The sequence below is a fragment of the Globicephala melas genome, chromosome 12 (assembly GCF_963455315.2).
Source record: "Globicephala melas chromosome 12, mGloMel1.2, whole genome shotgun sequence".
NCBI lineage: Eukaryota > Metazoa > Chordata > Mammalia > Artiodactyla > Delphinidae > Globicephala > Globicephala melas.
This window is the reverse complement of record NC_083325.1, coordinates 79,983,216-80,055,304: the sequence shown is the minus strand read 5'-3', so window position 1 is coordinate 80,055,304 and position 72,089 is coordinate 79,983,216. Positions and strand designations below refer to the sequence as shown.

The 72,089-nt window shown below is 37.7% G+C and overlaps 1 pseudogene; it reads left to right on the top strand.

Moving 5' to 3' along the window:
• Nucleotides 1-19,606: 19,606 nt before the first annotated feature.
• On the top strand, nt 19,607-51,734 carry LOC115846096 (alpha-endosulfine pseudogene; annotated as a pseudogene).
• The last annotated feature ends 20,355 nt before the right edge of the window (nt 51,735-72,089 follow it).

The following is a 72,089-nucleotide window of genomic DNA, read 5'->3' as shown; positions in this document are numbered from 1 at the left end:
AGGCTTGATTGAGGGTTTCCTGCTCACTCTACAATCTTGAGCTGCTTCCCAATTTTATCTACTTTTTCCCCATCTCTTGAATTAATTTTACACTCTGACTGTTTCCCCTAGAACACTTCTCTGTAACTAGCTTGACTGTCATTAGCTTTAATTGAGACTAGTTTGCTAATCTCAGTTCTCTGGCTCGGTTATAAGTCAGGGTTCAATCAAGAGAAAGAAACTGCCTAGTATTTACTATAGACAAATTTAATGTAAAGAATCATTATCGCTAATTAGAAGAAGGAAACTTAAACAGGCAAGAGTTAAAGGAAAAACAAAACATGGAAATGATCAACTTGGGAGGGGGTGAAGAGTTCCTTTCCAAAACTAGGATTCAGACCCCGCAGGAGAAGGTTTAGGTGTTGCTCCCAACATATGCAAAATTTCTCTATGTTGCTCTAGGCCATCACTGCTCAACAGTCACTGGACAAGTAGAAAACATTTCTCCTGGGTGCAGGGAGGCTGAGGCTTGGGAACCAACTGCTGGGGTGCCTGCAAGGCTCCCTAGAAATTTACCCACAGGGAGCCACTGAAACCCAAAGGGAAATTTTTCATTTTGACAGTTCAGCCCCCATATTACATTATGCTTATTTTAATAGCCCTGTTCCTTTAATAATACTTTCCACAGGGGCTAAAATAAGCTGGCATCATCCATATTCTCTCTCTGTTTCGTTGTGAACCATTTTGTGAATTGTTCATCTTTTTTTTTTTTTAAGACAAAGAAACAGAAGCCAAATATGCTGTGGAAAGTGTCTGCTTCACTCATTCAAAGTAGCTGAGAATGATTTAAGCAAACAATTGATCTTCTGAGAGCAATAAAAGCCCTATGTTCAGTCATCCCAGTTTGACCCATTAGAATCTGCCGTAGTCAACTAACCAAGAAGCATTTATTTTTTTGTAGACTCAAAGTACTGTTTTGTTGCTGTTGAGGACAAGGGAGAAGTAAAGACATCAATCAACAAATTTACCAAAATTTGTCAGCCTTCAGAGCCTGTGCTCTTCCCTAAGTGCATGGCTAGAATGTAATTTTTTAAATCAAGAACTTCACATCAGGGAGAACAAATGATGTCCCACTTCCCCTTCCCTCTCCATGTCAGGATATTGCTAGGTGTTTATTTATACTTCATTTCCTCTTATCACAGAAAAGATACTGCTTATGGAATTATATCAGGCATATTGGATTGGATTCAGGGTCATTATTAGAAAGCACCAGCTGTTTTGTATTGGACAAATCAATTTACATCTTCAAATCTGTTAAATGGGGAATTTATATCTAATTCTCTGACGACTGTTATAGTCACATATCGTTAAGAGATAGTTTCTGTTTCCCATGATAATATCTACCAGGAACCTCAGAATCTGCTTCAACTCCAGCATAAAGAAAGGTTGGAATAAATGGACCTACATGACATAAGGGTTTGAAAGATTTCTATATTTACTTGCAATAGTAGAAAATTAACTCTAAGCAGACTGAAAATTATACATATTTCTAATCCTAGAGCAACTACCAAACGTGCAAAAAAGTATAGTTTACAGTCAAATAGATAAAATGGATTTATGAAAATATTCAAATACACATGAAGGTAGGAAGAACAGAGAAGCAAAATCAAGATGACTAATAATAAAATGATTAACGTAAGTTCAACCTTATCAATGATACAAGTGAATTAAATACTCCACAAAGAAAACATTTACATAAGAAAAACCTCAGGACCCAGTTGGTTTATCTGATGAATTCCAATAGTCCATCCTCTTTTTAAAAAATGAGGGAACACTCCTGGACTCATTTTAAGAGGTCAACCTAAGTCTGATGATGAAACCTGATACATACATTATAAACAATACAGAAGAAAGAAGAGAAGGGAAAACAAATTAAAGGGAAACATCCCTCATGGACACAGATTACAAAAATCCTACAAAATAGCAAATAAAAAACATTTTTATTCGCTATATAAAAAATTGATATACAAAAATTGATATATAAAACAGATAATGAATCAAGATCAGAAAGGGTTTATCAGAGGAGTAAAATATTGCTTTAAATTTTGAAAAAATAATTAATTTAATTAATCATATTAACAGAATAAAAGGAAGACGAATATGATTACTCAATAGATGCAGAAGAACTATTTTAAAAAGGTAAAATGCTCATTCATGATGAAAACAAAAACAAACCTCTCAGCAAAGTAGGAATAAGATGGAAGTTTCCCAGCCTAATGAAAGATATCTTTGAAAAAGCTACAGCTAACATCAACCTCACTGGCGATTCTGTTTTTTCCTAAAGATCGCATCCCTTCTTAATATTCCTTTCCCTCAACGTTATGCCCTTTCAACTAATCTCTGCTTTTTCCTAAAGAATTCTCTCCAAAGGTTAGTTTATATATTTTGTCTCTGTATTTTCATTATTTTCTCTCTTCTCAATTCCTTACAGTCTAACAACTTCACCCATCAGTTCATGCTGGGAAGCTCAAATCTGTCAAATGCTCCACAGCATTTATTTTTCTCATGCTTGGCAATCTCTAGGCACTGGCTGGGCCTCCTCAGCTATCTTCAGCTCTGGAATAGTCTAGGCAGATTCTGGAGTCTTGCTTTCCTCAACTCTAACCATACCGCCACATCTTTGTCATGTTAGTTTTTTTCTAGCCAGTAAGAAGGGAAAATTCAATAAGACCAAATTGATTCAGCTAGCTTAAGCTGTGGTTGTGTGACGTCAGCCAACTGGAGCAACAAGATTTCCTTCTGTTGATTGGAATCTTCCCAGTTCTTTCCTTCTACTTAGTTCGAGATCGTTTCATGTAGATCTAGCCCACTGCATTCATTGCCTCTTAATTTGCATACTCACAAACGCTTTAGTCTCTTCCCGTCCATCATTCACATTTCAAATCACCAGTCTGATGGATGGTCCTTTATCCCCTCTGCTGCCTCTGCTTACACGTCTGTCTTCCATTGCACTTCAGATAAAAAAACACACTCCTTACTGAAACCAACTTTGTGTGCCCCACAGAACCCTGAATGTAATTCTAGCTTCATCTCTAACCATAATGTCCTAGCCATTTCCCCCAGCCCACTCCTGCCATAGTTTCTTTGCATACAAGTGTCTTCACCTAAAATTTCTTTTGCCATTTTATCTAATTTCTAATTTTCCTTCTGATTTTAGCACAAGTATCACTCAGGGAACACTTCCATGACCTTCCTGGCTCAAATCTTCTATCAAATATTCTCACAGCATCTTGAACCTCTCCTTTGTAAAACTTATCAGAATTGCAGTTTTATATTTCTGGTGTAATTTTTTGATTGTTCTCTATCGCCAACCAGACCATTTACTCGAAGAATTCAGTGACTATGATGTGTTTACTTATCATTGTACTTGATAATCTAGTTAGGGTTGATAATCTTGATAATCTAGATAGTCCCTTTATTCAGAAAGGGACTGTCTATCCACCTGTCTCTCTGTCAGTATTTCTGCCTTTTCCTAGGACTTCGTGATGACTCCTTGTTCAAGGACTGTTGGCTTACCTGGTTCTTACCAGTTCCTGAGTTTCTTAGTTTGATTCCCTGCCTCTGTCACTTGATTGCTCCTCTTTTGATGAACACCAGCCCTGCCTGTGCTGGTTTTCTCCCCTCAAAGCTGGATCCTCTGACCCACATCATTTGTAGTTCTCATCAACTTAAAGACTCTTTCTCACCTTCAAAATCACGTGTTTTTTTGAGGCATTTGTTTAAAATCTTTGGGATAAGGGGCTTGCACCTGAGACACACTCAGAGCCACCCTTCCAGTTCTCCTCAAGACCACCTTCTCTGTTCTTTGATTCAGAGCCTCCCTGCCTTTTCATAACCTTCAGGAAAGTTCCCAGTTTCCTTACTTGCAATTGCAGCATTGTGGAACTTGTACCCTTTAAAGCACTATCACAGCTCAAATGAGGAATCCAACTCCATATGCCGAAATCTCATCAGCTCAGCACATAGACCTTGCGTATCTATTTAAGATGAAGCTCTCGAGACTGGCATGAGCATCTCAGAGTTTTGGGAGCTTAGTCAGTGAGTGGGAAGCAAGCCTTAGAAAGCTGATATCATTAATGACCAATGACAAATCTCTTAAGAGCATCTGAGGAGCTCAGTCTTAAAAGGCCCTCTTTTCTAATATTTTATTTTGTTTTGTAAGTAGCGATTTTAATGATAAGAAATTTAATTTTTTAAAATTTGTATCTTCCTATGTTACACTAATCGAATGTGGAAACACTCTGGGAGTTTTCTTCTTCCCTGTACTCTCTCAGTAGGCTATTGGTGATGCCGAAAAAAACCAAAAAATAAAAAAACACACCAAGCAAACTTGAAGGGTTTGTAATCGTCTGAAACACAGAAGCCCAGCAAATAGCATATTATAGTTGTGCTTCTATTTCTAGAAATCAAAATAGTTAAAGGAGTCTACAAGACTCTGCCAGTTACATAATCTCAGGCAAGTGATTAATTCTTTTGGCTTCAGTTTCCTCATCTGTAAAATGAGAATATCACAGTACTGCCGTAGAGGGATGCTGTGAGAAGAAGTAAGGGAGTTCACATGTGTAAGTGCTGAGAACAATGCATGCTATTTTCCTGCTTCCTTTTGTTTACAAGTCTGGCATTTCCCATCAGGGTGTCAGACTCATCAGATCTATTCATTTTGGTTCACCTCTGACCCTGACAGGAGGCCTTCGTATAGACAACAACTTGTCCTTGAGGAAAATGTGCACAAATCATCAATTAGAGAATTTGCAATGAATCTCCCCTGATGTGGATCTGAGACTGTATTCTGTCTTTAGTTGGAGCATACGCTGTGCATCTCACAGACTTTCAAACTCCCAGATGCCCAAGGAATATTCAGACCATTAGTTCCCTTTCCTTCTTGGCTGACTGTGAAATAAATATGCTGTAGTGAAAAAGCACTGGACAGGGATCCAGCAGGTATGGCTCTGCCAATAAGTCTTTACTTTGACTCTTTCAGAGCTTCATTTCCTCTAATGTGAAACCAAGAGTCCATGTCACGCATTTGCAGAAAGGCTTTGAGCATCAAACGCAATCATTACATAGATGCAATTTGAAAATAGCCAAGTTTTGTATAAATTTGAAAGCTAATAATACTGATTAGTAACACTGTTAACTGTTATCATTACAATTAAAAGCAGAACACACATTACCCCGTCCATACTGAGGGTGCCTATGAGTTGCCTCTTCTCCAAGTTTGAAGATAATGTGATAGAAGGTTGTTAGTTTCCCAATCAAACTCTGCCACAACAGCAGTAGAGCCATGACCACAAAGAAAGCATATGGATCAAGCTGTCCTGATCCTTCCAAGAGAGGTAGATGCTAAAAGTACTCACTGTGCAGGCTCTGGAAGGGATTCTGATCAACCATCCCCCTACAGCAATTAAACTTGAAGTTGGGTCCTGACAGGTACAGCAAAATTTGTGGAAGCTGAAATTTTACTGTGATCCCAAAGACAGAAACAACCTGTTACCATGTGAGATCAAGACTGGATGACCTTTGAAGCCTTTCAAACTCTCACATTTTTGGATGCAGTAACTTTATAACCATGAAACAACAGTGACAACAGCTAGTATTGTTCTTATATACCGCTTTACATGCCAAGCACTATTTTTAAGTGCTTTGCGCATTACTCCTTCAACCAACACAACAACCCTATGAGGCAGGAACTACTAGGATCTCATTTATAAGTGAGGAAGTGGACGCACAGAGAAGTTAAGAAACTTGCCCAAGGAACAGAGTCACCATCAGCAGAGCCAGGATTTGAACCCAGGTAGATTGCCTCAGTGTCACAATACTCACCACCACTTTCCAGTCTTGGAGTCAAAACTGAATCTTTCCATCAAAACTAACTTCATCTCTCTTTTTTCAAAACTAACTTCATCTCTCTTTTTTCTACTTCTTTGCTCAAAGGAGATATAGATTAGATCATCTTCAAAAAAGACCTTTTTCCCTAAGAACATGCTGCTTGTAAGTCTGCTGTTATCACAATGTCTCAGAAAGTACATCCTTCTAAATAAGCAGGTTCAACCATTATGTCAACAGATAGTGAGCACTGGATTTCTTGGTTACTGTGCTGGGAAGAGAGGACTGAATAGGATGTACTGACATTTCTCATGACTCACACAATCCATAAAGGTAGAAAGAAAAAGTACAATCATAGTGGAAAATTAGTGGTACTACAAAAAGTCATGTTTATAATGTCATAAAGACCCCAAATCCAGAGCACTCTGCCTCTCATGGAAATGCCTCATAAAGGATGTGGATTGACTCAAAAGCATTTCTCCCACTGGCAAGTCTCTCTAGTGTAGTGACGAACTGGTCCTAGATAATGGATCCTTGAGATCCAAGGAATTCCTCAAGTGAAATTATCACACAAAAATTGGAGAAAGCATTCTCTAAAAGAGGCTTATCCCCAGTGGGACTAGTCAAAGGTGACAATAAGCAAATGGCACTGTATGCTGTCTTTGTAATTGAAGATGAGTTTGAGATACCCCAGACCCCATGATCTACATGAGGAATAGTCAAAGGATCACAGAACTTGGGTCTCTGCTGGGCCTCCAAGTTGACCTCATTTAACATCTGAGGAAGCATGCTGGTGATTCATACATTCTCTGTTTGAGGTCATTTAACGTCTAAGAGATGACTGCCCTGTCAAGTGTTCCTGGATATACTTAAGTTTTAGAAATAAGTACAATTAGCCAATATATTTCTCTCTGTAACATAACTATTGGTCTTTGGGTCTTCTTGGAATGAGATAAGTATCTCTTTTACTTCCTTCTTATTTTTTATACTCCCCACCTTCCAAATCAACATTTAACTAATTAATAGACAAATTTATACATTCATTTAACACACAGGTATAAGTGCCCACTCTAAAAGTCTATCTAGTTAGTATGGGTGGAAGAGGAAGCTGGGCAGAGTCTTGCTACCCCCAGGGAATTTAACAGCTTCATATCTGATTCTGATTTTTTTAAGGCAAAGAAAATATTAAAAGGGTGGAAAATGTCACAGGTGTCAGATGACATAGAAAAGTCTGGGTAACATGCCATAGGTGAAAGTGGATGGGGAAGGACTCTGAGCTTTAAAAGGACAGGGAAGGTGGCCCCTCTGATATCTGTACCATTTTCATAGGTACAGAAGCTCTCCTTCCCTCTGGAAGCAGAAGGACAGTCTTTTTGTCCTCATCACAGAAATGTATAAATATTTTACCCGTAGTCTGACTATAACACTCATGAACTTGCCCAACTGCCCTGACCTCAATCACAGAAGCCTCCACCCAAATATTTGATTTCCCGACTGCTTGTTTTGGTGATAATTTACTTGGGTCTAGGGCACTTCGGGTGACATTTTCTTGTCACCCAAAGGAAGGAAGATTTTCCTTGAGGAAGGAAGTTTCCTTACTCACAGTGAAATCATGCATTTAGCATGGGCAGACTACAAATCGCTCTTGAAATTCGTTACTTCTCTTGAATCTCAGTTTTGCACTCCTCAGTTCCCTGTTTTTCACCAGCAATCTCCAGCCCTAAACTTCATTCTGGGTTTTGCTCAGCTGATGTACTGAATCTAGAATACACACACACACACACACACACACACACACACACACACACACACACACACACACACACACACACACACAGTGTAAATTTACTTCAGATTCCCAATTTCCTTTAAAACAAAGAAATAGCAACATTACTTCAATATTGGCTCTCAGTATTTAAATGGTTTTCTTAATGACTATTTCTAGAGTTAGTACCCAGTATGATATGGTGAATAGATGACTATGTTTGGTATTTAATACATGACTTTTTATTTTAAAAAGTTACAGGTGGCTCTATTATTCCTTGATGGGATTAAATGGCTCCTGCAGTTGCTTCCATCTTTCTAACTGAGGGATTTCTGCTACTCACCCCCTTCATCCCTTTCTCAATTTGGCATTTTTACAACTGGAATGAAGACAGGAATTAGTGTTTTGAAATACTGCATCTACAGCTTATTCATAACACAGTTCAGCAGGAAGAAGGAAAGGTCAGATGATTTTAGGTTTGCAATTTGGGTACCTGAGAGCTCTAAGTTGAATTCCCTAAATTGTACTGGTCCTTCTTTATTACTTATTAAGGCTTGACATGAATGAAGCATCGAATGACATATTTTAAAGCTTAGGAGCTTCTGTAGTGAAAGGTCTGGGGATTCACAAAAGTGAGTAAAATGAAAATTCACCTTGATATTCTACATCAGCAGCAGCATAAGTCCAGTGACGACAGACAGCTATGTCTACTGGAAAGTTTTGCTGAATTTGCCTTTATTTCATCCTCACCGTCACTGTCTTCTTTCAAGACTTTTCATTTCTCTCCTAGATTGGTAAAAAATACCAGTTGCTACTTCTCTTCAGTATTATTCTCCATTTAATTTCCACATTACTATCAAATATTTTGAAATTACAATCCTAATGATTCTCTCACCTTCTTAAAGCCATTGAATGGTTGTTGCCTTCACAATAGAGTTCAAACTCCTTAGTAGAATGTACTACAGTGTTAATATTTCATGTCCTAATGAGCTCTTGGACTTCTAATCTCACATGTCCCTTTATACATCTTGAATTCTAGCTATGCTGAAGTAGTGCTCAAACATTACAGTATCCTCCTGTCTCTGTGCTTTACATGTGTTGTATCCTAGCTACTTGAAAATACTTAATCCCCTTTCCTCTTACCTAAGAGCTATGGATCCTATAAAAGTGTCCTTTCCGTTGAGTGGTTTTGTTTTCATTTTTGTTGTTGTTGCTGTTCTTTTTTAGTTTGAGTTGGGTGCTTTCCCATTTTGTTTTCATCACTCCTTGGGCTAGTCTGCATCATTGCATCCATGACACCATATTATAATCCTCCACCTATATTTCTATCTTCCATGATGACCTGTAAGCTCTGTGAGGTCAGGGACTATGCTTTATTTACTTTATTCCCTAGTATATTGCACAGTACCTTGCACACTGAAAGCCAGGTGTGTTGAATGACTTAATAGATTTCTGAGTTAACCAATTAATGAGATGGTCATTTTTCAATATGTAAAAGCTGGTTCAGATAATAGCACTTTATTGCTACACTCCCCATTATGGAAGCCTAGAATGCCAGGATGGTGTCCATGCAGATTCTTGGTTTCACCTGGGTGTCCTGCCATTCACTCAGGACAGATGATGTTTGGCTGAAAAGTCTTTGATCCACATCCATTTTTTAAAATCTATTTTAGTTAAGTATAGAATTAGAATTTGATCATTTTTTTTCTCTTTCAGTGATTCAGAGATAGCATTTCACTTTCCTCTCTTGAATAATTTTTGTGGTCATTCTTATCTTTCTCTGTACAGAAACAAAGTTGCTTTTAAGATTTTTTTTATTGCTGATTTTCAACAATTTCATTATGATATGCTTTGGTGTGACCTTATGTTTCTTCTGTGGAGTTCATTAAAATTCTTGGACCTATGGTTTTATAGTTTTTATCAAATATTAATAAATTTCAACCATTGTTTCTTCATATATTTTTTTCTGCTTCATCCCCCTTTCTGGGACTCAGACATTTCAGACTACTTGAAACTTTCCTATGGTTTATTGAAGCTATATTTATTTTTTGTGGTCTCTTTTTTTCTCAGTACTTCATTTTCAGTAAATATTATTGTCAAGTCTTCAAGTTTACTGATCTTTTCTTCTGAAATATTCAATCTCCTGTGAATCCTGTCCTGTTATCTCTTATAATTTCAGATGTATTTTTATTTTTTAGTTTCATTTGGTTCTTTTTTATATCTTTTCATTATGTTAATGATTTCCCTTAGAGTGTTATTGGACTCAAGTCATATTAGACTTGATGATAGATGATATGTACCTATTTATAACATTTTATCTTAATCATGTACCATCTTGTTTTTAGATATGCCTCTTGAAATATTGTAAACACTTGAAAAAAATGTGTAGCAATGCCTTACTGTACATGAGGCTGTCATGTTGTTCACAGGCTTCATCACTTTCTCTCTCAATCAGATATAGAATACCAGTAAACAGTTGTAGAGGAAATACATAATTTTTAAAGTATAGTTGATTTACAATATTATATTAGTTTCACATGTGTGACATAGTGATTCAATATTTTTAAAGATTATACTCCATTTAAAGTTATTACAAAATAATGGCTATAGTTCCCTGTGCTGTAAAATATATTCATATTGCTTATCAATTTTATACATAGTAATTTGTATTTCTTAATCCCATACCCCTATCTTGCCCCTCTCACCTTCCCTCTCCCCACTGGTAAGCACTAGTTTGTTCTATACTTGTGAGGCTGTTTCTGTTTTGTTATATACATTTATTTGTTTTATTTTTTTTTAGATTTCACATATAAGTGATAACATAGAGTGTTTGTCTTTCTCTGTCTGATTTATTTCACTAAGCATAATACTCTCTAGGTTCATCCACATTGTTGCAAATGGCAGAATTTCATTCTTTTTAAAGGCTGAGTGATATTCCATTGCGTGTGTATTTGTATGTGTGTGTATATCTATAAATATCATTTCTTCTTTATCTGTTCATCTGTTGATAGACACTTAGGTTGCTTTTATATCTTGACTATTTTAAATAGCACTGCTGTGAACACTGGGGTGCATGTATCTTTTTGAATTAGTTTTTTCATATTCTTCAGATATATACACAGGAGTGGAATTTCTGGATCATATGGTAGCTCTATTTTTAGTTTTTGAGGAACTTCCATGTTGTTTTCCACAGTGGCTGCACCAGTTTACATTTCCACCAGCAATGTATGAGGGCTCCCTTTTCTCCGCATCCTTGCCAACATTTGTTATTTGTGGTCATTGATGACAGCTGTTCTGACAGGTTTGAGGTGATAGCTCAGTATAGTTTTGATTTGCATTTCTCTGATGATTAGTGGTGTTGAGCATCTTTTCATGTCCCTGTTAGTCATCTGTATATATTTGTTCATTCAGATCTTCTGCCCATTTTTTAATTGAGTTATTCATTTTTTTGATATTGAGTTGTATGAGCTGTTTATATATTTCAGATATTAATCCTTTATTGGTCGTATCATTTGCAAACATTTTCTCCCATTCAGTAGGATGTCTTTTTTTTTTGTCAATGGTTTCCTTTGCTGTGCAAAAACCTTTAAATTTAATTATGTTCTATTTATTTTTGCTTTTATTTATTTTGCCTTAAGAAATAGATTAAAAAATGTATATTGCCACAATTTATGTCAGAGTGTTCTGCCTATGTTCTCTTCTAAAAGTTTTTAATGTTTCTGGTCTTACATTTAAGTCTTTAATCCATTTTGAGCTTATTTTTGTGTATGGTGTTAGGGAGTGTTCTAATTTCATTCATTTACATGTAGTTGTCCAGTTTTCCCAGCACCACTTATTGAACAGACAGTCTTTCTCCATTGTGTATTCTTACTTCCTTTGTCATAGGTTAATTGACCTTAAGTGTACAGGTTTATTTCCGGGCTCTCTATTCTGTACCATTAATCTATGTGTTGGTTTTTGTCAGTACTATGCTGGTTTGATGACGGTACCTTTTTAGTATAGTCTGAAGTCAGGGAGGATGATATCTCAAGCTTTGGTCTTTTTTCTCAATATTGCATTGGCAATTTGGGATCTTTTGCGGTTCCATATAAATTTTGGAATTATTTGTTCTAGTTTTGTGAAAAATGTCATGGTTATTTTGATAGGGATTGCATTAAATAGGTAGATTGCTTTGGGTAGTATGGGCATTTTAACAATATTAATTCTTCCAATCCAAGAACAGGGAATATCTTTCCATTTCTTGGTATCATCTTCAATTTCCTTCATCAGTGTTTTATAGTTCTCAGAGTATAGTTCTTTCACCTCCTTGTTAAGTTTATTCCTAGACATTTTATCCTTTTTGATGCAGTTTAAAAGGGATTGTTTTCTTGTTTTCTCTTTCTGAAAGTTCATATTTAGTGTACAGAAAAGCAACAGATTTCTGTATATTAATCTTGTATCTGCAAGTTTATTGAATTTGTTTATTAATTCTATTAGGTTTTTTCATGGAGACCTTAGGGTTTTCTATATATAGTATCATATAACCTGCAAATAGTGACAGTTTTACTTCTTCTCTTCCAATTTAGATGCCTTTTATTACTTCTTCTTGTCTGATTGCTGTGGCTAGGACTTCCAATACTATGTTACATAGAATTGGCAAGAGTGGGCATTTTTGTTTTGTTCCTGATTTTAAAGGAAAGCCTTTCAGCTTTTCATCACTTAGTATGATGTTAGCTGTGGCTTTGTCATAAATGGCTCTTATTATGTTGAGATATATTCACTCTATACCAACTTTGATGTGAGTTTTTATCATGAATTGGTGTTGAATTTTGTCAAATGCGTTTTCTGTGTCTACTGTTATAATCGTGACGAAATAACTCTTTTATTTATGATTGCTACTGGCAAATACATATATTGATCATAATGTAGTCATATTAATCAGAATTGGGCTAAATGTATTCTTTAATTTGTAGACCTATATATCATTTATTAAGTGTTTTCATCTAAATTTTCTCATTTGATAGCAGCAACAGTCCTATGGTATATAATATCCTTTTCTAGGTTCTAATTATGCTCTCCTTTTCATTTGGGGAACAAGAAATCAGAAACAATAAGGAATTGTACAATGTTTATTATTTTACCATGGTCTTTTGATACCTAATGTACACTTCTGTTTTAAAAAATGTTACAATATAGCAGTAACTGTATTAATAGGAGGTAAATAATAGTAAGAAAATATTACCCATTTTATTGTCACACCAAACACAATTAATGACTAATGTTATACATGCCCCCTCTTTGCTTTTGTTCATGTGTATGTGTATATGTCATGTTTATAGCAAGGATAAATCTTAGTGAGATATTTTTGGTTTGTTTTCCTTTGTTCATGTTATGTTAACCTTGTATCATTAGTTCAGTGATCTTTTCATACAATAGCATTGTCTCTCCAGACATGAGTCATAATGTGAGTTGTTTGTACAATAGAGGTTCTATTTATTGAAAATTTGATTTGGAGCAATCTGAAAATTCTATGACAAAAGTGTGAATTTATAAATAAGAAAATAATACTCTGAAAGCCCATATAACTTTAATATATAAAAGCAACCCTCATTCAGAAATTATTGATTCTTTGTTGGCACAAATTCTAGTAAACTTGGTTTCTAGATTTCCTAAACCATATCACATTTACAGCACAAAATGTGTCAGTGATAACTGTGTCATTTTCACTGAGTATTTATTGATTAGTTGATATAGGTGAAGCCCTGCAGTATACTCTGCAGCTACAAAAATGTAGAACACATGGTCCTATCTTCAAAGATCTCAGTATAAAGTTAGAGAAACTTCACATATATAAAAATACTAGTAACAGTAAAAAGTAGAACGCTCAGACATCAAAAAACAGTTACAGAGGAATGTTTCCAGGTATTAGAAGAGGGAATAGAATGAAAGAATTAAAGTCTATAATTAAAGAGTGACATAAAAAACTAAAACAAAAACAAAAGCAAAACAAATATCACCAGGACTTCCCTGGTGATGCAGTGATTAAGAATCTGCCTGCCAATCCAGGGGACATGGGTTCAAGCCCTGGTCTGGGAAGATCCCACATGCCACAGAGCAACTAAGCCTGCAAGCCACAACTACTGAGCCTGTGCTCTAGAGCCCGCGAGCCACAACTACTGAGCCCACGTGCCACAACTACTGAAGCCTGCACGCCTGGAGCCTGTGCTCCACAACAGAAGCCACTGCAATGAGAAGCCCGCGCACTGCAACGAAGAGTAGCCCCCACTCACTGCAACTAGAAAAAGCCCGTGTGCAGCAACAAAGACCCAACACAGCCAAAAATAAATAAATTAATTAATTAAAAAAAAATAAAAAAACAGATATAACCAACACAGCATTGAAATATGAGGCCATGTTCTTTCCATTCACTGAGAAACAACATGGCCTCAACTGTTTCACCTCATCTGTTTTTAAGGATGTCATCATAAAATTTACATACAGAATTTGGTTAACTAAAGTTAGGCCCATATAGCACAAACAAAATCAGCTCCATAGCAACAGTGATCTAACATAGTGGTTACAAGGGTCAAGGATGGGCTCAAAAGTCATACTGCCTGGGATTGTCATCCCAACTTCATCAACTGCAAACTTGGACCAAGTTTTAACCTGTGTCTTGATTTCTTCATCTGAAAGGGAAAATAAAATAAGAATACGTTCGTTGTGGAGTTATTGTGAAGATTGAAACAAAAATTGTAAAGCACGTAAAACAGTATCTGATACACAGGTAAATTTCAATACATGCTATTACTTAATAATAATACAAGCAACTGTGTCAATAACACTTACCTATGTACCAGGTACAGTTCTAAATTTTTACATCTTTTAACTCACTCAGTCCTTGCATCAACTCTAGGAGGGAGTTACTGCTATTATTCCCATTTTCCACTTGAGAAAACCAAATCTCAGAGATATAAATAATTTGCTCAAGGACTACCTACTTAAGTAGAAGAGTCATCATTTTAGCCAAGTGCTTTGTCCCTAGAGCCCTTTGTAATGTTGCCACCACAATATTGTTCATAACAAAACATATAAATATTAGAGCCACCTGAAAATATATTAAGCCACTGATTTCCTGAGGCAGTGATCATCTCTTCACCAAAGGATTCAAAAAAAGGTATCCAGTTAGGTAGCTGGACTATATAGTCTGTGTAGCTGCTAAGTATTTATTAAGTTAGTGTTGGGCCATGGTCAATCAACAGTAAAAGAATGTTTTATTTTTATTGTTTAAGGATGTAGGTATGTTTATACCCACTGAAGAATGTATACTCTCAGAAATTGCTTAAATGCGGGGTGTAAAGCTCCAATTATCTTTCAAAAATATATCTATAATTATATATATAATTTATATATAATTTTATATATATACAATTATATTACAATTATATGTAAATTATATGTAAATTTTCAGAAAAAATTTCTTCACCAATCCAGGAGGTGCTTTACTTTATTGTTTTAACACACAGGCTCTAACATTAGACAAATCTGGATTTGCGATCTAGCTGGATCACCTATTTGTGTAAATTTGTCATTGTGAAATGGGGGAAATAACAATATACACATGATAAAATTATTGTTAGGAATCACTGAGATAATTCATTAAAAAGTATCTAACATAGCGCATGGCAAGTGGTAAATACTCATTAAGCATTATTATTCCATTTTGTATATGAAATGTTAATTTATTAGTAAGTGCAAAGACAAACACATGGGAATATTTGTCAATAGCAATTAATTTAATAATGAACATTATTCTTTATTTTATGCTTTTTATTACCAAATATAAAACCCATACAGAAAAGTAGACAAATCGTGAATGTACACTGTGTGTGTGGGCGGGGGCAGGGGTTGGGGATGGGAAGAGATCCAGTGGTATGAGAAAAGCTTAGTCTGAGAATCAGGATATCTAAATCCAGATTTTAATCTGTCCCCAACTCACCCTGTGACCTGGAAACAATTACTTTCTCTCTCTGAATATTTATCTTATCTCTAAAATGAAAGACTTGGGCAGGTTGATTCCTATTTCAAAGTTCTGGAACTAAGTGGTCAAGAGACAAGAGAAAGTATAAGTTTAATGCATATAAAAAGGGTAGAACTGGTTTAGATAGCACAGTGGATTCCTGAATCCGTAAGTTAAATAAAGGGACATTTGGGCCATTGCCACTCTCATTTGAGAACTTTGTCCAGTAAACAGTTCCACTTGGACAGTAGTCTTGGCATTTCAGGTCAGGTCTAAAATTATGAAATCATATTTTCGTGCCAAAGGGTAAAAGAGCTTTCCAAGCTAGAGCATTGCCAAAGATGTCCTAATAAAGATATACAGCCCAATCAGTGAGTTTTAACCCCTTCAAAGCCTTTTAAAAACTTGACTTTGCTTTCATGTATTGCAAAATTAAATGTTTATTTCTGTTGACAATGAACTCCTTCAAGTCCTGTTTTCTAGGTAATCTAATGGAAGTTAGAGCTCAGTCACAAGAATATGTTTGTAATATTAAAAAAAGATGAGGTATCACTTTGCAGGCTAATATATCACTTTCCTTAAAATATTAAAAAATATATTCAGTTACCTAAAAAGAACCTTTATGGAGGGGTAATCAAGTACTGTCAAGGGAAGCTTTGTTGCATTCCTCTATTTACCCCTGAAGTTCATCTTTCCTTTTCTTTAGATTTCTCTTTTATAATTTCAAAAACAAACGTAAATAGCTTTATTGAAGCATAATTGACACACAATAAATAACTCATACACAATTTGATCAGTTTTGACAAATGTATAAACCTAATGAAACCATCACTACAACCAACATAGTGAACATACATGTAAACCCCTTTTGAAATCCTCCCTCACCACTCATTCCCTGGTTCTTTCAACCAGGTACAACCGATCTGCTTTCTGGCACTATAAACTAGTTTGCATTTCTAGAGTTTTACAGAAATGGAATTGTATTGTATGTACTTTTTTTTTTGTCTAACTTCTTTCACTCAGCATAATTATTTTCAGATTCATCCATGTTTTGTGTGCATAAATAGTTCATTCATATTTATTGCTGAGTAGTATTCCATTGTATGAATATACCCATAATTTGTTTAACCATTCATCTGTTGGTGGATATTTGAGCCTTTCTCAGTTTTTGTTTATTGCAAATAAAAACTGCTATAAACATTTGTGTATAGGTCTTTGTGTAGTCATACGCTTTCATTTTTTTTGGGTAAATGCCTAACAGTGGGGTGACTGTATTCTATGATAGCTGTATGTTTTACTTAAAAAAAAAAAAAAGATCGTGAGTAAAGGCAATTTTATTTATTTACTTTCAGTCTGGATGTTTTAATTTATTATTATCTTTTTTTTCCTTTTTTCACTGATTTAGAACTTCCAGTGCAATGTTAAATGGAAATGGTGAGAGATAGATGTCTTTGCCTTGTTACTGCTCTTACAGGGAAAGCGTTCAGTCATTCTCCATTAAGTATGAGTTTAGCTGTAGATTTGCCATAGATGCCCTATGTCACTTTGAGAAAATTTGTTTCCATTCCTAGTTTTCTGAGAGTCTTTATCAGAAAAATATTAGATTTTTAGTAAATGTTTTTCTTCATTTATTGAGAAGATCATATGTTTTTTCTCTGCTCTCTCTCTTTTGGAGAGGTTGTTAATATGGTGAATACATTGAGTTTTGTGTGTTATACCAACCTTGAATTCCTAGGGTAAACCTCCACTGATTATGGCATATTATGCTTTTAATATATTTGTGTTTCAGTTTGTTAAAACTTTGTTAAGAAGTTTTACATCTATAATCATGAGGGATATTGATCTTGTAGTTTTCTTTTGTTGTAATGTCTTTGTCTGCTTCTGTTATTGGGTTAATACTGGTCTCATATAATGAGTGTGATGTATTCCTTTCTCTTCAATTTCTGGCAAAGTTTGTGTAGAATTGGCATTATTTCTTCCTCTTAGGTAGAATTCACCAGGGAGACCTTCCAAGCCTAGAATTATTTTTACTGAAAGGTTTTAAACTACAAATTCAGTTTCTTTAATATATATAGAACTAGTCAGTTTATCTATTTTTTCTTGAATGAACTTTCATAGTTTGTGTCTTCCAAGATATTTTTTCATTTCATCTAAGGTATCGCATTTATTGGCATTAATTTGTTAATATTACATTATTATCTTTTTAATATATGCAGAATCTGTAATGGTGTCACCTCTCTTGTTTCAGATCTTGGTAATTTGTGTGTTTCTTCCCTATCTTTTCTGACTAATCTGATTATAGGTTTATCAATTTTACTGGTCTCAAAAATTCATCTCTTGACTTAATTTATCTTTCTCATATGTTGTCCTTTTTCCTATCTTAGTTTTTTCTGTTTTGATCTTTATTACTTCCTATCTTTTCATACTTTGTGTTTAGTTTGCTTTTTAAATTCAATTCCTTAAGGTAGAAATTGAGATCATTAATTGGAGATATCTCTTCTTTTTAAATATAGGTGTTTATTACTATAAACCGCCCCTCATTTCCCTTGATATATGACAAGAAATAAAGGTGAGGTTATAAAAACAATGAATAGTAAAGAATTAAAATTTATCATTATTATGGGAGAATGATCATAGCAATTAGTTCATCTTAGGAAAGTTTTAAGGTTACTTGCAGTATATCTGATTTTACGATGAACTTTAAAATGTGTTCAAACGTGTTACACTTCTTTAAGATGGAGGAAGCCCCAGGAATAAATGTAGCAAGGTTAAATACCAATGAAGAGAGCACATCTCAGTAAAATTAGGTCTTTTTTAAAAATATAATTTCCATTAAAAGTCATTTTCATTTGTTTATGTTTCAATAAATGTATATATTTTATGTGTTTTAAAGCATCAATAAATATTAAAAGCAAGCTGATGTTTACAGTTAACTCATCTATACAAGTGTTAACTGTCCTGAAAATTCCTGAAGGGAATCTGAGTTAACATACTTGTCTTAAATATGTCATCCTCTTAAAACAGTTGATTAATAATTTAAGATATATGGTATTTTCACTCAAAGTTGCCCATGTAAAATTTGTTAGTTAAATGCAGTATTGTTAGGGAACACTTTTTTTTTCCCCATAATTATGATAACCCATAAAGTAATTTAGGAGAGAGAGGCAGACTCATGGGGTGATGAATTAGGACATCATACATATGACACTCAAACTAATTGTCAACCTGCTACTAAAACATTAGACCAAATAATCACCAGTCTGACCATTGGGAAGAGTCTTCACTCTTCACTTGGATCATCATTTACATTCCTCCAGTGACAAGATGTTCACCATTCCCACCTTCGGTCAACTCTGAAGGTCACGTTTCCCCCTTTAGATTTTTAATCTCCATTTTTTCCTTTCATGAAGTGGGAATAATACTAATCTTGACTACTCCACTGACTTATTTTGAGGCTGAATTTAGGCAATAACTAAAAGTCCACTGGAATTTGTATGAAAGGACACAAATTTGAGGAAGGATTGACTGTTTGAAGTAAACTCAATACTACCATGCGCTTGTCTTACTGCTCAAATCCCTCAGTTATTTTATTTTTAACCTGTGTGTGTTAGGTTACAGAAATGTAGCTTGGATTAGTCTTTCTGACTAACTCCTGATTTGAGATCAAACAAGGAAGGAAATGTCACTCAGGAAAGCAATATGATTGCATGGACAGGAAAAATCGGGTAAACTTGCTCTCCTGTTTGTGTCACTGGCCTCGTTCGTTTCAGAGCTGTGATATAAGACACTTAAAGCACTTGATCAATTTATTTCTTGATCAGTTTTAAACGTTCTGAAGTGTAAACAAAGCACCTCTGAAGGGGCTGAGCAGCCCTAGTGACAGGAGCCGAAGAAGCAGCGCAGGTTGTCCCGTTTCCCCTCCCCCTTCCCTTCTCCGGTTGACTTCTTGGGTCCCCTCACTCCACAGTCCCGATCCCACCATGTCCCAGAAACAAGAGGAGGAGAACCCTGGGGAGGAGATCGGTAAAGGAGAAGCAGGACACACAGGAGAAAGAAGGTATGCTCCCTGAGAGAGCCAAGGAGGCAAAGTTAAAGGCCAAATATCTAAGCCTAGGACCAAAGCTTGGAGGCTCCAACTTCCTCACGAAGAGACTCCAGAGAGGGCAAAAGTACTTTGACTCGGGAGACTACGACATGCCCAAAGCCAAGATGAAGAATAGGCAGCTACCAAGTACAGGACCAGACAAGAACCTGGTGACGGGTGACCACATCCCCAACCCACAGGGTCTGCCCAAGTGAAAGTCCTCGCTCATCACCAGCAAGCTTGCGAGGTAACTGGGGCCCCCTTCTGCTTCCCTTCCTCACCCACCGGACTTTTATATATCATAGGCAGGGATGCAATGGGCACCTAGTTATATCTTCTCAACTTGCTAGCCAGAAATGACTGTGATTCTCCTGGGGGCTGCTGAGAAGGTAATGTGGGCTGAAGAGAGGCTCTGAGTTCATTTCTTTGGATAAATGGAGATTTTCACACCCTCATGTGGCCCAGGTAGGGGCTCAGAAATGGGAGACTAGGATTGGATAATGCTGCAAACTCTCTTTTTCTTTTGTACAAGAAACTGGGGAGATGTGATTTCTCCTTTTGGAAGAGGATATCCCCAACTTGGTTAGCCTAGGCCTTGGGAATAATATGACAGGTTTAACATCCCAAGGCTAACCTGACATGGTTGGGAAAGGTAGATTGAATGGAATCTGTTTTCTGTGCTTTAAGTGTTTTGTCCCTTGGGGTGCTACTGCTTCATGTTTCCATTATGACTGGTTTAGAGAATCCTCAAAAAGAAAAACTGATTTCCTTGCCTAAAACTATAGTGCCCACTTAACCTCCTTTACTCAGTCAGTGTCTTTTACAGTTTGCCCCGGCTCTTAAATAACGTAAAGATTGGAGGATATAATTCACATAAAATGGGCACCTTCTCTCTCTCTTCCAGCATGTTGCTTTTTGAAAGTATCATGGGATAGTGGAAAGAACACTGGGTTGGGAGTCAAGATATCTGGGTTCTAGCTCCACTCAGTCTAGGCAGAACGGACGTGTAACCTTGGTCAAGTCATTTAACCTCTCCGGATTTCTATTTCCTCATCTGCAAAACAGAGTTGAATATAGATGAGATTGATTCTGATTCTAAAATCCTGAAAAAAACTGTGCTGTTCATTGTAAAGCCAAAAGTGAGGAAGGCCCATAGGTGAGCCTACAGAGGGGAACTATTTGAAGACTACATGGGGAGAGAAGTTGAGGTTTGGGGGTTATAAATTCAGGCGTGAGGGGGCTCATCAGGATCGTGGTCTTGAGGGTCAAGAAAAAAAATTCTAAGCTAGCAAAGCTCTTGCCTCTGCCCTCACCTGCTTTCCTACAATCTGGGCCCTTGGTGCTAAAAAGCTGCGCTGACAGCCAAGCTGTGGGCCTGGAGAAACATGCTCAGTCGTGCACATGTGGAGTCCCACATTTCAGATGTTGTCAGCTGCCAGGCGTATTGTTAGGGAGACAAGAAGAAAAGGGATGAACTGAGCGAGCCTCCAGGGCTTAGTGCTACAGCAGAGCTGGGGCAGCAGGTTCTCAGGAGATGACTCACCTTGGAGGAAGCTGGGGAAGGTGGTTAGGGAGAAAGGGAAGAAGCACTGAGAAATCTCTGCCTTCCTAGAGCTCAGTCACCCAGCTCCTGTGCTCTGAGAAGCAGAGTGCTGATCGTGAACCAGGTGGAGGAAAGGGGCTGCAGAAGGCCAGCATCGTCAATCTAGTTATCAGTAGCTTGGCCTGAATGTTACTGAATGCAGCCTGCTAGTGATCACAGAGACGGCAGGGTGGGAACTAGCTAGCCGTTCAAGAGAGGAAGATTCTATAATCCTCTCTCGCCCTCTCAGCTCACCAGTTCTGATACGCCACACATCTGGCGCAATGAGAACAACTGATGAACTTGCTGATGCTCATGGAGGGGGTTGGGGGTGCCTCCACTTCTTTCCTGACCAGCCATTCACTTTTCAGGCCATCATTCCAACTGGATAGGAAAACGTTGGTGAGGAGGGAATGGAAAGAGCGAGATCCCGTGATTCCCTGGCCCCCAAACTCCTTGGCTGTCGCCTGTAATTGTATATAATTTTTGTTTCTTGCTCCATTTCCTTATGCTGTCTTCCTTAGTCTAAAATCCATGTGGAAAGGGGAAAGTGTTGCACATCCTTGTATAGTTTCCTCAACTGTCCCAGACATGTTGTACACAGATATGTTGTGTTTATTATATATGTAAATATATATATAATTTTGTATGTTTTCATCTCCAATCTTCTCGCATTTTGTACTATTTTCTTTTCTGTCTGAGTTGTCTTCTCTATCGGTCAGTATGACTCCTCAAGACCGAGGCCACAGCGAGTCTGGTTTTTAGGAAGGAATAGAAGAAATAGGGAAATCAGAAAAACTTTTGGTCTCTTTCTCCACCTGGTCATCTTCAAGGCTAAGAAATCAAAGAAGCAAAAGCTACCCTCTCTATATGCCACCTGTTTCCACAGCGTGAAGTGCATAGTTTCCATGGCAAAGAAGGGTCATTTCAAAATCCAAATCCAAATTGCTCTGATTAAACCTAGATTATTAAGTCCACTCAGAAGAACATGTGTGCTGTCTGGCCCTGACCTCCGGGAAGTTACCACCTGATCACTGTGTGCCCCCAGTCCGTCTCTGCTGCTGCAAGTGGCTCTGACCATGCCTCTGAGACCAAGCCTGCTCTGAGCCAGGCAGTTTACACCCCTGAAAACCTCCAGTTATTTTGATCTTGTCTAAATAATTTTTTTTCTGTTTTTGTCTTCATGGATATCTCCAAAAAGAGAACATTTTGTTTTGAAGATAGGAAAAGACTGCAATTTTCTCTCTCTCTTTTGTTTTAAACAACTCGCTGGATCAGATTGAGACATGTGCCAGGTAGCCCTGATTGTTAAGTGCGGAAGAGTGATGGGGTAGAGACTGGGGTGGAACTTAGGGCTCTTTCCCTTACTACTTGACAGTGTTTTCTTTTTCCTCTGTGTTGGTCCGTAGCGGCCAACTTGAATGATGCTGCCCGGGGCTCTGCCAGATACTGAGACGTTGCCCCCCTGGGTCCTGTGCTGGCTCCTGGCCCTCCCTGCTTTTGCAGCCAGGGGTCCGGAGGTGGCTTGGGTGTGGGCTGGAGAGGCAGAAGCCCCTGCCCTCGTTGGGAGACGTCTCAGTGAAATCCTGGGGGGGGGGTGGGGATGGGGGTGTGAGACGGTGGAGTGGAGATTTGGGGGAATATGAATTAGGGCTTGGAGTTGATAAAAACATTCTTGACTATCCTCCTGCTTAACCACGTGGCTTCTGTGGGGTGGGTGTGAGGAAGAGGACATAAAGTGGACTAAAGATGAGAGGCTCTGATTCAGCTCTGTAGAAGAATGCCTTGTTTGCTTGGATGTGGCCAGGGACCTGGTGTCAGATAAAGGAAACTGTCTGTCTAAATATGAAAGAGGCAGACAGCTCCTCTGCAGAGCAAGCTGAGAACTCAATGTTAATTGTTCATAAAAAAAAAAAAAAGAACCTCTAAGGGGACAGTCTATTAGGATGTTTGCCTAGTCACTTCCTGCTTCATGCCCACATCCTCCTATACCCTGTTGTTTCCTCACAAGAGTAAGTCCCTGCTCAGGTATGGACAAAAATCCCCTTATTTTTCACCTGAAATTTGCCGTGGAGACACTTAGTTCATCTTGCGTAATCCCACTTTCCTTATTACTTCTTTCTAGCAGTCTTCTGTCTAGGACGGTAATCCCACAGCAGGGGCCATAGTCTCAAGATCTGGGTGTGTGTATGTTTTGGGGGTGGGGAGATGGGGCTTCGGGACAGGATTTAGAAGTTTAACGCCCAAGAATCTTGGCTGTAATTTTTACAAACTATTTATTTTTTACTGTTATGTAAAGAGGACATAATATAAAACTTACAGAATTGTTGAGCAATGTTATATAAGGCAATATAAGGCATGTCGCGCAGAATACATTGATCTGTCTTGGGAATAGGACTTCCATTTTGTAATTGAACGGTTCTTAATTGTTGAGTGTAGTAGTACAGAGCTTAAAACAGCCTCTCTCTTTTCTCTCCATCTATTGATTCTGGTGTTTTCTGGGGTGAAAGAAGGTATATCTAACTCCTCTTGGTTTTATGAATCTTCTGAAGCTTTGTGGAGAGCCATTTGTTAGTTTCCTTTGTTTCTGATTAGCCAAGGACAAAGGAAAAGGACGTAAAGGAAGGGCAGAGAGATCACGTCACCCTCTATTGGAAGTTGCCCCATGTTTCTCAGCTGACTTTCTTTTGATTGAGAGTCTTATAATTATATTTGGGGATGGACTCCAGGATACAGAGTGATGATTATTTGTCACTGATAATTTAGTAATTATCATTTTGCCTGAATGGAGAAGAACCCAAACATTTGCTGGGCACCTCAGGAGGAGGCAGTGAGTGGGGCAGCCATCCTTCTGAAGGCAACTTCTCCACGGCCATGTTATAACAGTAGCTCCTGTGTGGGTTCTCACGGACGCTTAAAAAAATCTCCAAAGCCTTTGAAAATGTACTTTCCCCCATTTTAGACCAGTTTAAGTTATTTATTTTTTAGTGATATCACAAAGGACAAACTCCACAGTTTTTATTTCTGAACCAGATGGGTACATTGTATTTTTTTTTTCAATATGAGGCAGCAAAATTATTCTCCAAGCAGCAAGATTATTATGCTACTTGTTCATATTCATCATGTTGGGATTCCCTTTCTTGCTTTCAGTGTAATTAGTTTGGTCTGTATTTCTGGATGCTGAGGAAATGCACAATAAACATGGACCCTTGCAAGCATTTTAAAAATACCGATTTCTCTAAAATTCTTATATTCAAGGAAGCGTGTCTCATTCTCCCTTCCGTTTATTAAGAATAAGGACAGCATTTCCACTCACTGCAGTGTTAGCAGGAGATCTTCTAGCAGCAACTGCGTCTTACATTATTAATAGCCTCACAAAAAATGTGCTGTTGCCGTGGTGGGTACGTATCAATTTGTACCAGGGTAGGACGTTTTCTCAGACATGAATAAAAAACCAGTTCAGGATGCAGGATGTGTATAATGATATCAGGACTCACAGTATAACAGACTCATCAGCATCCTGGTGATGTGGAAGGAACACTGAGGTGGGAGTCTTGGGTTGGACAATCAAGTCTGCCATTCATATGTGGTGTGAGCTTGGACAACTGCTTGATATCTCTTAGCCTCAGTCTTGGCATTTGTAAACTAAGGAGATACTCTTCGTGCCCTGCTCAGATCCCCTCATATGCATTTTATCATTCTGGATACCAATCCCCTCACCTCCTGCATGCTTTGCTTCTACTGGCAGGGCCTGCAGTTTTCTATAGGGACCACCTTTGACTCATGGTGCCTCTTGCTTCATCCTTACTCACAAAAGTGCCAGGAGTTTATCTGTTCCCCACTAGGCCTCCTCTAGCCTATCCAGTGACAGGCTGATCTAGTAGTATGAAAACCCAGCTGCCTTGCCGTCAGGGTGAATACATTCTGAAAGTGTAATATCTTCCAGGGCTTCCTATGCTATTGCTGGGACTATACCTGAAATCTCAACCTTGCTTGATGTCTCCCCTCCCTGCTCTTCTCTCACCTCCTTACTTGTTTCCCCAGGGAATAGTTTCTTAAAAACCACTTGCACCGGGCTTCCCTGGTGGCACAGTGGTTGAGAGTCCACCTGCCGATGCAGGGGACGCGGGTTTGTGCCCCGGTCCAGGAGGATTCCACATGCCGCGGAGCAGCTGGGCCCGTGAGCCATGGCCACTGAGCCTGCGCGTCCGGAGCCTGTGCTCCACAACGGGAGAGGCCACAACAGTGAGAGGCCCACATACCACAAAATAAATAAATAAATAAATAAATAAATAAATAAACCACTTGTACCTAAACCCTCATCTCAGGATCTGCTTCTTTAGAACCCTGCCAACCTCATTGAACCAGCTGTTCAAACTTAAATAAATGTTTAATTAGCACAGTCTTATTGTACTTTTAATATTTTGATAGTGCTTTAACAGTTGCCCAAGTTCTTATAATGAGACTATGGAGTTCATCAGTCTACATACCTGTGTTGGGGGGGTGAGTATAATTGGCCCCTTGAGGTCCAGATTCAAGTGAAAAAGTGTTACTCTTTCACTTCTTAATATTGACTTGTTTCATCATAGCAATAGCTTGTAGTGGAAAGGAATTACTATTGCATTTTACAGAAGAGAAAGTTGAAACTCAGAAAGCACACATTGCGTAAGTGAGATGCAGTATTTGTCCTTCTGTGATTGGCTTATTTCACTTAGCATAAGGTTCCCAAGGTTTATCTGTGTTGTTGCATATGGCAGGATTTCCTTCTTCTTTATGGCTGAATAATATTCCATTATGTCTATCTATCTTGATCATCTATCTATAGATATAGATATAGATACGCCACATTTTCTTGAGGTATCTAAAGTAGTCAGAATTACAGAAGCCGAAAATAGAAGGGTGGTGGCCACGGTCAAGGCAGAGAGAGAAATGGGAAATTGCCATTGTTTGATGGGTCTAAAATTTCAGCTATGCAAGAAGAATAAATTCTAGAGACCTACTGTACGACGTTGTGTTTTCAGCTAACAGTACTGTGCTGTACACTTTAAAAAATGTTACGAGAGCAGGTCTCATATTATCTCCTGTTACCACAATTTAAAAAAAGAAAACAAGGGACACATCCCTTGTCTATATGTCTACAGAACTTGGTTCCACCATTGGAGCTCACGTGTCCCAGCTCTGAGCTCAAAGTCCTCTCCACTGCAAACTAGTCTGTAGGTAAATGATGTCCTTGAAACCTCCTGATTTCCTGGTCCACTCCCCATCTGCTTGGCATTGTTTCCACTAAAACCTCAATTTCATGTTTAATTTTGAGAAACTTTTCAAATGATGACTAAGATATTAGCTGTTAGGGACTCAGGGAGCATCGATACTTTAAGAGGGTGCTTTAGGTATCCAAAGATTTAATATTCAAAGGAATCAAAACTGGAATGATACTGGACAAGATTATTTTTTTCTCAAGTTCTAAAATCATACAGTATATGTAATGGAAAGAACATGGGAACCATATTTTTGCCTATCTTCACGTTAGAACTGAGATTCATTCATCTTTAGAAGGAAACCATTTGGCATTTTCTTTTACGACAAAACCGTTATGATTTTGTTTGTTCTTGTAATTTGGTTACTGAACATCAAATTTTCTGAAGAAAAACTGACACTTTGAAGAAGGCAGTTTGCAAAGTAAAGAAATTTTCATATGAGAAGAGTGGGAGAGAGTCAGTTAAGGTTCAAAGAAACCTTTATTTTAACTCTCACAGCAGGAGTAAAGCACTCAAGGGGTTTAGGTTCCAGGAAGGAAACATGTAGTCTTCTCAGACTGAAAAGAAGAAAAGTCAAACTCAGAGTCACTCAGAGGTTTCAAAGAGGTAATTAGCACCTTTCTTCTTTGTAACTGACAACTAAGTGACTTCCTAATCAGCCCAGATGTTAGGAAAAAGATAAAGGTTTTAAAGCTCTGGCTCGACTCTTAGAGTGTGAAGATTACCCTGGGGAAGCTGCTTTCTAAGGCAGATTTTGAGCCTAGTGTCTGTAAGCTCTGTTTTCTCTTGTTGGCCGGTAGAGCCCAGGAATCTCCATGTGTAACATGCAGGGAGACTGTTTCCATGTTCCTCACATCTAGAAACAGAGCAGGTGACGTATTATTTTAATACAGGCCAGTATTCCAGTAAGGACTCTTTACAGCAGAATCCTATTGTTACCAACGCTGTTGCCCCAGAATCGTACCTGCCCCTCCCTGGAATAGAAAATAATTACTCTTACCTAAGTTTCAGGAAGGAGCTGCAAAGAGAAAAAATGAATGAGAACCAACTAGGCCCAAGATGGCAGAAGATTTGACTTCCAGCGGACCTTGAGCCTCATTATACACTCATTGTAATACATTAGCTAAGTGACACACCCACCAGCCCCTTGACAGTTGCTATGACAACAACCAGAAAAGCCCATGCAAGGACTGAAAAGGAGAGATGCAACAATTCCAGGTCCAAACCACACCCGTGTTCTCAGTTACCTCATGAATATTCCTCCTACTCTTTCCAACTCCCTCCCTTTTACCTCGACCTTCCCTCTATAGAGTTGGTGGCTCTGCTAGAGTTGGGTTGAGAAGCTGATTTGTGAATTAGGTTCCTGCTTCTCCTTTGGCCATTGAATAAAACTTGTGCAGTTCCAGTTTCAGTATCGGTTTTGTTATTGGCTGCACAGATGTATAACTGAATCACTTTACTGTACAGCAGAAATTAACACAACATTGTAAATCAACTATATATCAATTAAAAAAAGAAAAAAAAAAGAACGTCCCTGGCTGAGACAGGGGGTCTCGCCTGGCTAGGACATTGCTACGGGTCCTGTCAACCAATTCAGTAACAATATGATGTTTGTATTGTTATTTTTCCCTCTTAATATCTTGTAATAACTTATAGGTTTGCCAAGGAAAACAGATGTGACAGGAAACTAAAGTGCCTGTGGTGAGAGGACTTTACTGTTTTCTGAGAAGCAGTTGAAATAAATGAAGATACATAGAGAAGAAAATAATTCTGAACAAATTCTAACAGCCATCAAATATGATATTTAAATGAACTCCTATTCAGTTTTTTTTTTCTTCTGTGTAGCTTCAAGAAAACAATTGAAGATCAATGAGTAGAGTAATGACTCTTCAGAGACATGGATTTCTAATAGAGTTGTCTCAGCTGAACTGCCTCAAATAAAGTGAGTTCCAGATTCCTGGGAGATTTGCAAACATTAAATAACCAACCAACCGGCAAGATGAAATGGTACAAGGCCCACTGGTAATTCGTGTTCCCTCACTGCCCATGTGTCCTTCCAGACAGCAAGACAGTGGACATCTCAACAGAAGAAGAGCGCCCGCTCACATCCACACATATACCTACTGCATAGAATTGCTTCTCTTTTTCTCTCTATAATTGCGTCTTTTGCTAAATTTATTGAGGGATCATAATTTCCAGAAATGCAACAAGGTCAGATGTAAAAGGTAGTTATATGGTGGTGCAATAAAAATTAACTAATAATGAAGTACTGCCACTTACACCCATCAAAATGGAAACATTTACAGCAACTACAATATTTATTTTTGTTGGGAGTGTAGTGAAAATACTACTCTAACAGCTGCTGGTGTAAATACATATTGTCACATCTTTTTTTATTAAGCTATCTTAAAGATGCTATTGAAACCTAACATGCATATACTCTTTGATCCAGCAATACTGTATTCCTTGAAAGGTATCTTATAGAAACAAAAAGACCAGTAAACAAAGATCTATGTACCAAGGACTTTCTTGCATTTTTATGCATGTAGAAATGTGTACGGAAAAATGCCCATTAATGAAGAATTGGTTATACAAATTGTGGTGTGTTAACACCAGGAAATAAAGCCATTAGAAAGAATGGGTTAGAATTATTTCTGTTGGGACTTCTCTGGTGACACAGCGGTTAAGAATCCACCTGCCAATGCAGGGGACACGGGTTCAATCCCTGGCCTGGGAAGATCCCCCATGTTGCAGAGCAACTAAGCCCGTGCTCCACAACTACTGAGGCTGCGCTCTAGAGCCGGCGAGCCACAACCACTGAGCCTGTGCACCACAACTACTGAAGAGCCCGTGCTCTGCAACAAGAGAAGCCACTGCAATGAGAAGCCCTCATACTGCAATGAAGAGTAGCCCCCTCTCGCCGCAACTAGAGAAAGCCCGCATGCAGCAACGAAGACCCAATGCAGCCAAAAAATAAATAAAATTTAAATAAAAAAGAAAGGGAGCATTAATTAAAAAAAAAGGAATTATGTCTGTTTATTGGAAAGAATGTTTACTAGATATTGAGAAAAGCAAGATGAAGAAAAATGTGTATAACAGAAATTTAGGTTTATATATTTGTGTGTATATACATATAAGTATATAGTGTAATATACATATTATGTATATGTAATGTGTGTGTATATTATGCGCCTTGGTATATCTAGGTGTGGAGACAAGAATGGAAAATATAGATATTAACTTGTTTTACCTAAAAGGGCACTGGTGTAGAGGGAGAGGAAAGAGGAAGGAAGGAAGGCAAAAAAATGAAAGTGAAAGAGTGAAAAAATGCAAGACTGCATTAAGTAAATAGTATACATGATATGGTTCCACATTTGTATAGTATGTAAAATATACATGTGTAAAAAGTGTACAGCATCTTTCTCTGAGAGATGGGGAAATACTATACGCATATTTTATTAGCCATGTTTTAAAATCTAAATGATGAATAACATTTTGAGGAAAAAGTCAGCAAATAACAGAGCAGATTCAGCTCAATGGTATATTTGCTTGTTTAGTTTTCTACAATCTTTCTCATTCCAGCTCTGATTTAATGCAATTTGCAATGAAAAGTACAGCATAATCAGAAAAATAATTGAGGAAATTACAGGATGTGGAATTTAAATGCACTTTTTACAATTATTTTTTTATAAACAATAACAAAACCCTCAATTTGGGTATCTGACAAGGCGCTCGTGACTGAAGGGTTTATGCATCCAAGCAGAACATTATCAGTATTTTATTGAGTTGGGTCTCTTGATGAATTGACCTCATTTATCTCTACGACAGAGCAAAGAGATTTTTTTTCACTTGGACAAACATTCAGGCATTGTTGGGTATTGTCAAACTCAATAAGTCAATGGTAATTCCAGGGGAAAAGTTATTTATTTTAATTGCACTCTAGCATAGGACTTAACAGAAAAAGGTCTACAGGATAAGAGATGATTGCTTCAACCTTTCCATCTTGTTTTGTTTAATTTAACACTTAGCGAACTTCCCGATAGTAACATACTGCCTTAGACATTTCTAACTCCTTTTAGGTCTTTCACAGTTTTCACTGAATACCGCAAATTAAGGAGTTCAGTGTGGGTCAGGATATATTATTTCTGAAACCGTGGGTATGGATCTGATATTTCACTTATCACCAAATCTATCAAGTAATAATTGTTTCCCCAGAGCTGTTAAACACAAGGACAGTTTGTCAGTGGCTCTACCTATACTGGTATGTCTTCTAGCGTAAAAACTTCAGACAGAAATGAATGATCTCCTATGGCAGTGAGAGTGTATACCTTCACCTGTCAGTTCCACCCGCTTCCCAATTATTGCCCCAGGCCTGTAAGTTCTCCCTCAGAAAAGGACCTGGCTGGCTTTCACCCTAACCCCTTCTTGCAGAAGTTCTTAACTCAGCTGTAGAACTCCCCTCAATGTGAAACATGTCATGGAGTCTTCCAGTCCCAGATGTAGATTTCAAAAACACAGTTTCTCAGATTTAGATAGAGAACATTTAACTAAAGGGAAAAAAACCTTAAGTCTTTTCAGTCCGAGGCTAGTAATGTGTCCCAGGTTGAGGAAAATAGGTCAAATATTGATTAAAACCCCAAATATTGTTTTTCCTTGTAACTTTAATGCATCCTTCCTTCCTTCTTTCCTTCCTTCCTCCCTCATTCCCTCCCTCCCTTCCTTTCTTGCCTTCTGACATTTAACAAGCATACGTGCCAGGTGCTAAGCTGGTTACTGAATATACTGGTTTCCTATTTCTGCTGTAACAAATCGCCGCAAACTTAGTGGCTTAAAACAGCAATTTTTTTTTGCTTTTACAGTTATAGAATTCAGGAATCCAGACTGAGTCATAAACAGCTAAGTCAAGGTGTCAGTAGGGCTGTGCTCCCTTGGGTGGCTCCAGGGGAGAATCCGTTTCCCGTTGCTTCTTCCAATGTCTGATGACTGCTGACGTTCCTGGGCTTGTGGCCATGTCACTCCAATCTCTGCTCCTCTTGTCACATTGCTTTTGGCTCTTCTGTGTCAATTTTCCCTCTGCCTCTCTCTTATAAGGACATTTGAGATTGCATTTAGGGCCCACCCTAATAATTCAGAATAATATTCCAATCTCAAGAGCCTTAATTTAATTTCACCAACAAAGTCCCTTTTGCCGCAGAAGGTAATTTTTGTAGGTTTTAGGAATTAGGATCTGATTATGTTTGAGGACCAATATTCAGCCTACCATACTGGAGACACATGAAATACAAACCATGTACCTGCCCTCAAAAAAGCTCACATGAAAACCATGTCAACAGATTACCTAAATCTTAGAAAGTTTAATGTTAGACACAGACTCTGAGGGCATACTATTTTCCTGCTAGGAAATGATTAGGAATTAATGGCTTCCCAATTATTAAATTCAGTTTCAATCTGAATAGGGATCAATGCCAACTTGACTATATGAATCAAAAATTAAAACTCATTGCAGATGGAGATGTCCTTTCATGTCTGTGGTGGGCTGAATAATGAACCCCGAAGATATCCAGGCCCCAGTTCATGCAGCCCATGTTTGATACTTTATATGGTAATGGGGTCTTTGCAGCTGCAATTAAACAAAGGATTTTGAAATGGGGAGATTATCCTGGATTATCTGAGTGGGCCCTATATGTAATGGAACTGTCCTTATAAGAGGGAGGCAGAGGGAGTTGTGAAAGCAGATGAGAAGGCAAAGGGATGATGGAGAAAGAGAAAGATTTGTGTTGCTGAGCTGTTGCCTCTGAAAACGGAGGAGGGGGGTTCATAAACCAAGGAGTGCAAGGAAGACAGCTCTAGAAGCCGGACAAGGCCAGGAAAGGGGTTCTTTCCTGGAGCCTGTGGAGGGTGTAGAGCCCCGCGCACACCTTTCCTTTATCCCACTGAGACTGAGTCTGGTCTCCGACATCAAGAACTGGAAGCGAATACATGTCTGGTGTTTTAAGCCACCAGATGTTTGTTAATTTATAAAAGCAGCCACGGGAAACCAATACAGTGTTTACAGGCTCTGAATGTTTTCTGCAACTCAGTGTAGCAGAAAGAGCCTGTTCTGAGAGATTGGAGACAGAATCCCAGAACAGCTAGTTACTCACGAACTAGGGACCATAGGCAACTGCATGCTTCCGAAGCCCAGGTCCTCTGTCTACACTGTAACCCATGACTCTCCTTTATGTTTTAATGTTATCTACCTAAAAATAATCTATATTTAACCTCCAACACATAATAAATTTCCAAATATCAAATTAGGACAATAACATTGATACAATGCTCATATTCGTGGGTCAGGTTCTGGACTAGAAAGAGGACATGAGACAATCTGTTCAGAGTAGAGGAGATCATCTCATTATTATCCTTTTTCTGGATCATAATCCAATTCAGGAACACACTTGGCATTTACTTGTCATGTCTCATTAGTCTCTTTTAATCCAGCACAGTTCCTCCGTATTTCTTTTTTTTTTTTTTTTTTTATTGTTTGGCACTTTTAAACAGTACCGCGCGTTGTTTTGTGCTGTATCCCTCAGATCAGGTTGGTCTGATGTTTCCTCAGGATTGCATTTAGGTTATGCGATTTTTGGCAGGAAACCCACAGAAGCAATGCTGTGTCCTTCTCAGTGCACCCTATCAGAATGCACATGCTGTCAGTTGATCTTGTTTAGGGATTTGGGGTGAACGGTGTATGGGAATTCCTCCCAATTTCATACATCTAAATGAAAAAATTCAAAGTTAAAAAAATCCCTACTTTTCAGCATAGGATATAAATTAGTGAACTGGTATAGTTTTAAATGTCTAGTGTATCATGTAAAAAGTTGAAAGAGTTAATGCCCCTCGAAAATGGCCTACCTATCAGCATCGTAAAATCTTGGATACAGAAACAGTGGAGGTGTTTCAGGAGCAGAACTTCATGGGTAAGAGTCAGGGATCCCGCAGATCAGACCTGCTGATTTGATCTCTGCCATTTAGTGGCCCACTGATCCTTGGCTATACATAATAATAATAATGACAATTAGTCAATTTATTGAGAATTACTGTGTTCTAGGTGTTGTTTTGAGAGATGCACAATTATTCCATTTAACTGTTGCAACAACATACGAATTTTATATTATTATTATTCCCACTTTTAGATGAGAGAACTGTAGCCTAGAGAAGTTAAGTCACTTCCTCAATAGCCAACAGCTAGGAAGTATTAAAGCCAAATTCAAACTTATTCTGCATCCAGATCCTGTGCTTATTACCACTTTATCACACTTCACTAAGATTGCTAACCACAGTTTTCTTATCTGCAAAATGGAGATGATAATCACACCTGTGTTATAGTTATCTGTGATTTAATAAAAGGACGCATTTGAATTTATGCCTCATGGTAGGCATATATAAAAGTTAGTTTTATTATCCCATACTGATTATTGTACCTTGGCTTTACTGGTGGGAGAAAATGAGGCTCAGAGAATTTAAGTAATTGCCCAGACTAACACCATGAGGATATACACTTAAACCGCTGTCTCATCCATGCTTCTTTCCATCATGCATGACCTCTCCTGGAAAGTGATTATTATACTAAAACCCAGGGGGCAGATTTTATCATAATGATGTAGTATATCCTTTGGTATAAATTAAAGACATAATTTCCTTGTAAACTCATTAGTAATCACTCAGCAGCCGTTTACTAAAGAGACAATAGTAGCTCTTTGGTTCCAGGAGCGGATTCAGAGCACTTATTGGTAGTCTTGCTGCTGGAAGAGAAACGTGCCTTGTCAATCACTCACCAACCGCCACAGTCTCCCGGGAGCTCTGACTCAGCGCCCCCTCTTAAGAAAGTGGCAAGCGTCACTCCGCATATTCTGCTGAGAGACTAGTCATAATCCCAGATCTAGACGTAATTTGTGTCCTTACACAAGCCACTTCCATTCTCTGGACCTCAGTTGCCTTAATAACCAAAAGAGGAAGTTGGAAGAACTTTTTAGACTCTCTTAATAATTCTCTATCTTAATAATTTTAGATATTCTGAAATGCTTGATTATTAATGTTCCCATTAGTTTGACTTTTTGAAAAGGCATTATAGATATCAATCAACTGATAATTAATCTTGTGCTTGCTACAGTGTTAATACATGAAATACATATTCATGTATTTCATAAATTAGCGTTTTGGATGGAAAGTCTGGGTTTTTTTTTTTTTTTTTTTTTTTTTGTGGTACGCGGGCCTCTCACTGCTGTGGCCTCTCCCGTTGCGGAGCACAGGCTCCGGACGCGCAGGCTCAGCGGCCATGGCTCACGGGGCCAGCCGCTCCGCGGCATGTGGGATCTTCCCGGACCGGGGCACGAACCCGTGTCCCCTGCATCGGCAGGCGGACTCTCAACCACTGCGCCACCAGGGAAGCCCAGTCTGGGGTTTTTAAACATGCTTTTCTTGTGCTCTCTTGTCATTTGGCTGATTTTTTTTATTGCATTGTGTACACTCGGGCTTTATCTGTCTACTTGCTAAAAATCTAAGTTATCTGCAGTGTCTCAAATGACCTTGCATTAACCTTGTTTACCATAAAGTGAAAGTATGTCCGTAGAAACTCTCTGTGCTTTTAACACACTTGTTAACTTTCCCCAGTATTGTCAGAGGGCACAAGAAATTCACATCAGTGTTCAGTAAAGCACCGTTTTTAATTTTGATTGTTCTTATATGGGTAAGTAAAGACCTCAGGAAGAATACATTAGCTGTGAATTTCCACCATATGCCACGCATTCTAACAAGATGAAAATCAATCCAGCGTGGAACTGAGTAATGAGAATATGTGACTTGCTCTTATCCCAATGAGTATGTTTCCAGTAGTATTAGCTTGAAATCAAGGCCAAAATAATACTTCCAAGATCCCAAATACACTGAACTATTAATGACATTTTAATACAATTGTTCTATTGTTATATTCTTCAACAGATTAGCTTGGTCTCCTCTTTAGTATGTATTTAAACTTGAGTTTTATTCTAAGAAATTTTCTTGTTGAAAAGCTAAACTGAGATAAATTTTCTTTCATACATTAAACTTCTTGTTTTAGTTTTAGTTTTTAATTTAATTATTTTTCCTGTACAATATTATATTATTGGTTTGGCCCAAAGGTTTGTTCGTTTTTTCCCTAAGATGGCTTCAGTAGCACTTAGTTGTCTTTAAGTTCATTCAAAACAATTTTGTTAGATTGTATGTGATAGCTGTTATATCAGTGTGCATTTAAAAGAAGACTTATCAAAACTCGTGAAGTTTTGTGTAGCCATTTTAATATTGAAGATGGAAGAAAAAAGCAACATTTTCTGCATATTATGCTTTATTACTTTAAGAAAAACGCAACTGAAACGCACAAAAACTTTGTGCAGTATACAGAGAAGGTGCTGTGACTGATCGAACATGTCAAAAGTGGTTTGCAAAATTTGGTGCTGGAAATTTATTGCTGGACAATGCTCCACAGTCGGGTAGATCAGTTGAAGTTGATAACAATAAAATCAAAACAATAATTGAGAACAATCAACGTTATGTCACACGGGGGATAGCCGACATAATCAAAATATCCAAATCAAGCATTGAAAATCATTTGCACCAGCTTGGTTATGTGAATTGCTTTGATGTTTGGGTTCCACAAAAGTTAAGCGAAAAAAACTTTCTTGACCGTATTTCTGCATGCAATTCCCCACTGAAACATAATGAAAACGTTCCATTTTTAAAACAAATTGTGACAGGTGATTAAAAAGTGGACACTGTACAACAAGGTGACAGAAGAGATCACGGGACAAGTGAAATGAACCACCACCAACCACACCAAAGGCTGGTCTTCATCCAAAGAAGATGATGTTGTGTATCTGGTGGGATTGGAAGGGAGTCCTCTATTATGAGCTCCTTCCAGAAAACCAAATGATTAATTCCAACAAGTACTGCTCCCAATTAGACCAACCGAAAGTGGCACTAATTCTGGAAAAGTGTCCAGAATTAGTCAACAGAAAACACGTAATCTTCCATCAGGATAACTCAAGACCGCATGTTTCTTTGATGACAAGGCAAAAACTCTTACAGCTTGGCTGGGAAGTTCTGATTCATCTGCTGTATTCACCAGACATTGCACCTTGGGATTTCCATTGATTTCAGTCTTTACACAATTCTCTTAATGGAAAAAATTTCAATACCCTGGAAGACTGTAAAAGGTTCCTTGAACAGTTCTTTGCTGAAAAAGATAAAAAGTTTTGGGACAATGCAATTGTGAAGTTGCCTGATAAATGGCAGAAGGTAGTGGAACAAAAGGGTGAATACGTTGTTCAATAAAGTTCTTGGTGAAAATAAAAAGTGTCTTTTATTTTTACTTAAAAAACTGAAGGCACTTTTTCACCCACCCAATAGTTACAGGTGCATAACATAGTGCTTCAATATTTATGTACAGTATGAATTGATTACCATGATAAGTCTAACAACAATCTGTCACCATACAAAGCTATTGCAATATTATTGATTATATTCCCTAATCCAGACTGTACATCCCTGACTTATTTCTTTTGTAACTCGTATCTCTTAATACCCTTTACCTATTTTGCTTATCCCCACACCCCACTCTCTTCTGGCAGTCACCAGCTTTTTGTCCACATCTGTGAGTCTGTTCATGTTTTGTTTGTTCATTTGTTTTGTTTTTCAGATTCCACATGCAAGAGAAACTATATGGTATTTGTCTTTCTCTGTATGACTTATTTCATTTAGCATAATACCCTATAGGTACATCCATGTTGCTGCAAATGGCAAGATTTTGTTAATTTTTGTGGCTGAGTATTATCCTATTGTATATGTATAAAAGTGTGTGTGTGTGTGTGTATGTAAATAATGCTGGAATGAACATAAGGCTGCATATATCTTTTCAGATGAGTGTTTTTGTTTCTTTCATATAAATACCCAGAAGTGGAATTGTTGGATTGTATGGGAGTCCCATTTTTAATTTTTTGAGGAAACTTTATACTGTTTCCCATAGTGGCTGTACCAATTTACATTCTCAGCAACAGTGTACCAGGGTTCCCTTTTCTCCACATTCTGGCCAAAATTTGTTATTTCTTGACATTTTGATAATAAGCCATTCTTAAAGGTATGTTGTGATATCTCATTGTAGTTTGATCTACATTTCCCTGATGATTAGTGATGTTGAGAATGTTTTTACATGCCTACTGCAATCTGTATGTCTTCTTTGGAAAAATGTTTATCCAAATCTTCTGCCCATTTTTTAATCCTTTTTTTTTTGATGTTGAGATTTATGAGTTCTTTGCCTATTTTTTATATTAACCCCTTATCACATATATCATTTGCAACTATCTTCTATTCAATAGGTGGGCTTTTTTGTTTTATTAGTAGTTTCCTTCATTGTGCAAAAGCTTTCTATTTTGATGTAGTCCCATTTGTTTATTATGCTTTTGTTTCCCTTGCCTGTGAAGGCGTATCCAAAAACACTTTGCTAGGATGATGTCAAAAAGAATACTGCCTATGTTTTCTTCTAGAAGTTTTAGGGTTTCACATATTACATTTAAGTCTGTAATAGCTTTTGAGTTTATTTTTGTATATGATATAAGAAAATAGTCCAGCCTGATTGTTTTGCATAAAGCTGTCCAGTTTTCCCAAAACCAGTTATTGAAAATGCTGTATTTCCCTATTGTATATTCTTGCCCCTTTGTCCTAGATTAACTGACCATATAAGGGTGAATTCATTTCTGGGCTGCCTATTCTGAACTATTGACCTATGTGTCTGTTGTTGTGCCAGTTTCATACTGTTTTGATGTCTGTAGCTTTTTGTATAGTTTGAAGTCAGCAAGCATAATGCCTTCAGCATTCTTTTTCTTTCTCAAGATTGTTTTGGCTATATGCAGTCTTTTGTGTTTTCATATATATTTTAGGAGTCTTTGTTCTAGTTCTGTGAAAAATATCATAGGTATTTTTTTAGGGATTATATTGAATCTGTAGACTGCCTTGGGCTGTATAGCCGTTTTTTTCTGTTGTTGTTGTTGTTTTGCCACCTTTAATTTTTAATTATTTTTTTCTTATTTCACATCTTTATTGAAGTATAATTGCTTTACATTGTTGTGTTAGGTTCTGCTTTATAATAAAGTGAATCAGATATATGTATACATATATCCCCATATCCCCTCCCTCTTGCATCTCCCTCCCACTCTCCATATCCCACCCCTCTAGGTGGTCACAAAGCACAGAGCAGATCTCCCTGTGCTATGTGGCTGCTTCCCACTAGCTATCTATTTTACAGTTGGTAGTGTATATATGTCAATGCTACTCCCTCACTTCATCCCCTTCCCCCTCCCCATGTCCTCAAGTCCAAGTCCATTCTCTACATCTCCATCTTTATTCCTGTCCTGCCCCTAGGTTCATCAGAACATTTTTTTTTTTTTAGATTCCATATATATATGTGTTAGCATACAGTATTTGTTTTTCTCTTTCTGACTTCACTCTCTATGACAGACTCTAGGTCCATCCACCTCACTACAAACAACTCAATTTCATTTCTTTTATGGCTGAGTAATATTCCATTATATATATGTGCCACACCTCCTTTATCCATTCATCTGTCGATGGACATTATGTTGCTTCCATGTCCTGGCTATTGTAAATAGTGCTGCAATGAACATTTTGGTACATGACACTATTTGAATTATAGTTTTCTCAGGGTATATGCGAGATAGTGGGATTGCTGGGTTATATGGTAGTTCTATTTTTAGTTTTTTAAGGAAGCTCCATACTGTTCTCAGTAGTGGCTGTAGCAATTTACATTCCCACCAACAGTGCAAGAGGGTTCCCTTTTCTCCAAACCCTCTCCAGCATTTACTGTTTGTAGCTTTTTTGATGATGGCCATTCTGACATGTATGAGGTGATACCTCATTGTAGGTGTGATTTGCATTTCTCTAATGATTAGTGATGTTGAGCCTCCATTCATGTGTTTGATGCAATCTGTATATCTTCTTTGGAGAAATGTCTATTTAGATCTTCTGCCCATTTTGGGATTGGGTTGTTTGTTTTTTGATATTGAGCTGCCTGAGCTGCTTGTATATTTTGGAGATTAATCCTTTGTCAGTTGCTTCATTTGCAAATATTTTCTCCCATTCTGAGGGTTGTCTTTTCATCTTCTTTATGTTTCCTTTGCTGTGCAAAAGCTTATAAGTTTCATTAGGTCCCATTTGTTTATTTTTGTTTTCATTTCCATTTCTCTAGGAGGTGGGTTGAAAAGGATCTTTCTGTGATTTATGTCATAGAGTGTTCTGCATATGTTTTTCTCTAAGAGTTTTAGAATGTCTGGCCTTCCATTTAGGTCTTTAATCTATTTTGATTTTATTATTGTGTATAGTGTTAAGAAGTGTTGTAATTTCATTCTTTTACATTCAGCTGTCCAGTTTTCCCAGCACCACTTATTGAAGAGGCTGTCTTTCATCCATTGTATATTCTTGCCACCTTTATCAAAGATAAGGTGACCATATATGCATGGGTTTATCTCTGGCCTTTCTATCCTGTTCCATTAATGTATATTTCTGTTTTTGTACCAGTACCATACTTTCTTGATTACTGTAGCTTTGTAGCATAGTCTGAAGTCATGGAGCCTGATTCCTCCAGCTCCATTTTTCTTTCACAAAAAATTGCTTTGGCTATTCGGCATCTTTTGTGTTTCCATACAAATTTTGAAATTTTCCTTCTAGTTCTGTAAAATTGCCATTGGTAGTTTGATAGGGATTGCAATGAATCTGTAGATTGCGTTGGGTAGTATAGTCATTATCACAAAGTTGATTCTTCCAATGCAAGAACATGGTATATCTCTCCATCTGTTTGTATCATCTTTAATTTATTTCATGAGTGTCTTATAGTTATCTACATACAGGTCTTTTGTCTCCTTAGGTAGGTTTATTCCTAGGTATTTTATTCTTTTTGTTGCAATGGTAAATGGGAGGATTTCCTTAATTTCTCTTTCAGAAGTGATTTCTGTGCATTAATTTTGTATCCTGCTACTTTACCAAATTTATTGATTAGCTCTAGTAGATTTTTGGTAGCATCTTTAGGATTCTCTATGTATGGTATCATGTCATCTGCAAATAGTGACAGCTGTAGTTCTTTTCTGATTTGGATTCCTTTTATTTCTTCTTCTTCTCTGATTGCTGTGGTGAAAACTTCCAGAACTATGTTGAATAATAGTGATGAGAGTGGACAACCTTGTCTTGTTCCTGATCTTAGAGGAAATGGTTTCAGTTTTTCACCATTGAGAATGATGTTGGCTGTGGGTTTGTCATATATGGACTTTATTATGTTGAGGTAAGTTCCCTCTCTGCCTACTTTCTGGAGGGTTTTTATCATAAATAGGTGTTGAATTTTGTTGAAGTCTTTTTCTGCATCTATTGAGATTATCATATGGTTCTTATTCTTAAATTTGTTAATATGGTGTATCACATTGATTGATTTGCATATATTGAAGAATCCTTGCATTCTTGGGATAAACCCCACTTGATCATGGTGTATGATCCTTTTAATGTGCTGTTGGATTCTGTTTGCTAGTATTTAGTTGAGGGTTTTTGCATCTATGTTCATCAGTGATATTGGCCTGTAGTTTTCTTTTTTTGTGATTCCTTTCCTTCTGCTAACTTTGGGGTTTTTTTTCTTCATTCTCTAATTGCTTTAGGTGTAAGGTTAAGTTGTTTATTTGAGATGTTTCTTGTTTTTGGAGGTAAGGTTTTATCGCTATAAACTTCCCTCTTAGAACTGCTTTTGCTGCCTCCCATAGGTTTTGGGTCATTGTGTTTTCATTGTCATTTGTTTCTAGGTATTTTTTTATTTTCTCTTTGATTTCTTCAGTGATCTCTTGGTTATTTAGTAGTGTATTGTTTAGTCTCCATGTCTTTGGACTTTTTGCACTTTCTTTCCTGTAATTGATATCTAGTCTCATAGTGTTGTGGTTGGTAAAGATACTTGAAACGATTTCAGTTTTCTTCAGTTTACCAAGGCTTGATTTGCGACCCAATATATGATCTATCCTGGAGAATGTTCCATGAGCACTTGAGAAGAAAATGTATTCTGTTGTTTTTGGATGGGAGGTCCTAGAAATATCAATTAAGTCCATCTTATTTAATATGTCATTTAAAGCTTGTGTTTTTTGTTTGTTTTTTTGCGGTACGTGGGCCTCTCACTGCTGCGGCCTCTCCCATTGCAGAGTACAGGCTCCGGATATGCCAGCTCAGCGGCCATGGCTCATGGGCCCAGACACTCCATGGCATGTGGAATCCTCCCGGACAGGGGCACAAACACGTGTCCCCTGCATTGGCAGGTAGACTCCCAGCAACTGCTCCACCAGGGAAGCCCCTGTGTTTCTTATTTAGCTTCATTTTGGATGATCTGTCCATTGGTGAAAGTGGGGTGTTAAAGTCCCCTACTATTATTGTGTTACTGTTTTATGGCTGTTTGCACTTATGTTATGTATTGAGGTGCTCCTACGTTGGGTGCATAAATATTTACAATTGTTTTATCTTCTTCTCGGGCTGATCCCTTGATGATTACGTAATGTCCTTCTTTGTCTCTTGTAATAGTCTTTGTTTTAAAGTCTATTTTGTCTGGTATGAGAATTGCTTCTCCAGCTTTCCTTTGATTTCCATTTGCATGGAATATTTTTTTCTATCCCTCACTTTCAGTCCGTATGTGTCCCTAGGTCTGAGGTGGGTCTCTTGTAGACAGCATATATACAGGTCTTGTGTTTGTATCCATTCAGCCAGTCTATGTCTTTTGCTTAAAGAATTTAATCCATTTACATTTAAGGTAATTATCAATATGTATGTTCCTATTACCATTTTCTTAATTGTTTCCGGTTTGTCATTGTAGGTCTTTTCCTTCTCTTGTGTTTCGTGCCTAGAGAAATTCCTTTAGCATTTGTTGTAAAGCTGGTTTGGTGGTTCTGAATTTTCTTAGCTTCACTTGTCTGTAAAGGTTTTAATTTCTCCATCAAATTTGAATGAGATCCTTGCTGGGTAGAGTAATCTTGGTTGTAGGTTTTTCCCTTTCATCACTTTAAGTATGTCCTGCCACTCCTTTCTGGCCTGCAGAGTTTCTGCTGAAAGTTCAGCTGTTAACCTTATGAGGATTCCCTTGTATGTTATTTGTTGCTTTTCCCTTGTTGCTTTTAATATTTTTTCTTTGTATTTAATTTTTTGGTAGTGTGATTAATATGTGTCTGGCATGTTTTTCCTTGGATTTATCCTGTATGGTACTCTCTGCGCTTCCTGGACTTGACTATTTCCTTTCCCATATTATACAAGTTTTATACAACTATAATCTCTTCAAATATTTTCTCAGTCCCTTTCTTTTTCTTTTCTACTTCTGGGACCCTATAATTTGAATGTGGTGCATTTAATGTTGTCCCAGATGTCTCTGAAACTGTTCTCAATTCTTTTCATTCTTTTTTCTTTATTCTGCTTTGAGGTAGTTATTTCCACTATTTTATCTTCCAGGTCACTTATCCGTTCTTCTGCATCAGTTATTCTGTTATTGATTCCTTGTAGAGACTTTTTAATTTCATTTATTCTGTTGTTCACCATTGTTTGTTTGCTCTTTAGTTCTTCTTGGTTCTTGTTAAACCTTTCTTGTATTTTCTCCATTCTTTTCCCAAGATTTTGGATCATCTTTACTAACATTACTCTGAATTCTTTTTCAGGTAGACTGACTATTTCCTCTTCATTTTTGGTCTGATGGGTTTTTACCTTGCTCCTTCATCTGCTGCATATTTCTCTGTCTTCTCATTTTGTTGAACTTACTGTGTTTGGGATCTCCTTTCCTCAGGCTGCAGGTTCGTAGCTGCTGTTGTTTCTGGTGTCTGCCCCCAGTGGGTAAGGTTGTTTCAGTGGCTTGTGTAGGCTTCCCGGTAGAGGGGACTGGTGCCTGTGTTCTGGTGGGTGGGGCTGGATCTTGTCTTTCTAGTGGGCAAGGCTGCATCCAGTGGTGTGTTTTGGGGTGTCTGTGGCCTTAGTATGATTTTAGGCAGCCTCTCTGCTAATGGGTGGGGTTGTGTTCCTGTCTCACTAGTTGTTTGTCATGGGGTGCCCAGCACTGGGGCTTGCTGACAGTTGATTGGAGCTGGGTCTTAGCATTGAGAAGGCGATCTCTGGGAAATCTCTCGCCAATTGTTATTACTTGGGGCCAGGAGGTCTCTGGTGGTCCGATATCCTGAACTTGGCTCTCTCACCTCCGAGGCTCAGGCCTGACACCAGGTCAGAGCACTGAGACCCTCTCAGCCACATGGCTCAGAAGAAAAGGGAGAAAAAAAGAAAGATAAAAATATATTTTTTAAATTATTAAGGTAAAAATAAAATAATAATAAAAAGAATAGAGCAACCAAACCAATAAACAAATCCATCAGTGATAACAAGCACTAAAAACTATACTAAGATATACATAAAAATCAGGAACAAATCAGTTATAGGCAGCAAACCCCCAAGTCTACAGTTGCTCCCAAAGTCCACTGCCTCAATTTTGGGATGATTCGTTGTCTTTTCAGGTATTCCACAGATGCAGGGTACATCAAGTTGATTGTGGGGATTTAATCCACTGCTCCTGAGGCTGCTGGGAGAAATTTCCTTTTCTCTTCTTTATTCACACAGCTCCTGGTGTTTAGCTTTGGTTTTAGCCCCGCCTCTACAGGTAGGTCACCCTCAGGCGTCTGTTCCCCACCCAGACAGGAGGCGGTTAAAGCAGCAGCTGATTAGGGGGCTCTGGCTCATTCAGGCCAGGTGTAGGGAGGGGTATAGTAGCTATAATTGGAATATAGGGTGAGCCTGCAGTGACAGAGACCTACATGACATTGCAACAGCCTGAGGCACACCATGTGTTCTCCCTTGATTGGGACCCTTGTAGTGGCGTACTGCACAGGCTCTCAGGGTGGGTGTGGATAGTGACCTGTGCTTGCACATGGGATTCTTGGGTGGCTGCAGCAGCAGCATTAGCATTTCATGCCCGTCTCTTGGGTCTGAGCTGGTGGCCCCAGCTTGCTCCTGTCTCTGGAGCTCGTTTAGATGGTGCTCTGAATCCCCTCTCCTCGCGCACCCTGAAACAATGGTCTCTTGACTCTTAGGCAGGTCCAAACTTTTTTCCTGGACTTCCTCCCAGCTATCTGTGGCACACTATCCCCCTTCAGGCTGTGTTCACAGAGCCAATCCCAGTCCTCTCCCTGGGATCTGACCTCCAAAGCCCGAGCCTCAGCTCCCAGCCTCCACCCACCCCAGCGGGTGAGCAGACAAGCCTCTCAGGCTGGTGGTAGGCACCGATCCTCTGTGGGAATTTCTCCATTTCACCCTCTGCTCCCCTGTTGCTGCACTCTCCTCCGTGGCTCCAAAGCTTCCCCCCCACCCAACCCCCCTCTCTGCCAATGAAGGGGCTTCCTAGTGTGTGGAAACTTTTCCTCCTTCACAGCTCCCTTCCAGAGGTGTAGGTCCCATCCCTATTCTTTTGTCTCTGTTTTTTCTTTTTTCTTTTGCCCTACTCAGGTACATGGGGATTTTCTTGCCTTTTGGGAAGTCTGAGGTCTTCTGCCAGCATTCAGTAGGTGTTCTGTAGGAGTTGTTCCACACGTAGATGTATTTTTGTTGTATTTGTGGTTAGGAAGGTGAGCTCCATGTCTTACTCCTCTGACATCTTGAAGGTCCCCCCCCCCCCGTCATTTTAATAATATTCTTCCAGTCCAGGAGGGTGGTATATCTTTCCAATTGTTAGTGTCATCTTCAGTATCATTCATTAATGTCTCATATTATTTTGAGTAAAGGTCTTTTACCTCCTGGGTTAGGTTTATTCCTAGGTGTTTTATTTTTTTTGATGCAATTGTAAATGGCATTATTTACTTAATTTCTCTTTCTGATAGTTTATTGTTAGTGTATAGGAATGCAACAGATTTTTGTATATTAATCTTGTATCCTGCAACTTTACTGAATTCATTTATTTGTTTTAATAGTTTCTTTGGTGGTATCTTAGGATTTTCTATATATAATATCACATCATCTGCAAACAGTGACAGCTTTACTTCTTCCTTTTCAATTTGAATTCCTATATTTTTGTCTGACAGCTGTGACTAGGACTTCCAATATTATGTTGAATAAAAGCGCTAAGAGTGGATATCCTTGTCCTGATCTTAGAAAAAAATGTTTTCTCTTTTTCACCATTGAGTACAATGTTAACTGTGAGCTTGTCATATATGGCCTTTATTTGTTGAGGTATGTTCCCTCTATACCCAATTTGTTGAGTTTTTATCATAAATCGATGTTGAAATTTGTCAAAAGCTTTTTCTACATCTGTTGAGATGATCATATGATTTTTTTGTTCTACAACAAAAGTGAATAATTTTTATTAACATTTTGTTAATGTGGTGTACCATGTTGATTGATTTGTGGATATTGGATCATCTTTGCATCCCTGGGATAAACTCCACTTGATCATGGTGTATGATCCTTTGATAATAGTTTGTTGAGCATTTTTTGCATCTATGTATGTCAGTGATATTGGCCTGTAATTTTATTTCGGGAGTACTTTTATCTGGTTTTGGTATCAGGGTGAAGCTGCCCTCAAAGTTAGTTCAAAAATGTTCCTTCCTCTGCAATTTTTTGGAATAGTTTGAGAAGGATAGGTGTTAACTCTTCTCTAAATGTTTTATAGAAGTTACCTATGAAGTCATCCAGTCCTGAACTTTTGTTTGTTGGGAATTTTTTATTACTGAATCAATTTTATTATTGGTAATTAGTCTGTTCATATTTCTATTTCTTCTGATTCAGGCTTGGGAGATTGTACATTTCTAGGAATTTGTTCATTTCTTCCATGTTGTCCATTTTATTGGCATATAATTGTCCATAGTAATCTCTTATGATCCCTTGTGTTTCTGTGGTGTCAGCTGACAATGAGTCAGCTCTGAGTTTTGTTGATCTTTACTCTTTTTTGTCTCTGCTCTGATGTTTATTATTTATTTTCTTTTACTAATTTTGGTTTTTCTTGTTCTTTTCCTACTTCCTTTGGATGTAAGGTTTTATTCTTTATTTGAGACATTTCTTATTTCCTGAGGTAGACTTTTTCCCCTATAAACTGCACTCTTTTAAGAACTTTTGCTGTCTCCCATAGATTATGGATCATTGTGTTTCTATTTCCTTTGTGTCCAGGTGTTTTATTTAAATTCTCTTTTCTTTTTTTTGTTCATATTTTTCTTCTTCCTCTACTCTATCTTCCAGATTGCTGATCTATCCTTCTGCATCCTCTAGTATGCTGTGATTCCCTCTAGTGTGTTTTCCTTTCAGTTATTGTAGTCTTCAGTTCTGATTGGTTCTTTTTTATATTTTTGATCTCTTTTTTGAAGTTCTCAGTGAGTTTCATCCATTTTCTCCTGATTGCAGTCATCTTTATGACTATTTCTTTGAACTCTTTATATGGTAAATTGCTTATTTCCATTCTGTTTAGTTCTTTTTCTGAACTTTTGTCCTGTTCTTTTGTTTGGAAGGTATTCCATTGTCTCTTCATTTTGCCTAACTCTCTTTTTGTTTCTACCTATTATGCATATCAGCCACATCTTCCAGTCTTAAAAGAGTTACCTATGTACAAAGTACCCTGTGGGGCCCAGTGGTACAACCCTCTCTGGTCACCAGAACCAGGTGCTCTAGGGTCGTTCACTGGGTGGGCTGTGTGCACCCTCCTGTTGTGATTGAGCTGCAATTTCTGCAGGTTTACTGGGGGATGGTGTTGGCCACCAATGTGATCCTCTTGCTTTCTTTAATGAAAATATTCATTGGTATTTTAATTTAATTTATGAATTGGAGTCCAGTCAATATTGAATTTTCTAAGTCTTACATTTTATTTGGTGAAGAATATAAATGCTCATTTTTAAACAAAGAATTGCTAATATCATATTCCATGTATGGAGTGTTCAGTTAGGTCTAGGCCTTGGGGAGAACAAGGGATGGATTTAGAACACACGGCAGCAATTTTGTGACCAACTTGCTATCATCCAGTAAGAGAGAGAAGAGTTGCAGCAAATTAATTGAATACAAAGTAGACTGTATTATATAACTTGAGTGGTTCATGGATTATTTTGAGAACTTAAAGGAAGATCAAACTGTTTCTAGTTGGCAGTCAGGAAAAGCTTTGCAAGTGAGCTAATAATTGAGTTGGACTTTGGAAAATATAGCAAATGTGAACTTAGAAAAAGTCTGAGTAAGGACACTTGACGGATGATAGATTAAGAAGAAGCACAAAGGGAGGCAAACACAGGTGATGATTTGAAAATTGGGGTTACAGTAGCCCTCCCTGATCCACAGTTTCACTTTCCACAGTTTCAGTTACCCACAGTAAACTCTGGTCCAGAAATGTTAAACAGAAGTTTTCAGTAATTAACAACTCTTAAGTTTGAAATTGTAGGTCTTCTGGGTAGCATGATAAAACCTGGTGCTGTCCTACTCTGTCCTGCCTGGAATGTGAATTAGCCCTTTGTCCATTGTATTCTGCCCATTAGTTACTTGGTAGCCTTCTCAGTTACCAGATTGACTGTCATGATATCACAGTACTTGTGTTCAAGTAACCCTTGTTTTACTTAATAATGACCTCAATGTGCAAGTGTAGTAATGCTGGCAATTCAAACATGCCAAAGAGAATCCATAACACGTTTTCTTTAAGTGAAGATGTGAAAGCTTTTGACTTAATAAGGAAAGAAAAAAATTATATGCTAAAGTTGATAAGATCTAAGAACAAATCTTCTCTCCATGAACTTGTGAAGAAGAAAAGAGAAATTCTTGCTAGTTTTGCTGTTGCATCTCAAAATGCAAAAGTTACGGCTATGGTGCATGCTAAGTGCTTTGTTAAGATGGAAAAGGCATTACATTTGTACAATAGGGCATTTTGAGAGAGAGAAATAGACCAAATTTGCCTAACTTTTATTACAGTATATTGTTATAATTGTTACATTTTATTATTAGTTATTGTTGTTAATCTCTTAGTGTGCCTAATTTATAAATTAAACTTCATCACAGATATGTATGTGTAGGAAAAAACAGCAAATACAGGGTGTGGTACTCTCCATGGTTTCAGGTATCAACTGGAGGTCTTGGAACATATTCCCTGCAGATGCAGGGGACTACTGTACTTCAGTTTTATTAAAACATAGATGGGTGGTACAACCACTAGGGAGACAGTATAGAGGTTCCTTGAAGAACTGAAAACAGAGCTACCATATGATCGAGCAATCCCACTCCTGGGGATATATCTGGAGAAAACCATAATTTGAAAATATACGTGCACCCTAGTGTTCACTGCAGCACTATTTATAACAGCCAAGACATGGAAGCAACCTAAGTGTCCATCAACAGAGGAATGGATGAAGAAGATGTGGTACATATATACAATGGAATATTACTCAGCCATAAAAAAGAACAAAATAATGCCATTTGTAGCAACATAGATGGACCCAGAGATTATCATACTAAGTAAAGTAAGTCAGACAGAGGAAGATAGAAAGACAAATATCATATGATATCATTTATATGTGGAATCTAAAAAGATGATACAAATAAACTTATTTACGAAACAGAAACAGACTCACAGATTTGAAAACAAACTTATGGTTACCAAAGGGGAAACGTGTGGAGGAGGGATAAATTATGTATTGGGGACAAACATATACAGACTTCTATATATAAAACAGATAATCAACAAGGACCTACCATACAGCACAGGGAACCATACTCAGTATTCTGTAACAACCTATATGGGAAAAGAATCTGAAAAAGAATGGATATATGTATACGTTTAACTGAATCATTTTGCTGTACACCTGAAACTAACACAACATTGTAAATCAACTATACCCCAATATAAAATAAAAATTAAATTAAAAAAAAGGAAGGTCTAAAGAGAAATTCTAAGGGAAAAAAGGTTAAATATATACATGAGAGGCAGTACTCAGGAACCAAGTATTTAGAAAGAATAAACTCTAACCCCAAATTTTCTACTCACCCCTGACACTGTGCTTGGTATTACCAATTGGAAATATGTATTTGACAGGAAAGGGAGAACAGCACATGTAGAAGCAGGGAGGATGGGCATGATAGAGTTTGGGCTACCCAAATTTTTCCCCTAGATCAAACTTCTTAATAAAACACAGTAAAGCAGGAATGCCTTTTTAATACTCTTACAGGTAGAAAGAGTATAAAGCAAATTCTGGAATGGTGATTACTTGCAAACCAATGTCAATGGAATTGCTTGGAGTGTTGAGTGTTTATTTTTGAAAGATGCCCAATGAAAGGAAAAATCAGAATGCAATTTCAAGAGGAGAATAGGTTTTGTGAACTCTGTCATCACTTCATTTTGCCTCTGTGCAAAGAAAATTTTATCTTATGTTCCAAGTCACAGTACATTTGTCCTCAGATAGTTTTATGCCATAGTCACCACCACCAATTTTCTGTCAAAATGTTTACGTTATCTGTGGGTCTGTTTCAGAAACTGACAAAAATTGTTAGGCTGAAGGAAAGAAATTTCAGTGAGTTTCGTACATGCTTTGGCTTCCTTACCAAATTCAAATGTTGCTTGCAAATTATATGACATTGCAATATTATGCCAGTTACATCATTTAGAAGATCTATTTGAGAATATCAAATTTAATTGTTTTGTTCTTCAGATGTTTGCAGACATTGACTTTGGAGAAGGCTCTGATTGGAGATTTCATTAAACTGGGGAAGTTCACAGGTAAGACAAAATGTTTCCATTTCTCTCTCTTTTTTTCTGACTTTTGTTGCAGAGCCATCCATGTTTATGTTGATTTTCCTATGGGGAGTGATTTATTTCAGGCTAACTTGTGATGAATATCTTTTTCATGATTAAAAGGAGTGCTTTTTAACCTTAGGCTATGGCAGGATATAAAACAGAAATGAAGCCTAAGATTGACTTGTTTGCTTTTTAATCCTTTTTCCCCTCTACAATTTTTTTTTAATAAAAATTCAGTAGTTCTCAAGAACTATAGTTTGGATAAATCAAATTTCTTCGTTCCGAAGCCCAATGTTTAACACTGGCGATGACATGAACTGTTGAATAGACTCAAGGGAGTTGCTTATCTGAGTATCTATTTAATCCTGACTGTGCTTGTTCACTGTTCACATGCTATAACCTTGGGCATATATCTCTTCTTATCAATACAAGGAGGGACTCTTCCATTTGGGAACTTATGGAACAACTAGAAATAATTAATAGCACCCTTTATGTTTGTATATGAGATTGGTCCATGTTCTATTTTGTATAGAATATCTTTAATGGTTTTGTAATCATTATTGTATGTTTCTTATAGAAGAAACCATGTGATTTATTTGGATAACCTAAAAGCAAATTCTGTTTGCTTTGTTCATTAAAAAAATGTATTAAGTGAAAGGAGCTAGACTCATATCACAGAACAATAACATACATGTTTCAAAGCGCTAATTTAAGCAGAAATGCATATGACAAATTAGTACATATGTGAGAATCAACGGAAATGTAGTTCCAGTTTAAAATTTTTATTCCACTTTTCTACATTAATTAACAGTGAATAGAGCAGTGTTTCTTATACTTTTGCCACATTCTTTGGATTATCTTTGATTCTGGCCCACATTATCTATTGTATTGTCTTATTCTGGTGCATTCCAGAGGACTACTACTATGGGTATTACTTACTAATTGCTGAGATGCCTCTGACTCTGATTGTTCAGGGTTCAGTAATTAGCATATGGAGGTATTCTACCTCTGGTGTGTTTCTACTGTCCTGGATCTCTTTGATTCACTTCTGAATTTCCGGTGCAGTTAAGTCTTGATATAAATCTTTTCAAATACACTCTAATGACTGTAAAAGTTCTTTGCTATTGGAGGTTAGAATTTAACATTCCCAGAAAAAACTATCTTCTGAGGGCTCCATTTATGACCCTTCTTCGTCTTTCAAGAACCCTTTTGTCTCTGCTTACTTCCTTACCTGTCATCACCTGAGCTGTGGAAGGCTGCAAGGGAGAAGAGGGCTAGAGTTGCCAGCTTTAGCAAACGAGAACCCCTGGGAGGGGCAGAGACTGTTTCTGGTGGCACCTCTGAGCTATCCATTAGATACCCAACTGGAGATGTTGAATAAAAATTAGATATCTGGACTTTTTTTTTTAAGATTTCCAAAACAACAAAACATTTATCTTGAGATTTGAGAATAATGGGAAAATTAAGTAATAGGAATTGGACCCTTATGGGGGTCTTCTGGGAAATCGGAAGCACCACCCTCTTCTGCAGGTCTATGCTTCTCCAGTTTAGCAATCAATTCTTTCGCTGGATTGAAGACGCCATTGGTCTGCTGGTCACAGACATAGCAGCCCCGGGTGGGGCGGAAATGCTGCAGTGCACAGCTCTCGCAGAAATAATGCCTGCCCTTGGTGACAACTGGGTTTTGGAAGGTCTGTCGACAGATGAAACACTTGAACGGTAGTTCCTCCTCATCACTTCCCACTTCATAGTTTTCGTCCTCATAGACACCATTAGCGATCCTCATCAAACTCACGTTCGATCTGCCACCCATGCTTGTAATCTGAATTGTCCTGGAGGAATTTGCAGCTGTCTCTGAAGCCGCAAAAACCAGTCTCCTTGTAACCCATTGAATTCAGATATTAGATATCTGAATCTGGACATTGGGGAAAATTTCTGGTCAAATTGGGAGCCATTGGAAGATTAAAGGCGTGAAACTAGATTAGAGGACCAAGCGACTGAGTTGAGATAAGGGAACCAAACATTAGCTCTGGACAACAACATAGAAGGTTTAAAATATGTGTAACTAAGTTAGTTCATTATGTGTTATAAACCTGTAAAAGTCTGTATATTCATATTGGCCTAAAACCTTATTTTCATTTTATTCCGCTTCGGGAAAATAGAGGATCAACTTAATTTGGATTTGCCTTCAGTACTGAGACGTGTTCTAACACCTTATCAAGATGGTTTCTGTAGGGGGTGGGACACTGCAGTGAGCCCTTAGCAACCTGAACCTGTGTGATAATGGGCTGGAATATAGCAGGTTTCAACTGTGTACCGGGTTCTTATTCATATTCTATAGGAAAGGGAAGGCTGGCTTTACTAATGGGAACTTTAAGTAATTTTTCTGTTTTTGAAGCACCGAAACCATCTTTCTTATATTATTCATTCAGGAACTTTTTCTCCTTCTGAAGGGAAATGTCTTGGCAAATGTGAATGTGCTTCCATTTTCTTTCTTGTTAATTCTTTTCACATGATAAATTGCAGGGAACTGTTCTGAAATCCCTTGAAATTGAAAAGTCAGCCTACATGAATGCTTAGGAGCAAAGGTTTTAAACATAATAAGTCCATAGATACTCAGCTGAGAGAATTTTCAGAAACAGTTGCAGTAGACTGCTACCTCTTATGGGTACACGTAGATTCATTTGCATACCTTTCAATACTTCTTGCTTAGGTGGTCAATCTGAGTTATCTAAAATGATTGCAAAGCCTCCAAGGATTATTTAAAATATTTGATATTTTTGGAAGTTAAGGTCATTCACTAGGTAACCTTTTCTTTAATATTCAGTAAGTGAAAACAAAGACATATTTTTGGATTTCTCCTCATTTCCAGGGATACAGAAATGAACTATATCTGTTTCCAACCTGGCCTCCATGCCCCTGTGTGCACCAGGTCATAATGGAGGTCCTCAAGTCATTATTTTTTCATTTAAAAAGGAGTATATATTCATAAAACATTTAAAAGCACTTTCAGGGACTTCCCTGGTGGTGCAGTGGTTAAGACTCCATGCTCCCAATGCAGGGGGTCCAGGTTCAATCCCTGGTCAGAGAACTAGATCCTGCATGCCTCAACTAAAGATCCCTCATGCCACAATGAAGATCCCATGTTGCCACAACTAAGACCTGGCACGGCCAAAAAAATAAATAAATATTAAAAAAAAAAAGACCTGTATGCAGAAAATTATAAGACACTGATGAAAGAAATTAAAGATGATACAAATAGATGGAGAGATATACCATGTTCTTGGATTGGAAGAATCAACATTGTGAAAATGACTCTACTACCCAAAGCAATCTATAGATTCAATGCAATCCCTATCAAACTACCACTGGCATTTTTCACAGAACTAGAACAAAAAATTTCACAATTTGTATGGAAACACAAAAGACCCTGAATAGCCAAAGCAATCTTGGGAACGAAAAATGGAGCTGGAGGAATCAGACTTCCTGACTTCAGACTATACTACAAAGCTACAGTAATCAAGACAGTATGGTACTGGCACAAAAACAGAAATATAGATGAATGGAACAGAATAGAAAGCCCAGAGATAAACCAACACACATATGGTCACCTTATGTTTGATAAAGGAGGCAAGAATATACAGTGGAGAAAGGACAGCCTCTTCAATAAGTGATGCTGGGAAAACTGGACAGCTACATGTAAAAGAATGAGATTAGATCACTCCCTAACACCATACACAAAAATAAGCTCCAAATGGATTAAAGATTACATTAAAGATTAAATGTAAGGCCAGAATCTATCAAGCTCTTAGAGGAAAACATAGGCAAAACACTCTATGACATAAATCACAGCAAGATCCTTTGTGACCCACCTCCTAGAGAAATGGAAATAAAAACAAAAATAAACAAATGGGACCTAATGAAACTTCAAAGCTTTTGCACAGCAAAGGAAACATAAAGAAGATGAAAAGACAACCCTCAGAATGGGAGAAAATATTTGCAAATGAAGCAACTGACAAAGGATTAATCTCCAAAATTTACAAGCAGCTCACGCAGCTCAGTATCAAAGAAACAAACAACCCAATCCAAAAATGGGCAGAAGACCTAAATAGACATTTCTCCAAAGAAGATATACAGATTGCCAACAAACACATGAAAGAATGCTCAACATCATTAATGATTAGAGAAATGCAAATCAAAACTACAATGAGATATCATCTCACACCAGTCACAATGGCCATCGTCAAAAAATCTAGAAACAATAAATGCTGGAGAGGGTGTGGAGAAAAGGGAACCCTCTTGCACTGTTGGTGGGAATGTAAATTGATACAGCCACTATGGAGAACAGTATGGAGTTTCCTTAAAAAACTACAAATAGAACTATCATACGACCCAGCAATCCCACTACTGGGCATATGCCCTGAGAAAACCATAATTCAAAAAGAGTCATGTACCAAAATGTTCATTGCAGCTCTATTTACAATAGCCAGGACATGGAAGCAACCTAAGTGTCCATCATCGGATGAATGGATAAAGAAGATGTGGCACATATATACAATGGAATATTACTCAGCCATAAAAAGAAATGAAATTGAGTTATTTGTAGTGAGGTGGATGGACCTAGAGTCTGTCATAGAGAGTGAAGTAAGTCAGAAAGAGAAAAACAAATACCTATGCTAACACATATATATGGAATCTAAGGAAAAAAAAAAGGTCATGAAGAACCTAGGGGTAAGACGGGAATAAAGACACAGACATACTAGAGCATGGACTTGAGGATATGGTGAGGGGGAAGGATAAGCTGGGACAAAATGAGAGAGTGGCATGGACATATATACACTACCAAACGTAAAATAGATAGCTAGTGGGAAGCAGCCGCATGGCACAGGGAGATCAGCTCGGTGCTTTGTGACCACCTAGAGGGGTGGGATAGGGAGGGTGGGAGGGAGGGAGACGCAAAAGGGAAGAGATATGGGAACATATGTATATGTATAACTGATTCACTTTGTTATAAAGCAGAAACTAACACACCATTGTAAAACAATTATACTCCAATAAAGACGTTAAAAAAAAAAAGCACTTTCAAATTATTTAAGCATTTTGGACCTTTCATTAATTCACAATAAATTTTCATGGGATAATTTAAAATATCAAAATAATTTTGAGTTATCAGAAATCCAAGTATTGAATTTACATGTTTGCATGCGCATACTACAAATAAAAACCAAAATCAAATAAACTTACACTACTGAATGTATGTTGGGGAAAGGAATAGTCACACAATCTCAAATAATTGCCCCCCGCCAAATTATTAATTATGATGAGAGAAAGCTTCTTTTACAATGAAGAGATCTGGTAGATACTAAATTAACTGAGGGATAAAACTACATATTACTAATAATGGGCAAAATGCCATTGTGTTCCTTGTGATGAAATACTTTGGGAAGCATCCTTGCTGAAAATGCTTAAAATCTAAACAATGGAACATCAGACAAGTCTACATGTGGACACAACACACATGGCTTGCCTCTTTAAAAAATGTCAGTGATGTGAAAGAAAAAAAAAAGAGAGGGGTATTCTAGATTAAAAGAAACTAAAGAAATACCAAAGGGTCATTTATAATCATTTATAATATTAGACTCTTGATAGAAACATTTGAATATACATTGCCTATTGAATATCATTGTATCAATGTTAGCCATCTGGTTGTGATTATAGTATTTTGGTTATGTAAGAAAATACCTTTGTTCCTTGGAGATATATTTAGGGGAGAAATGGAATAATATCTACAACTTACTTTCACAAATTTATAAATGAATACAAACCCCCATGCAGGTAGAGAGGGATAGATGAAGAATATGTGGGAAAATGTTAACAATTCGTGAATCTAACAATATTGGTGAAGGGTACATGAGTATTCATTGTCCTATTCTTTCAAATTTATTGTAAGTTTTAGATCATTCAAAAAAAGTTGAGAAAATAAATTATATACATGTGAAAGGAAAATAAATAGAATTGAAAAATATACCTCTCAATATAAATGAATCCAATTTAAGGAAATCACTTTTTAATAGATATAGTAATTATTGTTGTGATGTTTCTAATAAAAGCTTATTTTAATATAGTGCTTACACTTTACCAAACACCCTTTTGGGGATCATTTAATGCTCAGAAACTCCAGTGGTGTCATGCTAAATGATCATTGCTATTATCACTTTTTAGAGATGGAGAAACTTGATTCTGTAAATTTAAATTCCTTGCCCAAGATTTTACAGATTAAAAAAATGGGAAACTGTAACTCACACCCAGGTCACTCAATTCTAAGTATTTTCTGTGTTTTACTCACTAGATTCTTGTGTGTATACATTTATGAGTTTGTGTTTTTTCAATAATTAAAAACCTTTGAAAATTACATGATTCGTTGTTAATTTTAGTGGGTACGCGGTAGGACTAATGAAACACATAATGTAAACTCAGTTTCTGTATGAGGGAGAAATATCCAGCGTTTCCCATTACTCTGCTGCAAATGAATGGAATTGGGATCACAGAGCCAGATCACAAAGGATTTTTGCTTCTAGAAAATGTCGTCTTTGCAATTTGTGAATGCTCTTTTAATAGTGGCTTACATCTGCTCTTTTTATTTACACATTATGCCCTGGTGACAGTTATAACTTTAATTCAAATACCTAAATTGTTATAGTTCTTGAGAATTTCACATTTTTTAAAATTGAAAAACATTACTCCAAATTCAATAAGAAAACCTTATTTAAGTGTTGAAACTTGCAAAGAAATGTCTATTTCCTCCATACATTCTGCAAGTCAAATGGTTCCCAGGAACAAGTTCCTGTAATTGTTTTTTATGACAATGTGTTTTGTAGTTTCTTTAATGATTAGATGATAGACATATTTATCTTGTGAAAAAGTTGCCATTAACTGCAATTTGTTTGCTTAGCAATTTTATCTGACATTTTCCATTACTTCAGCAGATTCATATTAAGGCCAAAAGCTCAGCCTCTCTGCACGGATGCCAAATCAAATCTCAGAGGCAGAGTTCTGGGTGAGGTAGAAAAGAATAGCTTTATTGCTTTGCCAGGCAAAGAGGGATGCAGCAGGCTCCTGCCCTCAAAAACTATGTGTCCCAACCTGGGAGGATTCGATGAGAGGTTTTATAGCAAGAGTTCAAGTGTGGGGTTGCTGATAAGAATCAGGTGTGAGCAGGGTTTGCAATCCTTTAATCTCATCTGATGGTCAGTCTCCTAATCTTGATGAGTTTCTCTGGTCCTTTAATCTTGTCTCAGGTAGTTTCTTGACTGCTCCTCCCTGGATTAGCAACTGTTCGAATCTGCCCTTTGGAACCCAAGGAAGGTCAAGGGAAGCTGGAGTCTTGCCTACAAGAAATGGGGGACAAAAAGGCTTTCATGTCCAGGAACCCCACAGGGTCCTTCTCGGTTTCAGTATTAACAAAGGCATACAAGTTCCTGTACAAGTCAGTGTCTTATGGAACTAAGCAAAGTGGGCCTTGAGATATGGTTTTTCCCTTTGTAATTGTATCATTGTATATCTTGACTCCGGCTTATATGGTTTATAAGCAAGTCTTTAATTATATACGGCAGTCTCAGGCTTCATCTGCAAGAGTTGCAGTCATAAAGTGATTGACATAGATGCTCTGTTGCCTTTGGGTTACTGTCCAATTGTTTCAGGGAAGGTTGGCCCACTCCTGCACTACTGCTACCTTGTAGGTGAAAGTATCATTACATGGCTTGATTTTTTTTACTGCTGTGCTTTATCCATTCCTCTTTTCATCCCTTCATAAAGAGTTTACTGAATAGTTAAAAACAGAAAATAAGATTTGGAAAAAGAAACCTAAGGAGGGAGGACAGTTCTAATAAATACTAAAATATGTTAATAGCTCTGATAATTAAAATAATAGGATACTGATATAAAAAAAATCACTACAACCAGAGGCATGGCTAACTCTGAAACAGTCTGTAGTTTAATAATAATTCAGCATAAAGTAAACAAATTTGATCAATAAGTAAATAAAAATATTCAATAAATGCTAATAATAGAGTGACTGGTCTTTGGGAACATAAATAAATGTAGACTCACATAACAACGTGCTAAAATAAATTTATATGGTTTAAAGGGTTAAACATAAAAAGAAAAAACAAACAAATAATAAACAACTGAGAAAAAAAAGCAAGCACATGGGAGTTTATATGCAGAGAATTTCTTTGGTTTAAAAGCTGGGGGAAGAAAATAAAAAGAGACAATAAGTAAAGTTTACTAGGTAAACATTAAAGACTTTTAGATGCTAAGAAAAAAGGTGCAGAGCAAATAATTGTTGGCTAAATGTTCCCAGACAATAGGAGTAACAAAGACTTAATGTTATAAAGACCATAAATCTATTGAGAACAATAGATGTTAGAGGGCAAAGCTCTGATAAAGTCATTTTGATTTTAAACAATCCTTAAAAGAAATTGGAATAAAGAATGGAAAACTTTCGGAATTTTCTTTAGCTGATTGTCTGATGTAGCCTCTTCAGAGCTGGTAATTCTGAAGAGCTAGACATTTGCAAGCCAGCTTTCGATATTTTTTGTGTTCCAAATAACTAATTTTGAACACCTTGTCTATTTACTAAATCTCATTAATAGTAAAATGTAGATTACCTATGCGTGTTGTAATGTAAGGAAAAGCCAGAAAAAAAGAGTCTGGTGAGCATTGTGTGAAGCCTCTTAAACCAAATTATATCAGGAATCAGGAATAACTGCTCTTTCTTTCTTTTTTTTTAACATCTTTATTGGAGTATAATGGCGTTACAAGGGTGCGTTAGTTTCTGCTGTATAACAAAGTGAATCAGCTATACATGTACATATATCCCCATATCCCCTCCCTCTTGCGTCTCCCTCCCATCCTCCCTGTCCCTCCCCTCTAGGTGGTCACAAACCACTGAGCTGATCTCCCTGTGCTATGTGGCTGCTTCCCACTAGCTATCTATTGTACATTTGGTAGTATATATTAGTCCATGCCACTCTCTCACTTCGCCCCAGCTTATCCTTCCTCCCACCCCATGTCCTCAAATCCATTCTCTACATCTCTGTCTTTATTCCTGTCATGCCCCGAGGTTCTTCATAACCTTTTTTTTTTTTTTTTGATTCCATATATATGTGTTAGCATACAGTATTTGTTTTTCTCTTTCTGACTTACTTCACTCTCTGTGAAAGACTCTAGGTCCATCCACCTCACTACAAATAACTCAATTTCGTTTCTTTTTATGGCAGAGTAATATTCCATTGTATATATGTGCCACATCTTCTTTATCCATGCATCTGTCAATGGACACTTAGGTTGCTTCCATGTCCCGGCTATTGCAAATAGAGCTGCAATGAACATTGTGGTACATGACTCTTTTTGAATTATGGTTTTCTCAGGGTATATGCCCAGTAGTGGGATTGCTGGGTCTTCTGGTAGTTCTAGTTTTAGTTTTATAAGGAACCACCATACTGTTCTCCATAGTGGCTATATCAATTTACATTCCCACCAACAGTGCAAGAGGGTTCCCTTTTCTCCACACCCTCTCCAGCATTTACTGTTTGTAGATTTTTTGATGATAGCCATTCTGACTGGTGTGAGGTGACACCTCATTGTAGTTTTGATTTTCATTTCTCTAATGATTAGTGATGTTGAGCATTCTTTCATGTGTTTGTTGGCTATCTGTATATCTTCTTTGGAGAAATGTCTGTTTAGGTCTTCTGCCCATTTTTGGATTGGGTTGTTTGTTTCTTTGATACTGAGCTGCGTGAGCTGCTTGTAAATTTTGGAGATTAATCCTTTGTCAGTTGCTTCATTTGCAAATATTTTCTCCCATTCTGAGGGTTGTCTTTTCGTCTTCTTTATGGTTTCCTTTGCTGTGCAAAAGCTTTGACGTTTCATTAGGTCCCAATTGTTTATTTTTGTTTTTACTTCCATTTCTCTAGGAGATGGGTCAAAAAGGATCTTGCTGTGATTTATGTCATAGAGTGTTTGGCCTATGTTTTCCTCTAAGAGTTTTATAGTGTCTGGACTTACATTTAGTTCTTTAAAACAAAAAAGATACAGGACCACTAAACAGTGGGAATCTTTGTAACGGTAGAAGAATTCAGTGGAAAATGAGTAAAGAATCCTAAAATGTAATTTACAAGAGGGAAAAAGAGGTAAACAAACAAATAGAAAAATATTCAACCACAGTATAATTAGTTAAATATGATTTTGCTAAATATGAGATACATTTTCTCTTGCTTAATTAGCAAAAGTTTTGAAAAAGTAATACTATTTTTTCTGGTCTTCCATGAAATGGACAGTATTATGTGTTGCTTCTTTGCTGGAAGTTTAATTGGAAAATATCAAGAACTTTAAAAATGTGTACCTTTTTTAACTCAAAAATTAGAGTAAATATGTATTCTAAGTATATAATCTATAATAGTACAAAAGTTTTTTGCACAGAGATGCTTGTTCCATAACTTTTATCAATACTAGAAAATGATAGAATTCAACAGTATATACACTATTTGGGATGTTATATTATGATTTAAAATGGTGACTATAAAACAATAGGAGAATGGTCAAAAGATTTGAACAATTTAGCAAAAAAAAAAAAAAATTCAGAAGAAAAATATATGTATGAAAAGATGCCCAAACTGTGTATTGTTCAGTGAAAGAAAATAAAATCATAGAGTACTATTTTTTAAACTATCATATTTTCAAGGACCAATGAACAGCATAGTTTATATGGTTCTTAAGGCTACAGGGAATATGGTACTCTCATATATTATACAACAGATTGCAGTGTAAATTGGTACAACATTTTCAGAGAGCAACTTGTCAGTACCAATCAAATAAAAAATATATAAAACTGCTGACCAGCAAATTCTACTTTTAAGTTAACTCTCATACAGAAAAACTCAGAGTTGACAAGGATTTTTATTGCAGTTTTGGAACATCAAAATGCTGTAGAGAACTTAAATGTCCATCGGTACATCAATTATGATACAATCATATTGAGGATTATTGTACAGTCATTGAATAGAATAAGCTCAGTTTTACCTACAGACATGTAAGAATATCCATGATGGGCTGTTGGGTTAAAAAGCAAATTGTAGGTCAATACATAGAGCAAGATCCAAGATTTATGCTTTTTCTCTGTCTCTTTGTCTCTGTCTCTCAATCTTTCTCTCTCTTTCTCATCTATCTCTCCCATCTATCAATCTCTATATATTATCTCTCTCTCTCTCTATCTATCTATCTATCTATCTATCTGTCTATCTATCTTCTGCCTCTATCCATCCATTGCTATCTGGGAACTTATGCTAAGAAGCAGGAAGGTTAAGAGGTGAGCGATTTCTCATTGCAATTCTGTACTTATTTTTACCTATATAATTTTATAATCAAAAATAATAAAAGAGAAAAAAATCCTGATATTCTAGGGAGAAATATATAGTGTAATGATTAAAGATTTTATTATTAAATATAGAGAAGGATGTCAAATTGTTAAGTACATATAGGAAGATATACTATTTTACATTGTATTAAAGCTGTAGCTATGCAAAAGTAACAAAACTGTAAGCATAAAAAATTACACATGGTTATATATCTGAGTACTAAACATGCTCATTTCTGGGTCATGGGTATTGGGAATCGTGGGTGTTTTTTCTTTCTGTATTTTTCAAATATTGTATAATGAGCTAGAATACATAACATTTTATGGTGGTAAAAAACTTAAAACAATGTTCATAAAGGATTTATTTAATGTGTAGGATGTCTTGGTTTTTTCAGGCTGCCATAACCCAGACTGCAGATTAGGTGCCTTATAGACAGCAGAAATGTATTGGTCGTGGTTCTGGAGGATAGAAGGCTGAGATCAGGGTGTCAGCATTGTCAGATGAGAGCTCTCTTCTGGGTCCTAGACTTCTTGTATCTTCACATGTCAGAGGAGGCAAGGGAGCTCTCTGGAGCCTCTTTTTTTTTTTTTTTCTTTAGTGTGTAAAGGTACAATATTTTATTTAACCAGTCCTCTGTTGACAGATGTTCAAATTGTTTCCAGGTTTTCACTATTACATCCAATATTCCGATGATGGAAGCTCTTTTATAAAGAGCTCAAGAGGGCTCTACCCTCATGATTTAAGCACCTCCCACGGCCCCACCTCCTAATACCATCATTTTGAGGGCTTAGGATTGCAGCATATGATATTTAGGCAGACACAACCATTCAGAGCATAGTACCTGAAGTGCTATCTTAAGTACTGCAAGTGTAGGAGATAAAATAGATGATTAACACTTTCATAGACAGAACTCACAATTTATCAAACATTTCCTATTGTGTATAGTAGTTACAAGCATTGATTCTGGAGCCAGATTATCTGGGGTTTACATTCCATCTCCTGTACTAGCTGGTTGTATAAGCTTGAACAATTTTATTAATTTCCCAATGCCTCAGTTTTCTCATCTGTAAAATGGAAATAATGATAATACTTACCTCACAGAGTTGTGATGAGGATTAAATTAATGTGTACGTAAGAATGCTTTATGGCTGCTGTTACAAATTTCCACCACCTGAGAGACTAAAACAGTACACATTTACTCTCTCATGGTTATGGAGATTAGAAGTTAGAAGTCAATACCACTGGGCTGAAATCAAGGTATTGGCAGGGCAGTGCTTCCTCTGGAGGCCCTAGAGGAGAATCAGTTTCCTAGTACCTCCAGCTTGTAGAACTACATTCCTTGCATTCCTTGGCTCAAGGCCACTTTCTCCACCTTCAAAGCCAATAGCTTAGCACATTGCTTCAGACTTCACATTGCCTTCTGTCCCTCTGTGTTAAATCCCCATTCCTCCCTCTTATAAGGACACTTGTAACTACATGAAGTGCTCGCTCAGTAAACCAGGATAATCTCCCAATCTCAAGGTCCTTAATTTAATCATATCTGTCAGGTCCCTTCACCTCATAAGGTAACATTCACAGGCCTGGGTATTAGAATGTGGCTATGTTTAGGAGCCATTATTTAGCCTACCACAGTATGTAGCTCTTAGGACTGTGTGCTAAGTGACAGATAAATGTGAACTACTACTATTTGAAAGTAGTTTGTGATAATGATGATATAAAAGGTCCACTAAGGCTCTAGGGAAGTGCATGGGAATTTAGAGTAAGCAGATATCATGGCTATCTGAGGTTATCACAGGTGGCATAATACAGCAGAGGGCACTAAGGATAGGTAGGATATGGGTTTGCAAAGATGAGGGTCACTACAGGTATAAAATGCTACGTTATTTAGCTATCTCCCTGCCCCTCCATCTGTAACCTAACACTTGTTAAGTACTCAAAAGACCAAGAGTTATGATCAGTGGACATGAATTTAATTTCTCTCTATTCTTAGCTATATGACTAAGTTCTTATCTTTTATTCTTCTTTATTTCTGAGTCTCTACTTCCTCCCCTTTAAGACAGAGATTGAAGTACCTCTCACAGGCCTCAAGATTAAATCAGATAACAGTTGGGAAGAGTATTTTGTAAAAGGTAACTTAGTCCATAAATATTAACTATACTGTTTGTTCCCATATTATTATTATGTGGAGATTCCATTATTCCCAGGAATAATGAGATAAATAAAAAGTACCCGTCGTCCATAAGAACATGGTAAGATTGAAGATTCACTCATTGTGAAGATCGAGGCTGGGCAAGATAAGAAGAAACTATGACTGTTTGAAAACCAACTGTAGTCTCTTCACTAAAACAGTAGATGCAGACAGATGGCAGGTTGGGGTGAATAGGTAAAATTCTATCCTAAATTAACCTACAGGCTAATTCAACAGAATTCTACATAATAAAATCATTACTTTGATTCTTTCCTTGTTTGCTCTCTTTCCATATTTTCTTCCATGTCTTAACACTTAAGTGTTTGTTTTGTTAACATTTTTATTGGAGTATAATTGCTTGACAATGGTGTGTTAGTTTCCTCCTTATAACAAAGTAAATCAGTTATACATATACATATATCCCCATATCTCTTGCCTCTCCCCCCCTTCCCCCTTCCTTTTCCCACCCTTCTAGCTGGTTACAAAGCATGAAGCTGATCTCCCTGTGCTATGCGACTGTTTCCCACTAGCTATCTATTTTACATTTGGTAGTGTATATATGTCCATGCCACACTTTCACTTTGTCCCAGCTTACCCTTCCCCCTCCCCGTGTCCTCAAGTCCATTCTCTAGTAGGTCTGCGTCTTTATTCCCGTCTTGCCACTAGGTTCTTCATAACCTTTTTTTTTTTAAGATCCCATATATGTGTGTTAGCATACGATATTTGTTTTTCACTTTCTGACTTCACTCTGTATGACACACTCTAGGTCCATCCACCTCACTACAAAAAACTCAATTTCGTTTCTTTTTATGGTTGAGTAATATCCCATTGTATATATGTGCCACATCTTCTTTATCCATTCATCTGTCGATGGACACTTAGGTTGCTTCCATGTCCTGGCTATTGTAAATAGAGCTGCCATGAACATTCTGGTACCTGACTTTTTTGAATTATGGTTTTCTCAGGGTATATGCCCAGTAGTGGGATTGCTGGTAGTTCTATTTTATGGTAGTTCTATTGTAGTTTTTTAAGGAACCTCCATATTGTTCTCCATAGAGGCTGTATCAGTTCACATTCCCACCAACAGTGTAGGAGGGTTCCCTTTTCTCCACACCCTCTCCAGCATTTACTGTTTCTAGGTTTTTTGATGATGGCCATTCTGACTGGTGTGAGATGGTATCTCATTGTACTTTTGATTTGCATTTCTCTAATGATTAATGATGTGGAGCATTCTTTCATGTCTTTGTTGGCAATCTGTATATCTTCTTTGGAGAAATATCTGTTTAGGTCTTCGGCCCATTTTTGGATTGGGTTGTTTGTTTTTTTGATATTGAACTGCATGAGCTGCTTGTAAATTTTTGAGATTAATCCTTTGTCAGTTGCTTCATTTGAAAATATTTTCTCCCATTCTGAGGGTTGTCTTTTCGTCTTCTTTATGGTTTCCTTTGCTGTGCAAAAGCTTTGAAGTTTCATTAGGTCCCAATTGTTTATTTTTGTTTTTACTTCCATTTCTCTAGGAGGTGGGTCAAAAAGGATCTTGCTGTGGTTTATGTCTCAGAGTGTTCTGCCTATGTTTTCCTCTAAGAGTTTGATAGTGCCTGGACTTACATTTAGGTCTTTAATCCATTTTAAGTTTATTTTTGTGTATGGTGTTAGGGAGTGTTCTAATTTTATTCTTTTACATGTAGCTGTCCAGTTTTCCCAGCACCACTTATTGAAGAGGCTGTCTTTTCTCCATTGTATATTCTTGCCTCCTTTATCAAAGATAAGGTGACCATATGTGCGTGGGTTTACCTCAGGGCTTTCTATCCTGTTCCATTGATCTATATTTCTGTTTTTGTGCCAGTACCATACTGTCTTGATTACTGTAGCTTTGTAGTATACTCTGAAGTCAGGGAGCCTGATTCCTCCAGCTCCGTTTTTCTTTCTCAAGATTACTTTGGCTATTCGGGGTCTTTTGTGTTTCCATACAAATTGTGAAATTTTTTGTTCTAGTTCTGTGAAAAATGCCAGTGGTAGCTTGATAGGGATTGCATTGAATCTGTAGATTGCTTTGGGTAGTATAGTCATTTTCACAGTGTTGATTCTTCCAATGCAAGAAAATGGTATATCTCTCCATCTATTTGTATCATCTTTAATTTCTCTCATCAGTGTGTAAAATTTTCTGCATACAGTTCTTTTGTCTCCTTAGGTAGGTTTATTCCTAGGTATTTTATTCTCTTTGTTGCAGTGGTAAATGGGAGTGTTTTCTTAATTTCACTTTCAGATTTTTCATCATTAGTGTATAGGAATGCAAGAGATTTCTGTGCCTTAATTTTGTATCCTGCTACTTTACCAAATTCATTGATTAGCTCTAGTAGTTTTCTGGTAGCATCTTTAGGATTCTCTATGTATAGTATCATGTCATCTGCAAACAGTGACAGCTTTACTTCTTCTTTTCCAATTTGTATTCCTTTTATTTCTTTTTCTTCTCTGATTTAGCCACTTTGGAAGTGGCTAAAAGTTCCAAAACTATGTTGAATAATAGTGGTGAGAGTGGACAACCTTGTCTTTTTCCTGATCTTAGAGGAAATGGTTTCAGTTTTTCACCATTGAGGATGATGTTGGCTGTGGGTTTGTCATATATGGGCTTCATTATGTTGAGGTAAGTTCCCTCTATGCCTGCTTTCTGGAGGGTTTTTTTCATAAGTGGGTGTTGAATTTTGTCACAAGCTTTCTCTGCACCTATTGAGATGATCATATGGTTTTTCTCCTTCAATTTGTTAATATGGTGTCACATTGATTGATTTGCATATATTGAACAATCCTTGCATTCCTGGGATAAACCCCACTTGATCATGTTGTATGATCCTTTTAATGTGCTGTTGGATTCTGTTTGTTAGTGTTTTGTTGAGGATTTTTGCATCTATGTTCATCAGTGGTATTGGCCTGTAGTTTTCTTTTTTTGTGACATCTTTGTCTCGTTTTGGTATCAGGGTGATGGTGGCCTAGTAGAATGAGTTTGGAAGTGTTCCTCCCTCTGCTATATTATGGAAGATTTTGAGAAGGATAGCTGTTAGCTCTTCTCTAAATGCTTGATAGAATTCGCCTGTGAAGCCATCTGGTCCTGGGCTTTTGTTTGTTGGAAGATTTTTAATCACATTCTCAATTTCAGTGCTTGTGATTGGTCTGTTCATATTTTCTATTTCTTTCTGATTCAGTCACAGAAGGTTGTGCATTTCTGAGCATTTGTCCATTTCTTACAGGTTGTCCATTGTATTGACATATAGTTGCTTTTAGTAATCTCTCATGATCCTTTGTATTTCTGCAGTGTCAGTTGTTACTTCTTCTTTTTCATTTCTAATTCTATTGATTTGAGTCTTCTCACTTTTTTTCTTGATGTGTCTGGCTAATGGTTTAGCAATTTTGTTTATCTTCTCAAACAACCAGCTTTTAGTTTTATTGATCTGTGCTATCATTTCCTCCATTTCTTTTCATTTATTTTTGATCTGATCTTTATGATTTCTTTCCTTCTGCTAACTTTGGGGTTTTCTTGTTCTTGTTTCTCTAATTGCTTTAGGTGTAAGGTTAGGTTGCTTATTTGAGATGTTTCTTGTTTCTTAAGGTAGGGTTGTATTGCTATAAACTTCCCTCTTAGAACTGCTTTTGCTGCATCCCATAGGTTTTGGGTAGTCGTGTTTTCATTGTCATTTGTTTCTAGGTATTTTTTGATTTTCTGTTGATTTCTTCAGTGATCTCTTGGTTATTAAGTAGTGTATTGTTTAGCCTCCATGTGTTTGTATTTTTTACATATTTTTTTCCTGTAATTGATATCTAGTCTCATAGCGTTGTGGTCAGAAAAGATACTTGATACGATTTAAGTTTTCTTAAATTTACAAGGCTTGATTTGTGACCCAAGATATGATCTATCCTGGAGAATGTTCCATGAGCACTTAGAAGAAAGTGTATTCTGTTGCTTTTGGATGGAATGTCCTATAAATATCAATTAAGTCCATCTTGTTTAATGTATCATTTAAAGCTTGTGTTTCCTTAGTTATTTTCATTTTGATGATCTGTCCATTGGTGAAAGTGGGGTGTTAAAGTCCCCTACTATGATTGTGTTACTGTCAATTTCCCCTTTCATGTCTGTTAGTATTTGCCTTATGTATTGAGGTACTCCTATGTTGGGTGCATAAATATTTACAATTGTTATATCTTCTTGTTGGATTGATCCCTTGGTCATTATGTAGTGTCTTTCTTTGTCTCTTGTAATAGTCTTTGTTTTAAAGTCTATTTTGTCTGATATGAGAATTGCTACTCCAGCTTTCTTTCTATTTCCACTTGCATGGAATATCTTTTTCCATCCCCTCACTTTCAGTCTGTATGTGTCCCTAGGTCTGAAGTGGGTCTCTTGTTTACAGCATATATACTGGTCTTGTCTTTGGATCCATTCAGCCAGTCTATGTTTTTGGTTGGAGCATTTAATCCATTTACATTTAAGGTAATTATCGATATGTATGTTCCTATTACCATTTTCTTAATTGTTTTGGGTTCGTTATTGTAGGTCTTTTCCTTCTCTTGTGTTTCCTGCCTAGAGAAGTTCATTTAGCATTTGTTATAAAGCTGTTTTTTTTTGTGCTGAATTCTCTTAGTTTTTGCTTCTCTGTAAAGGTTTTAATTTCTCTGTTAAATCTGAATGAGATCCTTGCTGGGTAGAATAATCGTGGTTGTAGGCTTTTCCCTTTTATCATTTTAAATATGTCCTGTCACTCCCTTCTGGCTTGCAGAGTTTCTGCTGAAGGATCAGCTGTTAACCTTGTGGGGATTCCCTTGTATGTTATTTGTTGTTTTTCCCTTGCTGCTCTTAATAATTTTTCTTTGTATTTAATTTTTGATAGTTTGGTTCATGTGTGTCTTTGTGTGTTTCTCCTTGGATTTATCCTGTATGGGACTCTCTGTGCTTCCTGGACTTGAATAACTATTTCCTTTCCCATATTAGGGAAGTTTTCAACTATAATCTCTTCAAATATTTTCTCAGTCCCTTTCTTTTTCTCTTCTGCTTCTGGGACCCCTATAATTCAACTGTTGGTGCGTTTAATAGTGTCCCATAGGTCTCTGAGACTGTTCTCAATTCTTTTCATTCTTTTTTCTTTATTCTGCTCTGCAGTAGTTACTTCCACTATTTTATCTTCCAGGTCACTTATCCGTTCTTCTGCTTCAGTTATTCTGCTATTGATCCCTTCTAGAGAATTTTTAATTTCATTTATTGTGCTGTTCATGATTGTTTGTTTGCTCTTTAGTTCTTCTAGGTCCTTGTTAAACGTTTCTTGTATTTTCTGCATTCTATTTCCAAGATTTTGGATCATCTTTACTATCATTATTGTGAATTCTTTTTCAGGTAGACTGCCTATTTCCTCTTCATTTGTTAGGTCTGGTGGGTTTTTACCTTGCTCCTTCATCTGCTGTGTGTTTCTTTGTCTTCTCATTTTGCTTATCTTACTGTGTTTGGGGTCTCCTTTTTACAGGCTGCAGGTTTGTAGTTCCCGTTGTTTTTTGTGTCTGCCCCCAGTGGCTAAGTTTGGTTCAGTGGGTTGTGTAGGCTTCCTGATGGAGGGGACTAATGCCTGTGTTCTGGTGGATGAGGCTGGATCTTTTCTTTCTGCTGGGCAGGTCCATGTCTGGTGGTGTGTTTGGGGGTGTCTGTGACCTTATTATGATTTTAGGCAGGCTTTCTGCTAATAGGTGGGGTTGTGTTCCTGAGTTGCTAGTTTGGCATAGGGTGTCCAGCAGTGTAGCTTGGTGGTCATTGAGTGGAGCTGGGTCTTGGCATTGAGGTGGTGATTTCTGGGAGATTTTCGCTGTTTGATATTATGTGGAGCTGGGAAGGCTCTGGTGGACCAATGTCCTGAACTTGGCTCTCCCACCTCAGAGGCATAGCCCTGACGCCTCCTTGGAGCATCAAGAGCCTGTCATCTACACGGCACAGAATAAAAGGGAGAAAAAAAGAAAGAAAGAAAGAAAAAGATAAAATAAAATTTAAAAGTTATTAAAATAAAAAACAAAAAATAATTATTAAAAATTTTTTTCAAGTCATTAAAAAATAGAAGAGAACAATCAAACCAAAAATCAAATCCACCAATGATAAGTGCTGAAAACTGTACTAAAAAAAAAAAAAAAAAAGACAGAACCCCAGGACAAATGGTAAAAGCAAAGCTATGCAGACAAAATCACACAGAGAAGCATACACATACACAGTCACAAAAAGAGAAGAAGGGAAAAAAATATACATATCGTTGCTCCCAAAGTCCACCTCCTCAATTTGGGATGATTCGTTGTCTATTCAGGTATTCCACAGGTGCAGGGTACATCAAGTTGATTGTGGAGATTGAATCCGCTGCTCCTGAGGCTGCTGGGAGAGATTTCCCTTTCTCTTCTTTGTTCGCACAGCTCACTGGGGCTCAGCTTTGGATTTGGCCCCGCCTCTGCGTGTAGGTCACCCGAGGGCGTCTGTTCTTCGCTCAGACAGGACGGGGTTAAAGGAGCCGCTGATTCGGGGGCTCTGGCTCACTCAGGCTGGGGGGAGGGAGGGGCACGGAGTGAGGGGCGGGGTGGGCCTGCGGTGGCAGTGGCCGGCGTGACGTTGCACCAGCCTGAGGCGCGCCGTGCATTCTTCCGGGGAAGTTGTCCCTGGATCCCAGGACCCTGGCAGTGGCGGGCTGCACAGGGTCCCGGGAGGGGAGGCATGGATAGTGACCTGTGCTCGCACACAGGCTTCTTGGTGGCGGCAGCAGCAGCCTTAGCGTCTCATGCCCGTCTCTGGGGTCCACGCTGATAGCCGCGGCTTGCGCTCATCTCTGGAGCTCCTTTAAGCAGTGCTCTTAATCCCATCTCATCGCACACCAGGAAACAAAGGGGCAAGGAAAAGTCTCGTCTCTTCGGCAGCTCCAGACTTTTTCCCGGACTCCCTCCCGGCCAGCCGTGGCGCACTAACCCCCTGCAGGCTGTGTTCACGCCGCCAACGCCAGTCCTCTCCCTGTGCTCCGACGGAAGCCCGAGCCTCAGCTCCCAGCCCCACGCGCCCCGGCGGGTGAGCAGACAAGCCTCTCAGGCTGGTGAGTGCCAGTCGGCACCGATCCTCTGCGCGGGAATCTCTCCGCTTTGCCCCCTGCACCCCTGTTGCTACGCTCTCCTCAGCGGCTCCAAAGCTCCCCTGCTCCGCCACCCACAGTCTCCACCCGTGAAGGGGCTTCTAGTGTGTGGAAACCTTTCCTCCTTCACAGCTCCCTCTCACTGGTGCAGGTCCTGTCCCTATTCTTTTGTCTCTGTTTTTTCTTTTTTCTTCTGCCCTACCCAGGTACGAGGGGAGTTTCTTGCCTTTTGGGAGGTCTGAGGTCTTCCTCCAGCGTTCAGTAGGTGTTCTGTAGGAGTTGTTCCACGTGTAGATGTATTTCTGGTGTATCTGTGGGGAGGAAGGTGAACTCCGTGTCTCATTCTTCTGCCATCTTGAAGCTCTACCCAAAGGGTTTTGATCTAAACTCATTTCCCTCTCTCAACAAATTCTTCAGATTTCCTTTCAATTCCTTTCTTTGGCAACTCTCTCATCCAAGACCTAAATTATTCACTCGGACAACTTCGGAATCAAATGGCCTTCTTGTCTCAGTGGGTAGTTCTACCAACATAAGGGTCTCAGAAAATCTCCCTAAAATTATTAGAAACAAAATTCTGGGTTACATACTCCATTGGCTTCGCTGAGTAAAGCATTTATTTTACCTTTGTGGATCTGAGAAGAGTAATTTCTTTCATTAGAATCTTTGGCTTGAACTTATTAAGAAGATATGGTCTGATTCTCTTTCTGTAGAAATTAACTTTTCAGCTTACCTAGAAGTGGTTAATGAAACTCAAGCTATAATGAATGGTGAAGGGTAGTCATTAACTTACTCTGAAGCATCCCAAGACCCCAAATCAATTTTTATTTCTACTTTGGAGATAGAAGTTCCATATTTTCCTTTCCATCTTTTTGTCAGTGAATAATGGGAAAAGGAATCTTGTGACATCTTAGGCTTGGATGATGGCATTTACTGGTAGGAAAGAAATTGATGCTTGCGGTGCATTGGTCAGAGGTGGAAATCCCTTTGAGTTTACTTCATGAAAC